The sequence below is a fragment of the Microchirus variegatus genome, assembly GCF_963457635.1.
Source record: "Microchirus variegatus genome assembly, chromosome: 13".
In the NCBI taxonomy this organism is placed as follows: Eukaryota; Metazoa; Chordata; class Actinopteri; order Pleuronectiformes; family Soleidae; genus Microchirus; species Microchirus variegatus.
The window spans coordinates 23472041-23542351 of record NC_139814.1 but is presented as its reverse complement, the minus strand read 5'-3'; the positions used below and the strand labels follow the sequence as shown (position 1 = coordinate 23542351).

Genomic DNA, 70311 nt, shown 5'->3' with positions numbered 1-70311 from the left:
AGCACTATATTGAATTGTTTTATTTTTTAAACTAAAAATACAGGGAATTAAAACTGCCCAAGGCTACTAAGCTATGCATAAATAGATAAATAAGTAACCCTTCAAGTTCAACTAACCCTGTATTCAACAATGTGACCGCAGAAAGAACAAATGACATGGAATAATATCCAATATTATCAGTTTGTCCACTGCTAGTAAAGGGATCAAATAGATTTTCTAAGTGGTTACAACTAAGCTTAGAATTATAGACATTCACCATATGCAACACACATTTTCCACTTTTTGTAACCCCAACCCGCACATTCAATAATTTTATTGAATAAGCTGCTGTGGCCTGGAGCACATAAACACAGTATGTATAGCCGTATAAATATAATCTGTCTGACTAAAAACGGTCAATTCTTTCTTTGTTCCTGTTTTAGGTACCGTCCATTTGTCCCACACATCCCATTTGATTTTTATGTGGTAGGTACAAAAGTGTGAACACAGCTCCTTCTGAAGTGTTTCGTCAGCATATGTGATGGATGAGTTCATCGGCAAACGTCATCACTTTGTGTTTTTTCCTCCTCAAAAGTGCGAGATGGCGTTCCCCAGAGTAAAACCTGCGCCCGACGAGACGTCGTTCAGCGAGTGTCTGCTGAAGAGGAACCAGGACTTGAGTCCCACGCCTGCAGAACAGGTCAGTCACAGTCACACCTGCTCTCACCACACCCTTTGTTCTGGTCGCCCCATTGACTGAAATCTTGTCTTTGTCTCCTGCTTTTTGTCATCCAGTCCTCCATCTTGTCCCTGGTCACAAAGATCAATAACGTCATTGACAACCTGATCGTTGCTCCGGGCAACTTTGAAGTGGTAAGTCCTCATTTGTTATATCCCCATATTGAATGTTGATTATAAAGTATGACAACAACATGAGTGTACAAATGAATATATCCAACCCTTTTCCTCTTTCATAGCAAATTGAGGAGGTTCGTCAGGTGGGCTCTTACAAGAAGGGCACCATGACAAGTGGACACAACGTCGCTGACCTGGTCGTAATCCTCAAGATTCTCCCTACATGTGAGTGATGCTACTGGAATACTTGTTAGTCTTTTAGGCCTTTGGAAGTATTGTTACAGCAACAGTCTTCAGTTGGTTCATATACCATTGAATTATCATGTCATTATCATATTATTATGTTCTGTCTTAAGTCTGTCTGTTCTAATGTGAAGAAACCTTTACTGTCCTGTCATGTTAAATGATGATCTCTTCTTTATTTTTTTCCATTTGCAGTGGAGGCAGTTGCTGCTCTGGGCAACAAAGTCGTGGAGACCCTGCGCACACAAGACCCCAGTGAAGGTAAATATACTGTGGGACAGTTGCTCATGACAAAATGAAATTATCCAGTGGAATATGGTTCCACTTCATGGTGTCTATAGGGTCTGAAAGGTTTATAATTCAACACAATGCAATTTCAATTCTCGACTCCATTTACTTGAAAATCAATTCAGTACAATTTCAATCAGACTTCATGTGTTTACATGTGTTTTTAAAGGTCTGATTTTAGTCGGGCTAACATGGTAATTAATATTCTCTAATGTTATGTTAACATCTGATCGTTTCAGTGCTGTCCATGTTGACCAACGAGACGGGCTTTGAGATCAGCTCGGCCGATGCCACCGTCAAGATCCTCATCACCACCGTTCCTCCAAACCTGAGGAAGCTGGACCCTGAACTGCACTGTACGAGCTCACACACACACACACTGTCCACAACACACAGAAACACAACCACAATTCCTGGTTGTGGTTCTTCTTTCCTCTGCTTTGAACCATGATATGATGATATTATATTTAAGTCTAATTTGATTTTCTCCCTCAGTGGACATCAAGGTTTTGCAGAGTGCGCTTGCCGCAATCCGCCACGCTCGCTGGTTTGAGGAGAATGCATCTCAGTCCACGTAAGGAAGTCGCCACATTTTTGTTTTTGTTTAATTATCACAATAACGTGTGCCGTTTATTTAAACCGAATGCATCGTTTTGTGTCACGTTCAGGGTGAAAGTGTTGATCCGTCTGCTCAAGGACCTGAGGCAGCGTTTCCCTGGATTTGAACCTCTCACTCCCTGGATTCTGGACCTGCTGGTGAGACTTACTGCATTTTTAAGCCCGCTTTATTTTTGATGATGGCTATAAAAATGTTATTACTTTGTTTGACAAAATTTTACAGCGGATGGCAGAAAATATATTTACAGAATATATTTTTTAAAAGAACATGATCAGCTCAAATGTGTACATGTTTGTTAGGCAACAAAATATACAGTGAAAATAAGCTTTTTGAACATTTTTAGCATCTATGTCTGTCACACAAACACAACACTTCCTGTTTCAAAGTAAAAGCACCATAGCATTTCAGTTCCCTGATTCCATTCTTCCTTTTTCATAGCAACATTTCTTGTGAAATATCTCGAATTTCAAAAATTCATTAAAATTATTCCTTAAGAGGTTTGCAAATATTTTCAACTGATCCTTATTCAGGGCGATGTCAACTATTATGATGCTAAATTTCAAGTCATTCCGAGATACTTTTTGTTTTTTTGAAGAAAGTCAGCTCACTGTCAAAGTGCATCAGGGCAAATGGATCATTTCCTGATTTTCAAAAATTCATTAAAATTATTCCTTAAGAGGTTGGCAAATATTTTCAACTGATCCTTATTCAGGGCGATGTCAACTATTATGATGCTAAATTTCAAGTCATTCCGAGATACTTTTTGTTTTTTTGAAGAAAGTCAGCTCACTGTCAAAGTGCATCAGGGCAAATGGATCATTTCCTGATTTTCAAAAATTCATTAAAATTATTCCTTAAGAGGTTTGCAAATATTTTCAACTGATCCTTATTCAGGGTGATGTCAACTATTATGATGCTAAATTTCAAGTCATTCCGAGATACTTTTTGTTTTTTTGAAGAAAGTCAGCTCACTGTCAAAGTGCATCAGGGCAAATGGATCATTTCCTGATTTTCAAAAATTCATTAAAATTATTCCTTAAGAGGTTGGCAAATATTTTCAACTGATCCTTATTCAGGGCGATGTCAACTATTATGATGCAAAATTTCAAGTCATTCCGAGATACTTTTTGTTTTTTTGAAGAAAGTCAGCTCACTGTCAAAGTGCATCAGGGCAAATGGATCCTGATTTTCAAAAATTCATTAAAATTATTCCTTAAGAGGTTTGCAAATATTTTTAACGGATCCTTATTCAGGGCGATGCTGATTATTATGATGATAAATTTCAAGTAATTCTGAGATACTTTTTGTTTTTTTGAAGAAAGTCAGCTCACTGTCAAAGTGCATCAGGGCAAATGCATCATTTCCTGATTTTCAAAAATTCATTAAAATTATTCCTTAAGAGGTTTGCAAATATTTTCAACTGATCCTTATTCAGGGCGATGTCAACTATTATGATGCTAAATTTCAAGTCATTCCGAGATACTTTTTGTTTTTGTGAAGAAAGTCAGCTCACTGTCAAAGTGCATCAGGGCAAATGGATCATTTCCTGATTTTCAAAAATTCATTAAAATTATTCCTTAAGAGGTTTGCAAATATTTTTAACGGATCCTTATTCAGGGCGATGCTGATTATTATGATGATAAATTTCAAGTAATTCTGAGATACTTTTTGTTTTTTTGAAGAAAGTCAGCTCACTGTCAAAGTGCATCAGGGCAAATGGATCATTTCCTGATTTTCAAAAATTCATTAAAATTATTCCTTAAGAGGTTTGCAAATATTTTCAACTGATCCTTATTCAGGGCGATGTCAACTATTATGATGCTAAATTTCAAGTCATTCCGAGATACTTTTTGTTTTTGTGAAGAAAGTCAGCTCACTGTCAAAGTGCATCAGGGCAAATGGATCATTTCCTGATTTTCAAAAATTCATTAAAATTATTCCTTAAGAGGTTTGCAAATATTTTTAACGGATCCTTATTCAGGGCGATGCTGATTATTATGATGATAAATTTCAAGTAATTCTGAGATACTTTTTGTTTTTTTGAAGAAAGTCAGCTCACTGTCAAAGTGCATCAGGGCAAATGCATCATTTCGTGATTTTCAAAAATTCATTAAAATTATTCCTTAAGAGGTTTGCAAATATTTTCAACTGATCCTTATTCAGGGCGATGTCAACTATTATGATGCTAAATTTCAAGTCATTCCGAGATACTTTTTGTTTTTTTGAAGAAAGTCAGCTCACTGTCAAAGTGCATCAGGGCAAATGGATCATTTCCTGATTTTCAAAAATTCATTAAAATTATTCCTTAAGAGGTTGGCAAATATTTTCAACGGATCTTTGTTCAGGGCGATGCCGACTATTATGATGGTAAATTTCAAGTAATTCTGAGATACTTTTTGTTTTTTTGAAGAAAGTCAGCTCACTGTCAAAGTGCATCAGGGCAAATGGATCATTTCCTGATTTTCAAAAATTCATTAAAATTATTCCTTAAGAGGTTTGCAAATATTTTCAACTGATCCTTATTCAGGGCGATGTCAACTATTATGATGCTAAATTTCAAGTCATTCCGAGATACTTTTTGTTTTTGTGAAGAAAGTCAGCTCACTGTCAAAGTGCATCAGGGCAAATGGATCATTTCCTGATTTTCAAAAATTCATTAAAATTATTCCTTAAGAGGTTTGCAAATATTTTTAACGGATCCTTATTCAGGGCGATGCTGATTATTATGATGATAAATTTCAAGTAATTCTGAGATACTTTTTGTTTTTTTGAAGAAAGTCAGCTCACTGTCAAAGTGCATCAGGGCAAATGCATCATTTCCTGATTTTCAAAAATTCATTAAAATTATTCCTTAAGAGGTTTGCAAATATTTTCAACTGATCCTTATTCAGGGCGATGTCAACTATTATGATGCTAAATTTCAAGTCATTCCGAGATACTTTTTGTTTTTGTGAAGAAAGTCAGCTCACTGTCAAAGTGCATCAGGGCAAATGGATCATTTCCTGATTTTCAAAAATTCATTAAAATTATTCCTTAAGAGGTTTGCAAATATTTTTAACGGATCCTTATTCAGGGCGATGCTGATTATTATGATGATAAATTTCAAGTAATTCTGAGATACTTTTTGTTTTTTTGAAGAAAGTCAGCTCACTGTCAAAGTGCATCAGGGCAAATGCATCATTTCCTGATTTTCAAAAATTCATTAAAATTATTCCTTAAGAGGTTTGCAAATATTTTCAACTGATCCTTATTCAGGGCGATGTCAACTATTATGATGCTAAATTTCAAGTCATTCCGAGATACTTTTTGTTTTTGTGAAGAAAGTCAGCTCACTGTCAAAGTGCATCAGGGCAAATGGATCATTTCCTGATTTTCAAAAATTCATTAAAATTATTCCTTAAGAGGTTTGCAAATATTTTTAACGGATCCTTATTCAGGGCGATGCTGATTATTATGATGATAAATTTCAAGTAATTCTGAGATACTTTTTGTTTTTTTGAAGAAAGTCAGCTCACTGTCAAAGTGCATCAGGGCAAATGCATCATTTCGTGATTTTCAAAAATTCATTAAAATTATTCCTTAAGAGGTTTGCAAATATTTTCAACGGATCCTTGTTCAGGGCGATGTCAACTATTATGATGCTAAATTTCAAGTCATTCCGAGATACTTTTTGTTTTTGTGAAGAAAGTCAGCTCACTGTCAAAGTGCATCAGGGCAAATGGATCATTTCCTGATTTTCAAAAATTCATTAAAATTATTCCTTAAGAGGTTTGCAAATATTTTTAACGGATCCTTATTCAGGGCGATGCTGATTATTATGATGATAAATTTCAAGTAATTCTGAGATACTTTTTGTTTTTTGAAGAAAGTCAGCTCACTGTCAAAGTGCATCAGGGCAAATGGATCATTTCCTGATTTTCAAAAATTCATTAAAATTATTCCTTAAGAGGTTTGCAAATATTTTCAACGTATCTTTGTTCAGGGCGATGCCGACTATTATGATGGTAAATTTTAAGTAATTCTGAGATACTTTTTGTTTTTTTGAAGAAAGTCAGCTCACTGTCAAAGTGCATCAGGGCAAATGCATCATTTCGTGATTTTCAAAAATTCATTAAAATTATTCCTTAAGAGGTTTGCAAATATTTTCACCAGATCTTTGTTCACGGCGATGCCGACTATTATGATGGTAAATTTCAAGTCATTCTGAGATAATTTTTTTTGCTAATGAGCAGCTGCATGTCTGGTGCAGCATGATAAATCAGTGAAAAAATCAAGGATGCACACCATCAGGTCATGCTCAACCCATATCCAAGGTCTTAGGGCAATCTGACTAACGGTCAGTGAGATATGCCGTCACAGACAGACAGACGCAACTTGCTTTATAGATACATTTTGAGGCGTGTGTGAAACCAGTGAGACAAAATAGTGTCATTACACATCCCACACCAGTCCTAATGCGTTCGTACACACCACGGCCAGATATTTTGAATAAATATGTGACCCATTGTGTTGCAGGGACACTCTGCAGTGATGAATAACCCGTCCAGGCAGCCGCTGTCCCTCAATGTCGCTTACAGGTCGGTGAAATCTCACTACGCTACAGCCACTACACATTTGGACACGTGTCTCTGAACATTGTGCTGTACCTTTTTTTTGTGTGCGTGTGTTTTTGAAGGCGCTGCCTGCAGATGTTGGCCGCTGGTCTCTTCCTCCCAGGCTCGGTGGGCATCACTGACCCGTGTGAGAGCGGGAACTTCAGAGTGCACACGGTCATGACTCTGGAACAGCAGGTAATGATCCATGAGCCGTGATGATTTCACCAGATGTGTGTGTTCAACGCAAATATACTGAGGCTATGTTTGTGTGTTTGTGTGCAGGACATGGTGTGTTTCACAGCGCAGACTCTGGTCAGGGTTCTCTCTCACGGAGGATACAGGAAGATCCTCGGTCTGGAGGGCGATGCTAGCTGTAAGACTCTTTTTTTTCTCCTCACAATAGCATGTTTTTTTCTACAGTCCTCACTCATGACGTTGTGTTGTTGCAGACCTGACGACAGAGATGTCCACGTGGGACGGCGTCATCGTCACGCCCTCGGAGAAGGCCTACGAGAAACCCCCGGAGAAGAAGGAGGAGGAAGACGACGCGCTGGAGGAGGGTGGAGACGGAGAGGAGGAGAGCATGGAGACGCAGGAGTGACGAGAAACAGGTGAGGCCTTCATTACATTCTACAAACCACAACATAGACGTAGTGAAGAAGTGTCATAGCGTAACGCCTCGCGCTGCTGTGTTCCCACAGCGAGTGTCGGCCGTTGCTGAGGAAGTCGTTTGTGGACAGGAACACCAGCAGGAAGTGTTGGAACCTGGGAAACACTGATCACCTGACGTGCTCAGAGATACACGCCTCACTTTTATTGTGTTTTTTTTTCTATTTACTATGCGTTTGTTTTGTACTTTTCTCTTTGTAATAGTTAGTAAACATTTTTTTTAATTTGGCTCGAGTCTTGTGGGTTTTTTGTTGTAAATTGTGTAGAAAATGAGGATTTCAGGATGTTACAGTAATTTAATAATGAACATGACAGACTCCATTAGTTTTTAGTGCATTTTATTGTCTTTTTTAGATCACAGTAGTTCACACTGTAGTTTAGAAAATCACACATTTGTTCAAACACAGTGATGTTAAAGGGATAGTTCAGGATTTTTGAAGTGCGGTTGCATAAGTAACTGTACTTATACGTAGTGTTATACAGTGTGTTTTTTTTAGCTACTTAAGAGTAATCTTGAAAAACATACACCATATTAAGTCTACAATAGCTTAAGGAATATGTTCAATACTTAGTTTACATTGCATGTCATTTAGCAGATTAGTACAATCAGCCAGGGGTGGAGTTGAACTGAAGTTTTACAGCCTTTTCCATTAAAAAAAACCTCAACATTTTGATTCACTTTGTAAACTTTAAACTATAACATTAATAGACAAAATCTGTGTTTTTTAGCTTTCAGAGACATGGAAGCTTCTGGCCACATTTGAACTTACTGATGTGAGTTATTACCTCTTATACAACCACAAAAAATCCTGAACCATCTCTTTAGGTTTATTCTCAAAACAGTTCTTACGTGAGACACAACACTGTCTCAACTAAAGACTAAGACTGAAGAGCAGTCGTCTGATTTAACTCTACATGCTGATGTCTTTAACTGTTAGACTTGGACATGTCCCACCAGAGACGGACAAGTGCGTGGACACTTTGAGTTGTTAGCGGAACAGTAACACATTGAGATCAGTTTCCCTCCTCCCCAACACCACGTCCAGTGTCTTCACTCAGGCTAACGGTCGTCATTGTTCCACATAAAGTCGTTACAGACGCTATGGCTGTCCAACATCATGGCGGCCATTTTGTTTGGTTAAATAATATCACAGAAGGGTATAAGCAAATAAGCGATATTATGAAGATGTGTTTCGTAAGCGGCGAAAATTACTCTCTTTCCTGGATGCTTGATGTTAAAGGGATAACTCAAGTATTTAAAGTGTGGTTGTATGAAATACAGTCAATGCTAATGATTCCAGAGACAGATTGTAGCCACTTATGACTTCTGCTTATGTTCACTTATTATTTTCTTGCATTTTCTTAATTAAAACTTAGTTTGTTTCACTTTACAAAACCAAATTAAGAAATCCTCTATTTTTACTTATCATGTAGGAGTTATTGATTCGCTGCGGTTTTGAAATCCTTTGTGTTTATTTTAGCAGCAGACTTGGACGGTGGTGAGTGAATGGCGACAAACCAAAGTCTAACAGCGAGACAACAGATTCAACATATTTTCAAGGTTTTTAAAGTGGTTAAAAGGTCTTAGTGCTAACTATGTGTCAGACTCGTTTATACAACCACACTTCAAAAACCACGCTATTTAAGTTTCCCTCTAACCTTCTGGGAGACGATGATGTATCATGATGGGACGACGGCGAGCAGAGCTGCTGCTGATGCTCAGTGATGAAGTCAAAGAAACTCCAGTGTTCGCTCATGTTAAACGTTACCTGTAAAGTCTTCAGATGTCCTGCTTCCATATCACAAACTTTCACCTCACAGCCTGATGATCAGTCTCTGTGATCTGCTCCACTGTTCGTCTCCACTCCAAGTGTCTGACGGTTTCACGGCTTGAGTTTGAGCCAGGGATGAATCATGGTCAGGATGGACAGGACGGAGGAGGCCAGGCCACAGGCCCCGACGAAGCCCGACCCCGTGGGGTAAATCCCCAGTCGGTCCAGAGGGATGAAGATATCGCAGCTGTTCTTCAGCAGGTCCAGGAGCAGCGGCGGGTTGCTGTACAGCACCGTCACCAGCAGGTGCAGCTGTCTGCGCAGCCACACCGACACGAAGGGCAGCGCCGCGGTGACCGCAGTGGAGGGAGAGGTCAGTTCCTCCTCGGACATGGTGGTGGTGCTGGGCGAGGATTTGGTGGCTCTGTAACGCGCTTCTGACTCCATGAGGAGTCGCAGCTCGTAGACGTCGCGAGTCAGGTTGAGGATGAGGGCGAAGAGGTAATACCTGTGAAGAGGAGAGGAGAGGAACTGAGGCTCTGAACCCGTCATCAGACTCTGGTTAATGAGGTAAAAACTAGGTCTAAATCTGCTCAGAAGCGTGAATATGACATTTCTGTATGCAGTTTCTTGTTGCACCAGAAGAACCAGTTATACCATACATTATCTCTGTGATCTGCATTTTGTGTCTGTCCTGCAGTGCACCAAAATTGGACAAAAAAAGTCATAGCATAGTATGTTGTCCAAAATTTTACAAAGAAGAATTGACAAATTTTGTTGTCCAAAATTTTACAAAAAAGGCATAGTATGTCATCCAAAATGTGATTTTTTTTTTGTCCAAAATTTGACAAAAAAGTCCTAGTATGTCTTCAAACATGTGACCATTTTTGTTGAAAAAAAAAAGTTTGTCCAAAATTTGACAGTTTTTGTTGGAAAAAATTTTTGGGCCAAAATTTTACAAAAAAGTCAGAATACTGTCATTCAAAATTTGACATTTTTGTTGAAAATTAATGTTTGTCCAAAATTTGACAAAAAGTCATAGTATAGTATGTCGTCCAAAATTTGAACATTTTTGTTGATGTTTTTTTTTGTTGAAAAAAATTGACAGAAAAGTCATAGTGTAGTATGTCCAAAATGTGACCTTTTTTTTGTCCAAAATTTGACAAAAAAGTCACACTTTAGTATAGATTGAAGCAGAAATCACTATGAATCAAATTGTTTTGAATCAAATCGATTTTGAATCAAATTTTTGCCCCCAAAATTTAAATGGAATGGTGAGATAATAAAAGATTCCCACCCCTATTAATAAGTAATACGTGTAATTGTCTGTTGCAGAGAGAAACAGGACGCTCACCTGAAAGACCTCTGACTCCACTTGTGCTGGTCCAGTTTGGAGATGAGGCCTGTTTTCCCGGCCCAGAGGACGTTGTCACAGGCGAAGTACATGGCTCTGTTGAGATGGCTGATGGTCAGGCAGAGCCTCAGCACGCTGTCAGACAGGTGTATGGCTCTCTTGGCGGCTTCGAGCGCCTCCACCGAGTTCCCCAGACGCATCACTGCGGGACACGGACACACACACACACACACACACACACACACACACACACACACACACACACACACACACACACACACACACATCAGTGACACTTCTTCTTCAGTTTTAAGTCACAGTGCGTCCGTTTCACTCACACTTCCTCGTCAGACTCATGTGCGCCTCCAGCTGACTGACGGTTTTCCTGAGTTCGGCTGCTGCGCCGCCCTTCTGCAGTGTGTAGCCCAGCAGAGTGCAGGCGTACTGAGCTGCCCTGCAAAACGGTCCCGGAGAAGATTTAAAATCATCACACGTACAGGAAGTAAGTGACTAATCCAGGGGTCTCAAAAAAGTCAAAACTTAATAACATTTAAAACAATATTTCACATCTTTTCACTTCAAAAGTGTTTGTTTTGATATGGAACGATAAATAGTTCACAGTTTTTAAGCCCCAAATATCTAATATGTTAACATTTACATTCATTTTACCTCTATTTAAATGTTTTTATTTTGCATTTTTATATCATTAAAGCTGCTATAGTAGTGTATTTATCTTTCTTTTTCAAAACACTATGAAAATGCTATATAGATAAACAGAAATAACCCATTATAACTTGATATAAAGTGGCAATTATGAGATTAAGAAAGTGTTCCCAAATCTCAAATGTCTTGTTTTGTCCACAAGCTAATATTTATATTTAGTTTTAAAAATGTCTATGTTATATGGAGCAAAAAAAACAACAATATATTCACATTTCAGATTTAAATAGTTTTTTTAAAAAGTACACCAACCACTTAGTTAATAATTGTTTTTTTCTGTAGTCTACATGATGCTAATGTTAATCCTGTAAGTCGATGAAGTTGTTATTAGTTGCTATGACAACCACAGAGTCCAGCCTGAGGTCACTTATGATGACAGGTGACAGTTGTGACATCATAACTTCACCACATTCACTCACTCGGCGTCACTTTACCTGAAGAGTCGCTCTTTGCCTTGACTCTGCGCTGAGAAGCGGAGCCACGAGTCCATAGCTGCTGCTCGGTGGTTAACGATAACTAACAGTTAACTTGCTCTTAACTAGGTGTTGAACAGGAGAATGTTGGCGCAGTTAGCAGCAGCAGCTAATGCTAAACCGAGCTGGAGACGCAAGTCCGTCCACCAGATGAGAGGGATTTCCGCTTCCGCCTTGTCGTCGTACTTCTTCTTCGTTTAGTGACCAGGCGAGAACGTGGACAACGTGACGAGGCGCCACCTGCTGTACGGAGGCAGGTGCAACAGCATCATCTTCTCGTTTCCCCGTCTTGAAAAACGAACAAAACCTCCAAACTGAGAACCACATTCCACACAAACGACGCACGTTAAGATTTACTTTGAGGTAAATTAATGAATTTTGTTGTTGTTTCATACCCAATTGTTCGAGAAACACTTAATGGATTTTGATGGGAGTGTTATATGAAGTATGTTTGTATGGAAGTGTATTGTATTTACCGAAAATCATTTCTTTGTTCTTTTTTTGGGGTCTGTTCTTGAGATTTCTTGTTTTTTATTTCATGTTCATACTGCGAGAAGTGTCCTAGTATGTCCACTTAAACTGTCCAAGAATAAATTCATCATGAACGTCATAAAAAATCTAGTTTCTTGGTGTGTTTTTCTTTTTGTACAACTGAAACAGAAACCAAACCATTTTGACCAAGTTTAGTACGTAGTCCAAAATGTATTTTTGTCCAAAATTAGACAAGAACATCAACACTATACTGTTGTCCAAAATTCTTTGGAAACAGTTTTTTGGTGCAAAAATTAACAAAAACATCATACTATACTATGTCGTCCAAAATCTGACCATTTTTTTTTTAATGATTTTTTTGGTCCAAAACTTGACTAAAAGGTCATACTACACTATGTAGAATGTCATACTATACTATGTCGTCCAAAATGTGACAATTTTTTGAAAAAAAAATTTATCCAAAATTTGACAAAAACGACATACTATACTATGTCGTCCAAAATCCCACAATTTTTTTGAAAAACATTTTTTTGGTCCAAAACTTGACAAAAACGTCATACTATACTATGTAGTATGTCATACTATACTATGTCGTCCAAAATGTGTCCATTTTTTGAAAGAAAAATGTGGTCCAAAATTTGACAAAAACGACATACTATACTATGTCGTCCAAAATCTGACCATTTTTTTGAAAAATATTTTTTTGGTCCAAAACTTGACTAAAAGGTCATACTACACTATGTAGAATGTCATACTATACTATGTCGTCCAAAATGTGACCATTTTTTGAAAAAAAAATTTATCCAAAATTTGACAAAAACGACATACTATACTATGTCGTCCAAAATCCCACAATTTTTTTGAAAAACATTTTTTTGGTCCAAAACTTGACAAAAACGTCATACTATACTATGTAGTATGTCATACTATACTATGTCGTCCAAAATGTGTCCATTTTTTGAAAGAAAAATGTGGTCCAAAATTTGACAAAAACGACATACTATACTATGTCGTCCAAAATCTGACCATTTTTTTGAAAAATATTTTTTTGGTCCAAAACTTGACCAGAAGGTGATACTACACTATGTAGAATGTCATACTATACTATGTCGTCCAAAATGTGACAATTTTTTGAAAAAAAACTGGGTCCAAAATTTGACAAAAACTACATACTATACTATGTCGTCCAAAATCTGACAATTTTTTTGAAAAACATTTTTTTGGTCCAAAACTTGACAAAAACGTCAGACTATACTATGTAGTACGTCATACTATACTATGTCGTCCAAAATGTGACCATTTTTTGAAAAAAAATTTTATCCAAAATTTGACAAAAACGACATACTATACTATGTCGTCCAAAATCCCACAATTTTTTTGAAAAACATTTTTTTGGTCCAAAACTTGACAAAAACGTCATACTATACTATGTAGTATGTCATACTATACTATGTCGTCCAAAATGTGTCCATTTTTTGAAAGAAAAATGTGGTCCAAAATTTGACAAAAACGACATACTATACTATGTCGTCCAAAATCTGACCATTTTTTTGAAAAATATTTTTTTGGTCCAAAACTTGACTAAAAGGTCATACTACACTATGTAGAATGTCATACTATACTATGTCGTCCAAAATGTGTCCATTTTTTGAAAGAAAAATGTGGTCCAAAATTTGACAAAAACGACATACTATACTATGTCGTCCAAAATCTGACCATTTTTTTGAAAAATATTTTTTTGGTCCAAAACTTGACTAAAAGGTCATACTACACTATGTAGAATGTCATACTATACTATGTCGTCCAAAATGTGACCATTTTTTGAAAAAAAATTTTATCCAAAATTTGACAAAAACGACATACTATACTATGTCGTCCAAAATCCCACAATTTTTTTGAAAAACATTTTTTTGGTCCAAAACTTGACAAAAACGTCATACTATACTATGTAGTATGTCATACTATACTATGTCGTCCAAAATGTGTCCATTTTTTGAAAGAAAAATGTGGTCCAAAATTTGACAAAAACGACATACTATACTATGTCGTCCAAAATCTGACCATTTTTTTGAAAAATATTTTTTTGGTCCAAAACTTGACCAGAAGGTGATACTACACTATGTAGAATGTCATACTATACTATGTCGTCCAAAATGTGACAATTTTTTGAAAAAAAACTGGGTCCAAAATTTGACAAAAACTACATACTATACTATGTCGTCCAAAATCTGACAATTTTTTTGAAAAACATTTTTTTGGTCCAAAACTTGACAAAAACGTCAGACTATACTATGTAGTACGTCATACTATACTATGTCGTCCAAAATGTGACCATTTTTTGAAAAAAAAATTTATCCAAAATTTGACAAAAACGACATACTATACTATGTCGTCCAAAATCCCACAATTTTTTTGAAAAACATTTTTTTGGTCCAAAACTTGACAAAAACGTCATACTATACTATGTAGTATGTCATACTATACTATGTCGTCCAAAATGTGTCCATTTTTTGAAAGAAAAATGTGGTCCAAAATTTGACAAAAACGACATACTATACTATGTCGTCCAAAATCTGACCATTTTTTTGAAAAATATTTTTTTGGTCCAAAACTTGACTAAAAGGTCATACTACACTATGTAGAATGTCATACTATACTATGTCGTCCAAAATGTGACCATTTTTTGAAAAAAAAATTTATCCAAAATTTGACAAAAACGACATACTATACTATGTCGTCCAAAATCCCACAATTTTTTTGAAAAACATTTTTTTGGTCCAAAACTTGACAAAAACGTCATACTATACTATGTAGTATGTCATACTATACTATGTCGTCCAAAATGTGTCCATTTTTTGAAAGAAAAATGTGGTCCAAAATTTGACAAAAACGACATACTATACTATGTCGTCCAAAATCTGACCATTTTTTTGAAAAATATTTTTTTGGTCCAAAACTTGACCAGAAGGTGATACTACACTATGTAGAATGTCATACTATACTATGTCGTCCAAAATGTGACAATTTTTTGAAAAAAAACTGGGTCCAAAATTTGACAAAAACTACATACTTTACTATGTCGTCCAAAATCTGACAATTTTTTTGAAAAACATTTTTTTGCTCCAAAACTTGACAAAAACGTCATACTATACTATGTAGTACGTCATACTATACTATGTCGTCCAAAATGTGACCATTTTTTGAAAGAAAAATTTGGTCCAAAACTTGACAAAAACGTCATACTATACTATGTAGTACGTCATACTATACTATGTCGTCCAAAACGTGACATTTTTTTGAAAAAAAAAATTGATCCAAATTTTGACAAAAACGACATACAATACTATGTCGTCCAAAATCTGACAACTTTTTTGAAAAACATTTTTTTGGTCCAAAACTTGACAAAAACGTCATACTATACTATGTAGTACGTTATACTATACTATATCGTCCAGAATATGACAATTATTTGAAGAATTTTTTTTTATCCAAAATTTGACAAAAACGACATACTATACTATGTCGTCCAAAATCTGAAATTTTTTTGAAAACATTTTTTTGGTCCAAAACTTGACAAAAACGTCATACTATACTATGTAGTACGTCATACTATACTATGTCGTCCAAAACGTGACAATTTTTTGAAAAAAAAAATTGATCCAAAATTTGACAAAAACGACATACTATACTATGTCGTCCAAAATCTGACAACTTTTTTGAAAAACATTTTTTTGGTCCAAAACCTGACAGAAACGTCATACTATACTATGTAGTACGTCATACTATACTATATCGTCCAGAATATGACAATTTTTTGTAAAAAAATTTTTATCCAAAATTTGACAAAAAAGACATACTATACTATGTCGTCCAAAATCTGACAACTTTTTTGAAAAACATTTTTTTGGTCCAAAACTTGACAAAAACGTCATACTATACTATGTAGTACGTTATACTATACTATATCGTCCAGAATATGACAATTATTTGAAGAAAATTTTTTTATCCAAAATTTGACAAAAACGACATACTATACTATGTCGTCCAAAATCTGAAATGTTTTGAAAAACTTTTTTTGGTCCAAAACTTGACAAAAACGTCATACTATACTATGTAGTACGTCATACTATACTATGTCGTCCAGAATATGACAATTATTTGAATAAATTTTTTTATCCATATTTGACAAAAACGACATACTATACTATGTCGTCCAAAATCCGACAATTTTTCTGAAAAACATTTTTTTGGTCCAAAACTTGACAAAAACGTCATACTATACTATGAAGTACGTCATACTATACTATGTCGTCCAAAATGTGTCAATATTTTGAAAGAAAAATGTGGTCCAAAATTTGACAAAAACGACATACTATACTATGTCGTCCAAAATCTGACAACTTTTTTGAAAAACATTTTTTTGGTCCAAAACTTGACAAAAACGTCATACTATACTATGTAGTACGTTATACTATACTATATCGTCCAGAATATTACAATTATTTGAAGAAAATATTTTATCCAAAGTTTGACAAAAACGACATACTATACTATGTCGTCCAAACTCTGACCATTTTTTTGAAAAACATTTTTTTGGTCCAAAACTTGACAAAAACGTCATACTATACTATGTAGTACGTCATACTATACTATGTCGTCCAAAATGTGTCAATATTTTGAAAGAAAAATGTGGTCCAAAATTTGACAAAAACGACATACTTTACTATGTCGTCCAAAATCTGACAACTTTTTTGAAAAACATTTTTTTGGTCCAAAACTTGACAAAAACGTCATACTATACTATGTAGTACATCATACTATACTATATCGTCCAGAATATTACAATTATTTGAAGAAAATATTTTATCCAAAATTTGACAAAAACGACATACTATACTATGTCGTCCAAACTCTGACCATTTTTTTGAAAAACATTTTTTTGGTCCAAAACTTGACAAAAACGTCATACTATACTATGTAGTACGTCATACTATACTATGTCGTCCAAAATGTGTCCATTTTTTGAAAGAAAAATGTGGTCCAAAATTTGACAAAAACGACATACTATACTATGTCGTCCAAAATCTGAAATGTTTTTGAAAAACATTTTTTTGGTCCAAAACCTGACAAAAACGTCATACTATACTATGTAGTACGTCATACTATACTATGTCGTCCAAAATGTGACCATTTTTTGAAAAAAAAAATTGGTCCAAAATTTGACAAAAACGACATACAATACTATGTCGTCCAAAATCTGACAACTTTTTTTAAAAACATTTTTTTGGTCCAAAACTTGACAAAAACGTCATACTATACTATGTAGTACGTCATACTATACTATATCGTCTATAATATTACAATTATTTGAAGAAAATATTTTATCCAAAATTTGACAAAAACGACATACTATACTATGTCGTCCAAACTCTGACCATTTTTTTGAAAAACATTTTTTTGGTCCAAAACTTGACAAAAACGTCATACTATACTATGTAGTACGTCATACTATACTATGTCGTCCAAAATGTGTCAATATTTTGAAAGAAAAATGTGGTCCAAAATTTGACAAAAACGACATACTTTACTATGTCGTCCAAAATCTGACAACTTTTTTGAAAAACATTTTTTTGGTCCAAAACTTGACAAAAACGTCATACTATACTATGTAGTACATCATACTATACTATATCGTCCAGAATATTACAATTATTTGAAGAAAATATTTTATCCAAAATTTGACAAAAACGACATACTATACTATGTCGTCCAAACTCTGACCATTTTTTTGAAAAACATTTTTTTGGTCCAAAACTTGACAAAAACGTCATACTATACTATGTAGTACGTCATACTATACTATGTCGTCCAAAATGTGTCCATTTTTTGAAAGAAAAATGTGGTCCAAAATTTGACAAAAACGACATACTATACTATGTCGTCCAAAATCTGAAATGTTTTTGAAAAACATTTTTTTGGTCCAAAACCTGACAAAAACGTCATACTATACTATGTAGTACGTCATACTATACTATGTCGTCCAAAATGTGACCATTTTTTGAAAAAAAAAATTGGTCCAAAATTTGACAAAAACGACATACAATACTATGTCGTCCAAAATCTGACAACTTTTTTTAAAAACATTTTTTTGGTCCAAAACTTGACAAAAACGTCATACTATACTATGTAGTACGTCATACTATACTATATCGTCTAGAATATGACAATTTTTTTGAAAAACATTTTTTTGGTCCAAAACTTGACAAAAACGTCATACTATACTATGTAGTATGTCATACTATACTATGTCGTCCAAAATGTGTCCATTTTTTGAAAGAAAAATGTGGTCCAAAATTTGACAAAAAGGACATACTATACTATGTCGTCCAAAATCTGAAATGTTTTTGAAAAACATTTTTTTGGTGCAAAACCTGACAAAAACGTCATACAATACGATGTAGTACGTCATACTATACTATGTCGTCCAAAATGTGACCATTTTTTGAAAGAAAAATTTGGTCCAAAATTTGACAAAAACGACATACTATACTATGTCGTCCAAAATCTGAAAATTTTTGAAAAACATTTTTTTGGTCCAAAACTTGACAAAAACGTCATACTATACTATGTAGTATGTCATACTATACTATGTCGTCCAAAATGTGTCCATTTTTTGAAAGAAAAATGTGGTCCAAAATTTGACAAAAAGGACATGCTATACCAGGGGTCACCAACGTGGTGCCCGCGGGCACCTGGTAGCCCGCAGGCGGCCAATACGGTGCCCGCGGGCTCACTTCACTTCACCTCACTTGCATGTAGCCGTATGATCGCTCAGTAAAATATCTTTGATATTGTTTATAAAAACTGGTAATCGTTAGGAGTAAGCACTGGAATGAATGTGTATGCAGTTGAATGCATAATATTAATCATTTAAATGGTAAACAAAAAAAAAATGTTAATGTGGTAGCCCTCCATATTATTCTTTACCCTTAAGGAAGCTCTCATCTCAAAAAGGTTGGTGACCCCTGTGCTATACTATGTCGTCCAAAATCTGAAATGTTTTTGAAAAACATTTTTTTGGTCCAAAACCTGACAAAAAAGACATACTATACTATGCAGTACGTCATACTATACTATATCGTCCAGAATATGACAATTATTTGAAAAAAAATTTGTATCCAAAATTTGACAAAAACGACATACAATACTATGTCATCCAAAATCAGACAATTTTTTTGAAAAACATTTTTTTGGTCCAAAACTTGACAAAAACGTCATACTATACTATGTAGTACGCCATACTATACTATATCGTCCAGAATATGACAATTATTTGAAAAAAAAATTTTATCCAAAATTTGACAAAAACGACATACTATACTATGTCGTCCAAAATCTGAAATGTTTTTGAAAAACATTTTTTTGGTCCAAAACCTGACTAAAAAGTCATACTATACTATGTAGTACGTCATACTATACTATATCGTCCAGAATATGACAATTATTTGAAAAAAAAAAATGTATCCAAAATTTGACAAAAACGACATACTATACTATGTCGTCCAAAATCAGACAATTTTTTTGAAAAACATTTTTTTGGTCCAAAACTTGACAAAAATGTCATACTATACTATGTAGTATGTCATACTATACTATGTCGTCCAAAATGTGTCCATTTTTTGAAAGAAAAATGTGGTCCAAAATTTGACAAAAAGGACATACTATACTATGTCGTCCAAAATCTGAAATGTTTTTGAAAAACATTTTTTTGGTGCAAAACCTGACAAAAACGTCATACAATACGATGTAGTACGTCATACTATACTATGTCGTCCAAAATGTGACCATTTTTTGAAAGAAAAATTTGGTCCAAAATTTGACAAAAACGACATACTATACTATGTCGTCCAAAATCTGAAATGTTTTTGAAAAACATTTTTTTGGTCCAAAACTTGACAAAAACGTCATACTATACTATGTAGTATGTCATACTATACTATGTCGTCCAAAATGTGTCCATTTTTTGAAAGAAAAATGTGGTCCAAAATTTGACAAAAAGGACATGCTATACTATGTCGTCCAAAATCTGAAATGTTTTTGAAAAACATTTTTTTGGTCCAAAACCTGACAAAAAAGTCATACTATACTATGCAGTACGTCATACTATCCTATATCGTCCAGAATATGACAATTATTTGAAAAAAAAATTTTATCCAAAATTTGACAAAAACGACATACAATACTATGTCATCCAAAATCAGACAATGTTTTTGAAAAACATTTTTTTGGTCCAAAACTTGACAAAAACGTCATACTATACTATGTAGTACGCCATACTATACTATATCGTCCAGAATATGACAATTATTTGAAAAAAAATTTTTATCCAAAATTTGACAAAAACGACATACTATACTATGTCGTCCAAAATCTGAAATGTTTTTGAAAAACATTTTTTTGGTCCAAAACCTGACTAAAAAGTCATACTATACTATGTAGTACGTCATACAATACTATATCGTCCAGAATATGACAATTATTTGAAAAAAAAAAATGTATACAAAATTTGACAAAAACGACATACTATACTATGTCGTCCAAAATCAGACAATTTTTTTGAAAAACATTTTTTTGGTCCAAAACTTGACAAAAATGTCATACTATACTATGTAGTACGTCATACTATACTATATCGTCCAGAATATGACAATTAGTTGAAAAAAAATTTTTATCCAAAATTTGACAAAAACGACATACTATACTATGTCGTCCAAAATCTGAAATTTTTTTGAAAAACATTTTTTTGGTCCAAAACCTGACTAAAAAGTCATACTATACTATGTAGTACGTCATACCATACTATATCGTCCAGAATATGACAATTATTTGAAAAAAAAAATGTATCCAAAATTTGACAAAAACGACATACTATAATATGTCGTCCAAAATCAGACAATTTTTTTGAAAAACATTTTTTTGGTCCAAAACTTGACAAAAACGTCATACTATACTATGTAGTACGTCATACTATACTATATCGTCCAGAATATGACAATTATTTTAAAAAACAATTTTATCCAAAATTTGACAAAAACGACATACTATACTATGTCGTCCAAAATCCGACAATTTTTTTGAAAAACATTTTTTTTGGTCCAAAACTTGACAAAAAACGTCATACTATACTATGTAGTATGTCATACTATACTATGTCGTCCAAAATGTGTCCATTTTTTGAAAGAAAAATGTGGTCCAAAATTTGACAAAAACGACATACTATACTATGTCGTCCAAAATCTGAAATGTTTTTGAAAAACATTTTTTTGGTCCAAAACCTGACAAAAAAGTCATACTATACTATGCAGTACGTCATACTATACTATATTGTCCAGAATATGACAATTATTTGAAAAAAAAAATGTATCCAAAATTTGACAAAAACGACATACTATAATATGTCGTCCAAAATCAGACAATTTTTTTGAAAAACATTTTTTTGGTCCAAAACTTGACAAAAACGTCATACTATACTATGTAGTACGTCATACTATACTATGTCGTCCAGAATATGACAATTATTTGAAAAAAAGTTTTTTATCCAAAATTTGACAAAAACGACATACTATACTATGTCGTCCAAAATCCCACAATTTTTTTGAAAAACATTTTTTTGGTCCAAAACTTGACAAAAACGTCATACTATACTATGTAGTACGTCATACTATACTATGTCGTCCAAAATGTGTCCATTTTTTGAAAGAAAAATGTGGTCCAAAATTTGACAAAAACGACATACTATACTATGTCGTCCAAAATCTGAAATGTTTTTGAAAAACATTTTTTTGGTCCAAAACCTGACGAAAAAGTCATACTATACTATGCAGAACGTCATACTATACTATATCGTCCAGAATATGACAATTATTTGAAAAAAAAAATTTATCCAAAATTTGACATAAAAGACATACAATACTATGTCGTCCAAAATCAGACAATTTTTTTGAAAAACATTTTTTTGGTCCAAAACTTGACAAAAACGTCATACTATACTATGTAGTACGTCATACTATACTATATCGTCCAGAATATGACAATTATTTAAAAAAAAACTTTTTATCCAAAATTTGACAAAAACGACATACTATACTATGTCGTCCAAAATCTGACAATTTTTTTGAAAAACATTTTTTTGGTCCAAAACTTGACAAAAACGTCATACTATACTATGTAGTATGTCATACTATACTATGTCGTCCAGAATATGACAATTATTTGAAAAAAAAAATGTATCCAAAATTTGACAAAAACGACATACTATACTATGTCGTCCAAAATCAGACAATTTTTTTGAAAAACATTTTTTTGGTCCAAAACTTGACAAAAACGTCAAACTATACTATGTAGTACGTCATACTATACTATATCGTCCAGAATATGACAATTATTTGAAAAAAAATTTTTATCCAAAATTTGACAAAAACGATATACTATACTATGTCGTCCAAAATCCGACAATTTTTTGGAAAAACATTTTTTTGGTCCAAAACTTGACAAAAACGTCATGCTATACTATGTAGTACATCATACTATACTATATCGTCCAGAATATTACAATTATTTGAAGAAAATTTTTTATCCAAAATTTGACAAAAACGACATATAATACTATGTCGTCCAAAATCTGACCATTTTTTTGAAAAACATTTTTTTGGTCCAAAACTTGACAAAAACGTCATACTATACTATGTAGTACGTCATACTATACTATATTGTCCAGAATATGACAATTATTTGAAAAAAAATTTTTATCCAAAATTTGACAAAAACGACATACTATACTATGTCGTCCAAAATCTGAAATGTTTTTGAAAAACATTTTTTTGGTCCAAAACTTGACAAAAAACGTCATACTATACTATGTAGTACGTCATACTATACTATATTGTCCAGAATATGACAATTATTTGAAAAAAAAATTTTGTCCAAAATTTGACAAAAACGACATACTATACTATGTCGTCCAAAATCCCACAATTTTTTTGAAAAAAAAATTTTTGGTCCAAAACTTGACAAAAACGTCATACTATACTATGTAGTACGTCATACTATACTATATCGTCCAGAATATGACAATTATTTAAAAAAAAATTTTATCCAAAATTTGACAAAAACGTCATACTATACTATGTAGTATGTCATACTATACTATGTCGTCCAAAATGTGTCCATTTTTTGAAAGAAAAATGTGGTCCAAAATTTGACAAAAACGACATACTATACTATGTCGTCCAAAATCTGAAATGTTTTTGAAAAACATTTTTTTGCTCCAAAACCTGACTAAAAAGTCATACTATACTATGAAGTACATCATACTATTCTATATCTTCCAGAATATGACAATTATTTGAAAAAAAAAATGTATCCAAAATTTGACAAAAACGACATACTATACTATGTCGTCCAAAATCAGACAATTTTTTTGAAAAACATTTTTTTGGTCCAAAACTTGACAAAAACGTCATACTACACTATGTAGTATGTCATACTATACTATGTCGTCCAAAATGTGTCCATTTTTTGAAAGAAAAATGTGGTCCAAAATTTGACAAAAACGACATACTATACTATGTCATCCAAAATCTGAAATGTTTTTGAAAAACATTTTTTGGTCCAAAACTTGACAAAAACGTCATACTATACTATGTAGTACGTCATACTATACTATATCGTCCAGAATATGACAATTATTTGAAAAAAAATTTTTATCCAAAATTTGACATAAACGACATACAATACTATGTCGTCCAAAATCATCAATTTTTTTGAAAAACATTTTTTTGGTCCAAAACTTGACAAAAACGTCATACTATACTATGTAGTACGTCATACTATACTATATCGTCCAGAATATTACAGTTATTTAAAAAAAAAATTTTATTTAAAATTTGACAAAAACGTCATACTATACTATGTAGTATGTCATACTATACTATGTCGTCCAAAATGTGTCCATTTTTTGAAAGAAAAATGTGGTCCAAAATTTGACAAAAACGACATACTATACTATGTCGTCCAAAATCTGAAATGTTTTTGAAAAACATTTTTTTGCTCCAAAACCTGACTAAAAAGTCATACTATACTATGAAGTACGTCATACTATTCTATATCGTCCAGAATATGACAATTATTTGAAAAAAAAAATGTATCCAAAATTTGACAAAAACGACATACTATACTATGTCGTCCAAAATCAGACAATTTTTTTGAAAAACATTTTTTTGGTCCAAAACTTGACAAAAACGTCATACTATACTATGTAGTATGTCATACTATACTATGTCGTCCAAAATGTGTCCATTTTTTGAAAGAAAAATGTGGTCCAAAATTTGACAAAAACGACATACTATACTATGTCGTCCAAAATCTGAAATGTTTTTGAAAAACATTTTTTTGGTCCAAAACCTGACTAAAAAGTCATACTATACTATGTAGTACGTCATACTATACTATATCGTCCAGAATATGACAATTATTTGAAAAAAAAAATGTATCCAAAATTTGACAAAAACGACATACTATACTATGTCGTCCAAAATCAGACAATTTTTTTGAAAAACATTTTTTTGGTCCAAAACTTGACAAAAACGTCATACTATACTATGTAGTACGTCATACTATACTATATCGTCCAGAATATGACAATTATTTGAAGAAAAAAATTTTATCCAAAATTTGACAAAAACGACATACTATACTATGTCGTCCAAAATATGACCATTTTTTTGAAAAACATTTTTTTGGTCCAAAACTTGACAAAAACGTCATACTATACTATGTAGTACATCATACTATACTATATCGTCCAGAATATTACAATTATTTGAAGAAAAGTTTTTTATCCAAAATTTGACAAAAACGACATATAATACTATGTCGTCCAAAATCTGACCATTTTTTTGAAAAACATTTTTTTGGTCCAAAACTTGACTAAAAAGTCATACTATACTATGTAGTACGTCATACTATACTATATCGTCCAGAATATGACAATTATTTGAAAAAAAAAATGTATCCAAAATTTGACAAAAACGACATACTATACTATGTCGTCCAAAATCAGACAATTTTTTTGAAAAACATTTTTTTGGTCCAAAACTTGACAAAAACGTCATACTATACTATGAAGTACATCATACTATACTATATCGTCCAGAATATTACAATTATTTGAAGAAAATTTTTTATCCAAAATTTGACAAAAACGACATACAATACTATGTCGTCCAAAATCTGACCATTTTTTTGAAAAACATTTTTTTGGTCCAAAACTTGACAAAAACGTCATACTATACTATGTAGTACGTCATACTATACTATATTGTCCAGAATATGACAATTATTTGAAAAAAAAATTTTATCCAAAATTTGACAAAAACGACATACTATACTATGTCGTCCAAAATCCGACAATTTTTTTGAAAAACATTTTTTGGTCCAAAACTTGACAAAAACGTCATACTATACTATGTAGTACGTCATACTATACTATATCGTCCAGAATATGACAATTATTTGAAAAAAAATTTTTATCCAAAATTTGACATAAACGACATACAATACTATGTCGTCCAAAATCATCAATTTTTTTGAAAAACGTTTTTTTGGTCCAAAACTTGACAAAAACGTCATACTATACTATGTAGTACGTCATACTATACTATATCGTCCAGAATATGACAATTATTTAAAAAAAATTTTTTATCCAAAATTTGACAAAAACGTCATACTATACTATGTAGTAAGTCATACTATACTATGTCGTCCAAAATGTGTCCATTTTTTGAAAGAAAAATGTGGTCCAAAATTTGACAAAAACGACATACTATACTATGTCGTCCAAAATCTGAAATGTTTTTGAAAAACATTTTTTTGGTCCAAAACCTGACAAAAAAGTCATACTATACTATGCAGTACGTCATACTATACTATATCGTCCAGAATATGACAATTATTTGAAAAAAAAAATTGATCCAAAATTTGACAAAAACGACATACAATACTATGTCGTCCAAAATCAGACAATTTTTTTGAAAAACATTTTTTTGGTCCAAAACTTGACAAAAACGTCATACTATACTATGTAGTACGTCATACTATACTATATCGTCCAGAATATGACAATTATTTGAAAAAACATTTTTATCCAAAATTTGACAAAAACGACATACTATACTATGTCGTCCAAAATATGAAATGTTTTTGAAAAACATTTTTTTGGTCCAAAACCTGACTAAAAAGTCATACTATACTATGTAGTACGTCATACTATACTATATCGTCCAGAATATGACAATTATTTGAAAAAAAAAATGTATCCAAAATTTGACAAAAACGACATACTATAATATGTCGTCCAAAATGAGACAATTTTTTTGAAAAACATTTTTTTGGTCCAAAACTTGACAAAAACGTCATACTATACTATGTAGTACATCATACTATACTATATCGTCCAGAATATTACAATTATTTGAAGAAAAGTTTTTTATCCAAAATTTGACAAAAACGACATATAATACTATGTCGTCCAAAATCTGACCATTTTTTTGAAAAACATTTTTTTGGTCCAAAACTTGACTAAAAAGTCATACTATACTATGTAGTACGTCATACTATACTATATCGTCCAGAATATGACAATTATTTGAAAAAAAATTTTTATCCAAAATTTGACAAAAACGACATACTATACTATGTCGTCCAAAATCCGACAATTTTTTTGAAAACATTTTTTTGGTCCAAAACTTGAAAAAAACGTCATACTATATACTATGTAGTATGTCATACTATACTATGTCGTCCAAAATGTGTCCATTTTTTGAAAAAAAAATGTGGTCCAAAATTTGACAAAAACGACATACTATACTATGTCGTCCAAAATCTGAAATGTTTTGAAAAACATTTTTTTGGTCCAAAACTTGACAAAAACGTCATACTATACTATGTAGTATGTCATACTATACTATGTCGTCCAAAATGTGTCCATTTTTTGAAAAAAAAAATTGGTCCAAAATTTGACAAAAACGACATACTATACTATGTCGTCCAAAATCTGACAACTTTTTGAAAAACATTTTTTTGGTCCAAAACTTGACAAAAAAGTCATACTATACTATGTAGTACGTCATACTATACTATATCGTCCAGAATATGAAAATTTTTTGGAAAAAATTTTTTATCCAAAATTTGACAAAAACGACATACTATACTATGTCGTCCAAAATCTGACAATTTTTTTGAAAAATATTTTTTTGGTCCAAAACTTGACAAAAACGTCATACTATACTATGTAGTACGTCATACTATACTATATCGTCCAGAATATGACAATTATTTGAAAAAACATTTTTATCCAAAATTTGACAAAAACGACATACTATACTATGTCGTCCAAAATCTGAAATGTTTTTGAAAAACATTTTTTTGGTCCAAAACCTGACTAAAAAGTCATACTATACTATGTAGTACGTCATACTAGTCTATATCGTCCAGAATATGACAATTATTTGAAAAAAATTTTTTATCCAAAATTTGACAAAAACGACATACTATACTATATCGTCCAAAATCCGACAATTTTTTTGAAAACATTTTTTTGGTCCAAAACTTGACAAAAACGTCATACTATATACTATGTAGTATGTCATACTATACTATGTCGTCCAAAATGTGTCCATTTTTTGAAAAAAAAATGTGGTCCAAAATTTGACAAAAACGACATACTATACTATGTCGTCCAAAATCTGAAATGTTTTGAAAAACATTTTTTTGGTCCAAAACTTGACAAAAACGTCATACTATACTATGTAGTATGTCAAACTATACTATGTCGTCCAAAATGTGTCCATTTTTTGAAAAAAAAAATTGGTCCAAAATTTGACAAAAACGACATACTATACTATGTCGTCCAAAATCTGACAACTTTTTTGAAAAACATTTTTTTGGTCCAAAACTTGACAAAAAAGTCATACTATACTATGTAGTACGTCATACTATACTATATCGTCCAGAATATGACAATTTTTTGGAAAAAATTTTTTATCCAAAATTTGACAAAAACGACATACTATACTATGTCGTCCAAAATCTGACAATTTTTTTGAAAAACATTTTTTTGGTCCAAAACTTGACAAAAACGTCATAGTATACTATGCTGTACGTCATACTATACTATGTTGTCCAAAATGTGACTTTTTTTGGAAAAAAAAAATTGGTCCAAAATTGGACAAAAACGTCATACTATACTGTCGTCCAAAGTCGGTAAAAAAAAAAATTCTGCCCAAAATGTGACCAAAACGTCATACTATACTATGTCGTCGACCTCAATGTCATACTACACTATTTCGTCCAAAATCTGACCTTTTTTTTGAAGAAAAATTGTTGGACCATAATTTGACAAAAATATATATGTATATATATATATATAAAAAAAAGTAATAGTATAGTATGTCGTTCAAAATTTGACAAAATATTAAATGGTGAACTTTTACAATACATACGTACATATATACATATACTGTATATTCATATTTTAAACAAATAACATGGTTGTAGGTGATTGTGTGTAAAGTGTGTAAGTGAAAACAACTCTACTTTAACACAGTGGAAATAATTCATAAAAGAGACAAAGTCTGTATCGTATGACAATTGCATTTGTTTGATTTATTTTTACTTTAATATTCAGTCAACATTACAAGAGCAGCACATGTTTACAATAAAATAACTACAAAATAAAAATAACAATAATCTAATATAGCCAAATTCAATTCTTTACTACACATGTTCAATCTTGTAGAAATGTGTCTGAATAAACACGGGGTGATGTTTTATGAATGGTATGGAGAGTGTGTGTATGTGTGTGTGTGTGTGTGTTTACAACAGTCTGGAATGATAAATGCATCATCAGGTTTTTTTAGGGGATGAATCCAGAAAAGTTTCACATTTTCTCCTCCACATAAAAAGACTTAAAACACAGGAATATTTCTAACATTTAAACCCATTTTTAAAGCTGCTGTATCTCCACGTGTCCTGAAACAAGCAAACACAGCAACATAAAGTCTGAGAGAACCTGCATGATACACACACACACTTCCCACAATGCATCACTCCAGAGGTAGTAGTAGAGACAACCCCCCAGTGGAACGGTTTGGACCCTGTGATTTTAAGGCTTCATGTCATTGTGATGCAGAGAACTGTGGTCCCTGGTACTGTTGTCACTTAGGACGCTTTTCCACTGCATGGTCCCGGCACAACTCGGCATGGCACAGCACGGTTTGGTTGGTTTTCCATTACAATATAGTACCTCCTCAATGTGGGCGGAGTCATTAAAGCACGGCTGCATGAAACTGCCGTGACTTTGTTTTACACACAAACTAGTGACTTTCAAATAAGGTTACTAAAGTTAACAAAAACAAAAAAAATAACGAAAACTAAATAAAATGCTGAAATAATTTTTTTTGTTAAAAAAAAACAAAAAAAAACGCCAGAAAACTAACAAACTAAATTGTGTGTTTATATAACTAACTAAAATTGTTGTGAAAATGTGCTTAGTTTTCGTCTTTTGTAAATGAATTTCATACATAAATGATCCTTTTGGGTTCGTATGACTCATAAAAACTAAACTAAAACTTTTACATTTACACCCGCTCTTAAAACGAACCCAAATCATTATAACCTTGCTTGTAATGAATCATTAGAATCGGTTCATTAAAAAGATTAGTTCAGTACTTCCTGCATTACCGGAGCACAGACTATTCCAAATATTGAGATCTTAGAAATTTCCTTTGCTAAACGTTGGACGTTAACGTTAAGTTTTCAGGATTTTTTAAGACCTTTTTAACTGATCTACAGTTCGGCATTGTTCGCTTCGATTCTCGCGTCGGACGTCGCGCTCATGACTCTTCCAGTGACGACTCTCTGACCAATCGGTGGCCGTCAGTCTGACGACGTCACGCGTAGTATCGGCTCAGGTACTAAAAGAAAAAGTACCAGGTATCAGGTGCTATCGCTAATGGAAAAGCAAAAAAAATAATAAACCGAGGCGAGTAGAGTCGTGCCGGGACCGTGTAGTGGAAAAGCAGCATTGGAGTACACAACTGGAGAAACAACAGCTTTAAAAGGTTCAGTAAAAAGCATTTTTTGTGGTAATGACCAAGTCATATAAGAGAGAATGACACTTCTCTGCACAGCAACTAAATCTGTGGCATCATGTGAGACTTCTGACCAATCACAAGGCAGTTCTTCAGAAGATGAAAGAAAAGCAGACTAGCTCCTATTGGCTGTTCTGCTTCACCCTCTCTGCGTACAGGTCCCTTTAGTGGAATGATTAGCTACTCCAGCTCTGGCGACTGCCTGCCTATGCGACAAAGAAAATTGGAAAGTTTACTGACAGAATAAGGCAAGAAAGAAGTAGACTCCGTTTTCGCCCTGATTGTATCTGCCTGAACACCAGTGGACATAAAGTGGGCATCTGTGTTTGGGGCCAAAATACCAAAGTAACTTCTTAAACTCCAGTCCTGGCCGTACATTTGCTCTGCTGAGGCTTTCACTTGAAAAACATCACATCATCATCATTTTTCTCTCCAACCTGTCACTCCATAGTCAAGACTTATCAGGCCACAAAGACACGCTTGCAAAAAAATATATATATTCACACAGGCAGCAATGAAGAGGACTTTCTTAAAGTTTCTTAAGACAAAAGGGTTCGGACAACAACATTGTCCAGAAAAGAGACGGAGAAGGAAAGACAACTGGAGCTGGACCACGTCCTTCGTTCAGGACGGATAAGAAGATGTTGGGTTTGGAAAATCTGGTCCTCTGAGGACGGAGAAGACCAGAGCATGACCATAAAGTCATGTCGGTGATGTTGGACAGAACCATTATTATTATCGGCAACGTGATTGTCTTCCGTGTATCTGTATCTGTATCTGTAAATGTGAATTTAACACACTTCATATATTCTTTAAGTTACAGTCTCGTCAATGAGGCAGTGTTGAAGGTAAGAGTTGTTTAACTGCTAATTTATTATTAAATATTTATTGTGTTCTATTTTATGGCTGCTTACTTTTTACGTCTTTTACTTTATTTTATGACCTTTTTTTTATATACGTCTTTTATTGCATCGTGTGAGCTTTTACGTCTTTTATTCATTCATTATTATTATTATTATTCTGGTCCACGGTGATAGTTAAGTTGGATTGGAATGCCGTAATTGAAGCTCTGCAAAGATGGCGGACCCACTATCTATGACAGTGTTTCGCAAACCCTTTCTAATGGGACCCACTGATTTAAAAAGTATCACTCTTTTTTATGATATATGTAACATCCAGTATTATTTTGTAAAAGTAAAGCACCCCAAACGAGTCACTAGTTGTCCCCACACTAGAGGATAATTGGCCAGATTTTGGTCCTAAAACTGCTTCCGATTTGAACAGATTTTCACGATTAAGAGTCTTCACCATTTCAAATCGTAAGTATTAAACATGTTCGATATTTACGACGGAACAGTGATTTTGGGGGCGTGAGCAGAAACCCCGTGATAGCTAATGAGAGCGAGTCGACCGGGAAATAGATGTCGCAAACTTTTTGTGTGGAACCATAACTTGTACAAGACAAGTTGAATCGGGCTTCTCAGCCATGACTTCATGACTCCACGTTTTTTTTCCAGAAACTCCCGCCTCCATGTCTGTTTATATTCTGAATTCATGTTAAATCACGCAAAGAACCCCAAATCCCTGAAGTGTGTGGTCCTGCGTAAGATTTGAAAATCCTCTAGTGTTAGGCAGCCTTGAGTTTATTTGGGGAACCCAATAATCTGAGGGTCCTGACACAGTCTCTGTGAATCTATAGCATCTATCGTTTATGACTTTAAGGTTTGGTACTTTGAACGGTCTCAGTTATGGCGTCAACATTTAAATGCTAATCTTTATCTATTAAGGCACACACGTCTTAATAGTTTGAACTTTCTTTAAACTATGTAATTTTTCAAGTGGTGCGATACCAATTCTAGCTCTGTGGGATCTTTGTATTCAAGTGTGAATAAAGGCCGTGTACCTGGGTTTAAGCCTCTCCTCTTTCCCTTACATTTGCATGAAGTAGACGTTAAACTCTCTTAGAAACCTAATCCATCACTTCACACAGCCGATCACTGAACGGCAAAGCATTTCTGGACACATCGTGGAGCAGATGAGATGATGATTGTTGGGTCTGAGAGAAAAGAGAGTCTGCTTTGAAGGTTTTCCCTGAATGTGGGCAGAGGAGAACAGATAAATAATGACATCTATTTCTGTTTTTCTTTTTCGTTTCGTCCATGCTAAAGAGTAAAGAGAGTGCCAAAGCGTAATCATTCATATTTTTTTTTTTACACGCACAAACGACTAAGGCAACAAACAATATACGACTCAGGTCAACAAAACCGCAGCCCGGTGAGCTACACAGAAACCTGAGGGGAACCACGATTCTGAAACAGCTGGAAAATCAAAACGTCACCATGTGCAACATCAAAGTGAAGAAACACAAAGCTGTGTTTTTTGTCTTGCAGTCCAGTGTTGGTGCATCTACTACTGACAACAAAAGGCACAAAGTCACAAATATGCATATGTTAATGGCTGATCTTTGAAAAGCAGCTGAATAAAGATGATACTGTAGAATGCCTCTCAGTTTCAGAGTGCACCACTCCCTCCTCCTCCTCCTCCTCCTCCTCCTCCTCCTCCTCCTCCAGATCCACATCAGCAGAACATGTTCCCTGTGTTCGGGCACAGTGCGGATTGAACGGTACATTTTTATTTAGTCTAGTCTGGTGTGGTGCGGCTGCCACAGGACACATCTGCCTGCGCGGTAACACTCACAAGGGCACATTCCTGACCCGTCACTTGCTCCCGTTGTGTTGCCCCTGGAGAGTGAGCATTAAAGGTGCTGTCAGCGAATTAGTCAAAGAGGGTTTGTTTGCTCAGGTCATACTTTTCCCCTGTCTGCGCGTACGTACGCTAAGGTCCAAGTGGCGCTCGCGAATTCTGAAAAACAGCGATTCTTCGGCATTTTATTTCATGGGCCGCATCGCAAATAAACGATCCTATTTCCCCTCGAACGCAGCCTTCTCTCGCAACACACAAAGCGCCTTTACGCCACGAGTAACATCGGAGAGAGTGTGCGTTTAAACCCAAGTGGTCGGGACGAGAATCACACCAGCAAAATCGCGATGTGTGAACGACGCTCCGATCTCAAGAGAGTAAAATCTTGAAGAAACTTTCCCACTTCTATCAAAATCAACAGCTCAAACTCCCCAAGAAGAAGAAGAGCTCCTGTGCATAAGTTAAGGCCGTTTATCGCTCATGAGCTAATGTAAAAAAGAAGGGAAGAAAACAGGAAGTCGGACATGAATTCACTGGCAGCAGCTTTAAATAATCACCACATTAACTTTTTTTTAAAATTCATTTTGTTTTTTCATTGTACTTTGGTTGCTAATTCGCCTCTCTAATTTTATTTAAAGGTGCCATATGTAAGAATGTGGCCAAAAACGGTTACTACATTCAAATTAAAAACACTGAGGTCTTTTAGGTTTCGTTTTCTGTCGTAACTGGCAACCCGTGGTTGCTCGGCAGCTGAGACTCTACTGACTGCAATGATTGGTAGACGCCGGTAGGTAGCGCCACATGCCAAAACGTGATTTCAAAACATAAACATGATTTGCAGTCTGCAAAATATATATTTTTAATGCAAATATTTTGTCTGTACTGTTGTTGTTGGTGAGTTCAGTTTGTTATATGAACATTATTCCTGAGTCTCTGTGACATATTAGGAGGATTTTATGGCCAGTTGCTTTAGATTTATTACATAATGCACCTTTAAAGTTCTTATTAGAGGGAAATACGTCCAGCACCAGTTAGGAGACGCCTAATAGGAGACACTTGGATTGATCCAGGTTGATTAAACCATGTGAGCTGTGTGATCTGTACCCAGCAGAGATGAAGGAGGAGGAGCTGGACTGAGCAGGCATCAGTCATTGTTTTCAGTCCTACTCTCTTCTCACGGCCAAACACGCACAAACCCCTCAAACTGCTGATTACTTTGTCTAGAAGAGACGAGACCAGAGAACACAAAGGCACCGGTGTCACGAGCACAAGGCTGTGGAGAGTCGGATGTTTGGTCTGCAGACGCTTGATGTTCCCAGACGCCTCTCGTCACTGGTTCCCGTTTCCGCCGCGAAAAAACCATCGACAGGCTGACGTCGCAACCTGAGCTCACGGCGAGCGTGTCAGCGTGTGAGCAGAGCGGAGAAACTAAAGCGTGAATAGCTTGCACTGTAAGTAATGAGGTATTCTGGCTCTGGTGGATTTTTCCCCCCCACCAACCATTTGGTTATATACAGGGTAGCACTGTGTACGGAGAACGACAACACTACTTTAAAGCTAACTGTTTTTGGCTTTTTAGACTTTTGGTACAAAAATAACAGAGTCTCAGCGGAGCGTAGTAAGAGAGCTAACAGTTTTCGAGTTGGGATGGACACACAACAAAGAGCGCGGGCTTAAAGGGATAGTCCAGGTTTTTCCATCAGTGTATCTGCACATTTACATATTATAATATTCCTTTTCTTTCCAGGAGACAGACTTTTCAAACTTCTCCACCAAAGTCCATAGAAAAAAATGTGTATTTTAACTCTTGCGGACTCAGGAGTTACAGGTTTATGGTTATCTCGTTTGCCTCAATTTACCTCACTTTTATGTCATTTTGAACCAAAAAGTTCATGAAATAAAACTTATTTGTGGTGACAACAGTGTGATCCACAGCTCCTTTGTGCCCTAATGTAAAATCACTGATTTTTTCAACGGAGGTTTGGTGTGAAGAGTCAGAAAAGGCCGTCTAACAGCAGAAAACATATTTTTAAGATATCATAGACTTAAGTGAGGGAAAATTTCATGAGGTAATCATTACGACTGAACTATCCCTTTAAACGCCGGCTCTTGCTCACTTCTGTTGTTGGTTAGGACATGAAGACAAGTGTAACACTGCTTGGATTCATTCTGGATTTCTCTTTTTCTGGGAGCTATGCGCTGATCTGTGGGGAGTTTTTAAAATCACAAATGCTGCGCGTGTGTCTGCAGAGAACACTCGGTATAATGAGAAGAAATCCAGAATGCATACATGAGACAGTGGATCTCCACAGTGCATACACATGTCTTCAGCACAGAGACAAAACCCTTCACAGAACTTGCATTTGAATTTAGATTGTAGAGTAAAGCACTAGAAAAAATCCCAAAGACATTAGCACATTTATGTCTGTGTTACAGCTACAGACCTTTTGGTTTTAGTGTGTTTGTGTGTGTGTGTTAGTGTGTGTGTGTGTGTGCATTGATTGTAACAAGCAAAATTTCTCTTTTCTGTGTATTTCTGATTGATTTCTTTCTTGTTTGTGTGTGTGTGTGCGTGTGTGCATCAATTAAATTACATATTTGGCCTGAAGCGAAAAACCATCTTATCGTGTGTGTCTGTGTGTGCGCACATTCAGAGAATCCTGATTGGAATTTGTACAAGGTTTTGGTCTTCAGTTGGCAGGCCCGGGGTCTGCCAATGGCATAGTGTGCAACACCTCGTCTAGAAGCTGCAGAGCACGGTGCAGGTGGACCTCCACCCAGCAGGGGGTGTGTTTGATGCTCTGCCGAGGGTAGTCGGGCCCCCAGCCCTTCACGAAGCTGAGTCGCAGGATGCACAGTCGCCTGAGGTCGTCCACGCCGATCCCTGCTGCCGCAGACAGACCTGCAATCGCACCAGACAATGTGTGGTCAAGCTAAGCTAACGGTCAAAGCGGGATTTTTCCCCCCCCCCTGTTTTTCCAGCGAGTACGGGGACACAACACTTACTGACTGCAGGCGCGATGCCGCCGACGCTTCCTGGACCGGGAATATTTCCTGCCACGGCAGCTGCCTGTGCAGCAGCTGCAGCCTGAGCCGTCGCCGCCTGCTGCTGCATCTGTCTGTGGCACTGTCGCAGGTCGAACACCTGAGCAACACACAAGCAGCATTTAGTATCCTCCACAATAATATACATATATATATATATATATATATATATATATATATATACACACACACTACCGTTCAAAAGTTGGGGGTCACTTAGAAATGTCATCATTTTTGAAGGAAAAGCACTTTTTTTTCAACGAATATAACTACAAATGAATCAGAAATACACTTTATACATTGTTAATGTGGTAACAGACTATTCTAGTTGCAAAAGTCTGGTTTTTAATGGAATATGTACACTCTTAGAAATAAAAGTGCTAAGTAGAACCATATAAGGTTCATAGGAGAACCCTTTTTGGCTTCCACCTGGAACCCTTTTGGAGGGTTCTACCAACAACCCTTTTAAAACCTCTTAAAGGAAAAGGCGTTTTAAAGGGTTCTCTGGATCAAAATGGTTCTTACTGGAACAATTAGTGTTACCAAGAACCCTTGAAAAACCCTTTCTTCGGGAAAGGGTTTTTCAGAAGCAAATGGTTCCAGGTAGAACCTCAGCCCTTGTAGAAGGACCCGTTGGAACCCTTATTTCTAAGAGTGCACATAGGTGTATAGAGGCCCATTTCCAGTGTTCTAATGGTACATTGTGTTTGCTAATTGCGTTAGAAGGCTATTTGATAATAAGAAAACCCTTGAAAACCCTTGTGCAATGATGCTAGCGCAGCTGAAAACAGTGTTACTGGTTCTTTATAATTTTCAATTATCATTATTTTGAATAAAATTCATTATTTCTAATCTCGTCAATGTCTTGACTATATTTTCTATTCATTTTGCAACTCTTTTGATGATTAAAAGCGTCACTTTTAATGGAAAACACAACAAAAATAGTATAGGTGACCCCAAGCCTTTGAACAGTACTGTATATATATGCTCATTCTGCACTGCTGTTTACAGATATAATGAATGAATACGAGCGAGTTCACACCTTGATATAAGCTCCAGGGTAGATCTTGTGCACAGCGTCGCCTGGCGCTCGGCCCGCCTCTCTGTCGAGGTAGTAGCTCTGTACAAACACAGCGTGGTCGCTCATGCAGCGCATCCACACGTCGCCCTCGCCACGGCACTCCAGCTGCACCCCTTTGCCTATGTGTAACCTGGAACACACACAGACAAAAACATCCCCCGTTATTTTCAGTTATTTACTTTCCTTTTCCTTTCATAAATAGAAGCGCAGAGTCAGCACCAACTGTGTATTTATTTATGCCCGTCTTAAGAATACAAGAACACGACCAGTGAGCAAGAAGCGTCTGGTACAGCAAATGACTCCCACCCACATTTCCACCTACTCCTCTCAGCTGCTCGTCTGACTCTCCATGGAAACTACAACTATTACGTACAATTCTAACGTCATATCTATCTTATTATAAGTCTTATTTTGTATTAAAATGACACGTGGACAGTGTCACTCGCCTGGCTCTCTCGCTGGCGTCCGTGCGGTGGACGTTGCTCAGCTGGCCGAGGCAGAAGCGATCGCCGCCTGACGGGTCGACGTAACCGTCCACGGTCACCACAGGACAGCTGGAGGGCACCTTGAACATCTCGCCCACCTGGACGTCCATTTCAAAGTAGGAGATAGAGCACCAGAACTCTGGTCCTAAGGTGATTTGAGAAAATAGTTTGTGAAGTGAAACATTAGCCCCATTATCAGTCAACAAACAAAATCAAAGGTGTCTTACCTGGATGATTGGACACAGAAGGAGGGAACGAGGTTGAGGCGTGATGCTGTGACCCTGAAAAGCAGATAAGAAGATGAGTGTCAAATCTTAATGATGAGAAGAAACAGCGTGGGAGCCTCCAGTTGTCGCAGGTGTTTCTTACAGTGGTGGTTGGGGTGATGGAGAGGAGGTTGTTGGAGAACACGTCCGTTCGGCTGGGATCCTATGGGAGTGTAGGAGGCCGTGTTGTTGCCTGTCCATACGGCTGGATCACAGGGAAGTAAATAAGGATCAGTGTGTGTACATACAATATAGATAGATACAGTATATATAGGCAGTGAGTCACTGCAACATGCTGCCACCATTTGTGCCAGTAAATGGTATGTTGTCCAAAATGTGACAAAAAGTCTTACTTTAGTATGTTGTCCAAAATTTGACAAAAAAGTACAGTAAAACAAATATTGTATGACTTTTCTGTCAAATTTGAACTTAAAATTTGAAAAAAAAAATGTTAACATTTTGGACAAAAAGTGTGAAAAGTTTTTTTAAATTTTTGGACGACATACTAAAGTACGACTTTTTTGTCAAATTTTGGACAAAAAAAACTGCCAACATTTTTTTGTCAAATTTTGTACAAAAAAATTGCCTACATTTTTTTTGTCTAATTTTGGGCAAAAAAAATTGTCAACATTTTTTGTCAAAATTTGGATGACATACTAAATTATGACTTTTTTGTCAAATTTTGGACAAAAAAAAGTCAACATTTTTTGTCAAACTTTGGACGATACACAAAGGTATGACTTTTTTGGTCAAATTTTGTACAAAAAAATTGCCTACATTTGTTTGTCAAATTTTGGGCAAAAAAAATTGTCAACATTTTTTGTCAAAATTTGGATGACATACCAAAGTATGAATTTTGTGTCAAAAAAAATTGTCAACATTTTTTGTCAAAATTTGGATGACATACTAAATTATGACTTTTGTCAAATTTGGACAAAAAAATGTCAAAATTTTTCGCCAAATTTTGGACGATACACAAAAGTATGACTTTTTTTGTAAAAATTTTGAAAAAAAAATGGTCAACATTTTTTGTCAGATTTTGGACCACACTAAAGTATGACTTTTTTTGTCAAATTTTGTACAAAAAAATTGTCAACATTGCCTTTTTTTTCAAATTTTGGACAACATATTTAAATCAGTTGCCAGATTTGCACTGAGGTCTGCATGTGTGAACTCACTGTGGAAGACAGGCTGGCTCTGAGAGTGTTTATTGCTGTTGTAGCCATTCTGTCCGTGAGGGTGAGACGTGGGTAGAGAGGGCTGCTGTGAGTGGGGCGGCTGCGACGGCTGCTGGGCGGCCTGCTGCTGAGGCGGGGGCTGGGTCGGGGTCGGAGGCCGAGGTGCTGGCGTCATGACTTGAGCCTGTGGCGACGCCGTTTGCAGACGTCCGTCGCCGTGACCGCCCTGCAGCGGCAGCATGGGGCCAGAGCAGGACACTGGAGACGGGACAACAGGTGAAGACATCAGACAAGCCTTCAAAATTATGATTAGAACTAGCATGGATGCATCTTCTGACACCACATGAGACCTCAGATCTGCTACGGACAAGTCAACCATCCATTAAGTCATGACATGATGAGCTGACCTTTGGGTGAGACGGGCAGGTTAGTGTATCTGCTGACAGGGGGAGGTCCATGGGGCTCAGAGGACATCTGTGGAGGAGGCAGCGGTTGGCCGTAGTGGTCGGGAGGAGCCGCCTGGTGGTCGGACAGCGGCATGCCCGGCGGGAGGTCCATCTGTATGCAGTCATGGATGTATTCCTCTTTGATGAGGCCGCCGGGTGCTGCTGAGGGAAGAGGAGTCGTCAATTATATTCAAAACTTTATCAACGTTCAAAGTGAACATTTCCATATAGACATCATTCTTGTGGGTATAAGCCTGCCATTATCCCCAGCATCCCCCACCCCCCACCCCCCCTTCCACTTCCTGTGTTTTGTCATTTTCAAAAACAACCAACATTCTGAAAATTACACATTTCGATGAGGATTTTTGATCACGCAATTACGCGGTCGTTAAGTGTCTTTTGTTGTGTTTTACTGTGGCTTTTTTTTTCCTTTGCACAGGAATTCGCCATAAACGTCCCCACATGAGAACGTCCCACCAAAACAACAACACAACAGAATGATAATGGTGTAGTCAGACCATTCTGATACGAGTGATCCACTGACAACATACCACAGGTTTTCTGTGATCTAATCAGAACCTCCAAGTAGTAGTAGTAGTAGTAGTAGTAGTAGTAGTAGTAGTAATAGTAGTAGTAGTAAGAACTCACCTGTGTTCTGAAGGCTGAGACCAACTGTCAGAGAGAAGACAAGAAAATGAGGAGTGAATACAGGGGTCTGTTCAAGTTCACAATATACAGCCTAGAAGTGCAGCAGATCACCTGAAGTAATTACCAAGTGTTTAACCTTGTATGACCCAACAGTTACAGTAATAATAATTAATGTTGTCAACTTTAGGTTTGTGTGAAGGTGGGGGGAATAATGTATGAATATTTTAAAGCAGGGGCCTCAAACTCAAAATGAACTCAAAAAGGGCCAGTGAACTTCTAGTCTGTTTAAAAAAAATTAATCTGTAAAGAACATATACAGTGTTTTGGAGTGAAAAAACTACTTTTTAAAATTGTAATTAAAACACTAAACATGCTTATATAATAAATAATGCTGGGCACGTTAACGGCATCAACGTTAGCGCATGATTCGCTTCCATGTTTTTTACGTAACGCCCGATTGTTAAATTGAGTCTCTAAAGTAACGCTAAACTTTAAAAACAGAGGCACACATACGCAGGTACGCTGGTTATTTGTAGCTCTGCTCCTTTCGTTTAATAAACAGACCGCTCCAGTTCGACTGTAGGCACGCTAGCGGCGCTAAAGGAGCTAACAAAGCTATCTGGTAAACAGTGCCTGGACGTAAACAGTCAATTGTCATGGAAACGCATCGTGCCTCTTAAAAGTGTGTCACATAATATTTGTTCAAAGTAGATATTTTTGGGAAAAAGCAACGGCCATACGAGTTGTTTTCAAGAATGACTTACCGATGCCTGGGGACACCACCCTCTCATAATGGTAGGGGTTGACGCACACGTTGTCGTACTTCAGGTCGAAGGCGTACTGGCAGAACTTGACGTGCTTGAGTTCGTTCTTGTGGAGGTCGGGCCAGCGCCACAGTCGCGCGTAAATGACGTGAGGAAAACCTTTCCTCCCTGCCACCTGAGGACAGAAGAGAGAGGATGTTTTAAATGTGGATTATGTGGCTCTTTGAAGACAATTCTGTGATCCGAGCAGTCGGGGACTGAGTGTCTGGGACAAAGGTTTACCAACTCATTCATTTACATTTCCACATGAAAGACGAAGGGCAGAGCAGAAGCCTCAGTATGTCTTTGAACACTGACTCTGACGGTTTTGGCTCACGGACAGTGGTAGTTACAGGGTAAATACAGTGTGTGTGAGAGTGAAGCAGCTCGCAGTGTTTGCAATTACCATATAAACCTCTACTTAATGGCTCATATGAACCTAAAACGTGGAATACCGCGCGTAGACTGACCTGCAACCGTCCATCCAGCGTCCTCTGGATGGTGACGCACTTGCTGGGGTGGACGCCGTTGGTGGTGATGGCGGTGATGAGTGAGTCCAGCTCGTCCTTCTTCTCCTTCAGCTTCTTCACCAGGCTTTCGATGGCCCGCTTGGCGAAGCCCTCGTTCTCGCCGCCCTGCCGGTGGCACATGAGGCTGTGGACGATGCTGAGGCAGGCGTCATTACTGCTGGGGGGGTTCACCGACATGATGCTGCGAGAGGAACCAACCTCTTTAGGCTTAATAAACACTCATACTGGATCAGTGACCACAAGAAGAAGACGATAATAATTCTATTTTACCTTTAAAAACCTAATTTTGGGTTATTAACCATTGTGATTTTGATGATAAGCACTGTATATTAAAGGTGCATTATGTAATAAATCTAAAGCAACTGGCCATAAATCCTCCTTATGTGTCACAGAGACTCAGGAATAATGTTCATATAACAAACTGAACTCACCAACAAAAACAGCACAGCCAAAATATTTGCATTAAATAAAATAATAAAATAAAAAATAAAATTTTGCAGACTGCAAATCATGTTTTGGCATGTGGCGCCACCTACCGCCGTCTACCAATCATTGCAGTCAGTAGAGTCTCAGCTGCCGAGCAACCACGGGTTGCCAGTTACGTCAGAAAACTAAACCTAAGACCTCGGTGTTTTGAATTTGAGTGTAGTAACCGTTTTTGGCCACATTCTTACATATGGCACCTTTAATTACAGTTATTGAGAGTCAAAACTTTCTTACCTAGTATTACGTTGGTCAGCCAATGAGTGACCAGAAATGTCATTGGCATCGTGATGTCCCAGCTCTGAATCAGTCCCTGTTGATAAGCAGGTAGAAAGTTCCTCATTTGTATACAATTATAATTAGAGTCATAATTAGGCATGCACTAGTGATAGTGATACCAGTATTTGGCAACAGCATCTAAAGTTGTATTTAGTTCGCAGTAAATAAAAAGAGGCTCAAATAACTGTAACTGATCGTACTCGGTCAGAAAAAAAAACTGGTATCAGTGTTTCCCTGGTCATAATCTCTAAAAGACACAACACACGTATCGGACCATAAACTAGCACTGAGCCAAAAAATGCCACCCCCTACTGGAGAAAAGCTGTAGCTACAAGAGTTCATCAGAGGTAAATTACGTAGACACATATTATTACTAACGGAATAGTTTGAACAAACCAGTCAGTGATTAATGCTAACGCTGAACACCACATAAGCCTTTAATTAAACGTCAACAATTGTTGACTAATTATCAGTGACATATTACTACTGTGATTAAATAATAATTATACTGTCAATACAAGTGACAGAACTACAGACAGACTGTCAACAGTTTAAATAAAATTTCATAAATGCAATAAAATCTCATTCTTATCCATGTTATCGTCTTAATTTTATGGGTCAAATAGGTTTTGCGTCTCCAGATGAATGTAATTTCGGTGGAGAGGGAATGAAAAAGGCTCTTTTCATACTAAAGGTTGCAGATCATCACATTTTAAAACTACTGGATGTTTACCAACTACTGCACTTTTGGCTGATTTGAAGGTTTATTTGAATGAGTAAAAAGAAACAGACAAATAAAGGCATAAGAAGAAGAATAAACAGAATGAAAGAAATGAACAAACAAATATATATATATATATATATATATATATATATATATATATATATATATTAACCAAAATACCGGAGTGTGGGAAGACGTTTTAGACTAATTGCATTCCACAACAAACAGATTATTGCTGCATTTGCTTTGAGGTCCACGCATTAATCTTACGTTACAGAAGCTGGCTGAGTAGGAAAAATGAGATATTAAACTGCAGTTTAATCGTTTAATCGCTATGAGGCGAATAACTAAATCAAGCCTCCTGTATTTAACGGTTGTTTGTGAGTAATGTGGATTTATTCAATAAACACAATGTTCAATTACATAATAAACACAGTAGAATGTGAATCTGTGCAGCAGAGAAAAGTACACAGACTTTACAAACAAAGGAACCGGAGCTTATAAGGATTATATAACTATTAGAAAACTAATAGAAACCGACAAGGTGCTCTGAGGACGGTTAAAAAGGGTTATGGATAATTGACAGATAATTAAATGTGTGTCATTTGTTCATGAGCAAAAGTTGAAGAAAGCAGTTAAGCAAGAAACATTTCACATTTTCACATATATAAGTGAATATCTCCTACGTTTGTGCAATAAAACAGATTGTTCTAGTGCTACTGTAATAAAATTATATTACAGTTGTTAACTGTTACTGAATGGTCTTCCAGCGATAGTGAGAACATCCTTCTGCTGAGTGCTCTGAACCAACAACCTTGCCTTTTTTTACACATTACAACATAGAGTAACAGAGTGAAGATTATTTATTCTGATTCACAAAATCCTCGTCCAAAAACATGACTCACACGTTAGCAGGAGCGACGAGCTCGCTACAAGAGAAACAACAGCTTTTTTGCGCCATTGTTAAACAGAAAATAGGTCCTCTGTTATAGGTGTTATACAAATATATGATTTATGATATTAGGCTGAATAGACCTTGATATCAGATTTGGTCAAAACTGTGATCAATCAGTCTGTGATTAAATAATAATCTCTAAAGAGTATTGCGTGGTACACTGTGTGTGAAGCAATTGCACACGTAAAGATTCGAGGTTTGAGTGAAAACAATGCGGAGACCATAGATTTATGCCGCTTTTCCACTACACAGTCCCAGCACGACTCGACTCGTCACAGGTTTGTTTGCTTTTCCATTAGTGATAGTACCTGGTACTTTTTTTAGTAACTGCTCTGGCGAGGTTCCAAGCAAACTGAGCCGATACTAAAATGTGACATCGTCAGACTGATTGGTCAGAGAGTGTCGTCACTGGAAGAGTCATGAGCGCGAAGTCTGACAAGAGAATCAAACCGAACAACGCCAAACTGTAGATCCCGAAACTAATGTTTTAAAGAACTGATTCTAATGATTCAGTTTCACTGAAAACAACTACTTTACAAGTGTAAAAACAAAAGCCCTTTATCCACCGACGGTCCCAGCTCGCCTCAGCACGGCACGGTTTAGGTTGCTTTTCCACAACAAAATAGTACCGACTCAACGTGGGCGGAGCCATCACTGCACGGCTGCATGAAACTGCCGTGATTTTGTTTAATACACGACACACAAACGAGTGACTAGACTAGTTACTAGTAAAGCAGTGGTTTTCAGTCTAACTGAATCATTAGAATCAGTTCATCTAAAAGACTTGTTCAGTACTTCCTCTGGGAAATTAACCCACGTTTTCTTCGATTTTTAAGTCTTTTTAACTGATCTACAGTTCGGCATCTGACCAATCGGTGGACAGCAGTCTGTCGACGTCACTCATCGCCTCAGCTCGCTTGGAACATCGCCAGAGCAGTTAATAAAACAAGTACCTAGTAATAGGTACTTTGCTCGTGGAGACGCAACTTAACCGTGCCGCGGTGAGTTGAGTCGAGCCAATGGAAACACGCCATATCCAACCAAGGCCCTTACCTAAAGAACATGTAAAAGGCAAATTCTACAGCGACAAACACCAAACTGTATTTATGTTAAAGCCGTTACAGATTCAAACTAACATAGTTTAAGGTAGTATCAACACTTGGGTGTTAAGACACTGGTCATTTCAACTGATTAAACAGCATATTTAAAGGTGCCATATGTAAGAATGTGGCCAAAAACGGTTACTACATTCAAATTCAAAACACCAAGGTCTTTTAGGTTTCGTTTTCTGACGTAACTGGTAACCCGTGGTTGCTCAACAGCTGAGACTCTACTGACTGCAATGATTGGTAGATGCCGGTAGGTGGCGCCACATGCCAAAAACATGATTTCAAAACATAAACATGATTTGCAGTCTGCTAAAGATTGTTTTTAATGCAAATAATTTGTCTGTACTGTGGTTGTTGTTGGTGAGTTCAGTTTGTTATATGAACATTATTCCTGAGTCTCTGTGACATATTAGTGAGGATTTTTACGGCCAGTTGCTTTAGATTTATTGCATAATGCACCTTTAACAGCTACATCTATTGTTTTGGTCAAATATTCCACACACACACACACACACACCTTCTGCCCACGTATCCTCTTGACCACAGAGAGCATCACACTGGCCCACAGCACACACACACACTAATGTGATGACCAGTGTAATAACGAAGTGAGTGTTGTTACCTGTGTGTGTGTGTGTGTGTGTGTGTGTGTGTGTGTGTGTGTGTGTGTGCGTGTGTGTGTGTGTGTGTGTGTGTGTGTGTGCGTGTGTGTGTCCAGGCCAACAACAACACACACACACTAATGTGATGACCAGTGTAATAACGAAGTGAGTGTTGTTACCTGTGTGTGTGTGTCTGTGTGTGTGCAGGCCAACACACACACACACACACACACACACACACACACTCCCCTCTCTGACATCCCATATCGGTTAACATGCGTCACGCAGCCCCGCTGTCTCAGCATGTCTCAGACTGAGGCAGCGGATTAAATATACCTTTATAACACATAAACACACACGTGGCTGCTTTTTAAGTTGTTGCTTTTTTTGACGAATTTGAGCAGCACTGGGGAGAGTGGGACATTTGTTGCGGGGAAAGAGCAACAATTTAGCCACAGACTGACTGACGTCCCCCCCCCCCTCCTCCACCTCCACCTCCTCCTCTCCTCCTCCTGTCTCCCTCCCTCCCTCCCTCCCTCCCTGTGCTGTCGGTTGTTTGGTCTCGTCGTGATTCTGGCGAGAGCGGGACGAACATAAATGTCGTGCGTGTACTTACACATGAGCCGGAGCGGAGAGAAGAGCTCGGACAGAAAGACGCCGGAGTCTCCGAGACAGCGCTGTCCGTGTTTGTCTGTCTGTGGCGGACCACAGCTGTCTGCCTTGCCCGTGTCTGTGTTTGGAGCCCGTGTGCGGCTCCGTGTTCACGGGGGCTAACACAGCGACAGCCGCGGGTGGGGGGGGGGAGCTAGCTAGCTAGTCGCTCGCGAGCGCCGTTTATCTCCCAGATGTTGAGCCTGCGCGAGTCCCTCCGTGTTGTTCTATCATCACGGCCCCGCTGTCTCCTCGTGCATCCTGCCTGCCTGCTCCTCGCGCGCACGCCACAATAACAATAGAGGCGAGACGCCGTGCGCGCCAGCGTCTCGCCATGCCGCAGCCAATGGGCGGCCGGCTCTCACAGGAGCCGCCGCTCGCAGCCAATGGCGAGGCGAGTCTCACAGCAGGGCCGCGGACCAGGGTCTGTCTGGTGCGTCGAGATTGACAGGCCCGCGAGACTGTTTCTTTAAGGTGGCGCCGCTGAGATTAGCACCCCCCCCCCCTCATGCTCCTCCACCCCCGCCCCTACACACGTGCGCGCGCGCACACACACACACACACACACAGCTATCCCTGCTTCAACCTAGTGTTAACGACCATTAATTTGGAATTTAGGGTGAATTTATGGAACATTTTGGATGTAAAACAAGAGAACAGACACCAGATACCTTGTTGGTTCCCTCCCTCCCTTCCTCTCTCTCTCTCTCTCTCTCTGTCCTCACCTTGCAGGCTGCAGGATCCAGATCCAGTTTCAAAGCTATTATTATTATCATTAGTAGTAGTGTTGTCATTATCATTATGGCATTGTAGTACTATAAGTATGTCATCACTGATTCAGAAATGTCATGTCTTTAAACGTATTAACCAGTGTTGTAATGTAACAAATACTTAGTTCCTCTACTTAAGTACAAAATTCACATATTACTTTATTTGTATTTTCAGCAACTTTTACTTTTACTCCACTACATTTCCTCCAACTATCTCTGTTACTCATTACTACCAAATTAAATCAGAAGATAAGAGTTGTTAAGGTGCATGCACACAAACACACAGCTATCCCTGCTACAACCAAGCGTTGACGACCATTAATTTGGAATTTAGGGTGAATTTATGGAACATTTTGGATGAAAAACAAAAGAACAGACACCAGATACCTTGTTGATTCTCTCAGTCGTTTGTGTCTTTCCTTCCTGTCCTCACCTTGCAGGCTGCAGGATCCAGATCCAGTTTCGAAGCTATTATCATTATCATTAGCAGTATTATTGTCATTATCATTATGACATTGTGGTACTATAAGCATGTCATTACTGATTCAGAAATGTCATGTCTTTAAACGTATTAACCAGTGTTGTAATGTAACAAAGTACAAATACTTGGTTCCTGTACTTAAGTACAAAATTCACATATTACTTTATTTGTATTTCCAGCAACTTTTACTTTTACTCCACTACATTTCCTCTAACTATCTCTGTTACTCATTACTACCAATAAAATCAGTAGAAGAAGAGTTGGTAAGGCACACACACACACACAGCTTTCCCTGCTTCAGCCTAGCGTTGACGACCATTAATTTGGAATTTAGGGTGAATTTATGGAACATTGTGGATGAAAAACAAGAGAACAAATACCAGATACCTGTCCTTACCTTGTAGGCTGCAGGATCCAGATCCCGTTTTGAAGCGATTATTATTATTATCATTAATAGTATTGTTGTCATTATCATGACATTGTAGTACTACAAACAAGTCATCACTGATTCAGAAATGTCATGTTTTTAAACATATATCCAGTGTTCATGTACTTAAATACAAAATTCATGTATCTGTACTTTCATTTATTTGTATTTCTAGCAATGTTTACTCCACTACATTTCCTCTAACTAGCTTTGTTACTCGTTACTACCAAATAAAATCAGAAGAAGAAGAGTTGGTAAGAGTTTGTATTTATGACCAAGTTGCTTAGACTTTCCTCCAGTGTAACCATCTGGACTGTCTTCTATGTTTCAGAATAGTAAAAATGTGTGGGTTTTAGAGGCAGAATACACTTTAAAGCCTTTGCTTTATTTTAATTAGCATGTTAACAAAAAAAAGCAACTTTCAAAAAAAACAGTTTTTGCACATACAAATAAAGTGACAGGTAAGTAGAGTTTATGCACGTTCTTAATATAGCAATCGCTATTATACAATGACAACAAATACCGTGTTGCATAAGACATTTATAGAGTATGTCAGCAGAGCTTCAAACACAGAGATCAAACACAAATTGATCAAAAGAGAACTGAAAGAGGCTGAATCTGTTTTGCCGACAGGGAATTGAACAATATCGTACTTGCAGAGCAAACGGCGGCACAGAATTTTATTGTGACGGCGTCAGGCAAAGCGGAGCAGAACATGAGCTTGTGATTAAACGTAAAAACGGAAGACCTGATCGTCTTAATGTTACAGTTCCCTGAAGTGACCCGTCACTTCCGGTCAAGACAGTTCACAGTATCTGCCGTGTGGAGCAGAAGGAGCGGAGTTAGGGTTTACTGGGGGAGCGAGTTGTGAACACCCCTGAAGCCTCCAGCATGGTCTTTCTTCGCGCCGTCTCTTTGGCCACATTATGGTTGAGTCGCCTCAGACGCTCCTAGGGACAGAAAATTGAATTTGGGTTATGTTGCTGCTAAGTGTGTTTAGACAAAGCGTATGTAGTGGAGACATACACATCTTTGTAACAAACGCAACTATAATACCAGTACATCTTCCACCTCAAATCAATGACTGAGAGCTGGATCAGATGGTGGAGATAAAGAACAAGCGAGACAGAGGACTGGAGACATCTGGCTGAGAACCCTGTCCATGAGGAGGCTTGAAAGAACTTCCCAGCACACACACATCCCAGGAGAGAAAGCATGAAATCCGTGTTCAAAACCTCTTTCCTGAATATATCTGCCGTGACTTGTGGTCAAAAGGTCACTTGTGCTTGTTATTTCAGTAACCTGAGAAGCCACTGGTGGACAATGGTGGTGAGGGAAGCTGTCTAGATGATGACAGATGCCTTTTGGGCCTGGTCGGTTCTCAGGTCTCCTAAAGCAGCAGACAGGTACCAAAAGGCTAAAAAACGCTTTGGTCTGCAGAGAGAAGAGGTTAGCGTGGCCATGGAGAAGGACCATAGTTCAGGCAAAATAATCTCATAGGGAGCAGGTTGCACAGGAGATTCGCTAGCTATGAGTTGGTCGATCAAAGGAAAACGGTCATCCTCCTGGGTGAAGGTAGAGATTGAAAACGTGAGGAAAGACTCACCAAGACATCAAGAAGATACTTGGCAATAAGGAGCAGAGGAGGTTTGCAGTGAGATGCTGAAGGCTCTGGACATTGTTTGGCTTATCTTAGCTCAGTGTCACACAGAGGGTGGGGACAACACCTGTGGACTAGCATACCGTGATCAAGATTATCAAGATTGTGCTATCAGGGAGCAATCCAATGTCAGGATCTTTACATCATGGAGCGTTCCCACTTGCTTTATGAATGTGGTTGAAGACCGACTGGGATTATGTAACTGATGTGACGTTGTTTTATACGAGACTCACAAACGTCACATTTAGTATCAACTTAGCTCGCTTGGAATCTCACTAGCAAGTACTAGGTACCAGGTACTATCACTCATGGAAAAGCAAAAAAAAAAGTAGAGTCATGCTGGAACTGTGTAGTGGAAAAGTGCCATATGTGAGCATTCAAATTCCACATAGCCTAAGATAAAATCTTGATAGTGTAACTTAAAGAACTGAAAAGGAGCCCCGCCCTAACTGACCTGAGCGTTCTGCAGTATGTTGTTTACTAGCACGACCCTCCGTCTTGCATTCAGCAGCTTCTTTACGTAAGGATCCAAATCAAGAGCCACCTTCTGATGTTCGTTTATCCTGCATAACTCTGCAAAGAACACACACACAAATATGGACAAGACTCAAAGTTAACGTCGTGTTTAAAATGAACAGAACATATTGATTTGTACAGTGAGTGAATACCCGCGGATTACCTGTCGCCAGGTTGTCTATGTGTTCTCTTAATTCCACCTGGCTTTCTCTGTAAATGATAAACGGTAACATTAGTCCAAGTGCACGCATGAACACATGAGGATGAATGCAGTGACACGCGTACGTTTTGTAAATGGACGAGTAAATATGATACAGACGACAATGTTTTTTTCCGTTGCTATACTGCAGTAGAGTGAACAGGCTGTGGCAGGAGATAGCACGACTGCGTACATCTAAACTCGATAATTTATGTTATTACTAGGAAAACTAAGTTTAGACTTAATTACAGTTGCTTGTCTTTCCATTGCCCTACCCTCCTCTCTTCAACTGTCCACGCACAATCAAAATATTTGTTGGAGAAGAGACACCTTATCTCTTTCTGCTTCTTTACTGCAGTTATATAACCAGTGTCAATATGGACTAATCCATCAACAATATGCAGCCCACCATATCTGAAATATGTTGTCCACTACAGAGAACATTGTTAACCAAAGTATTAATAATTTGACTGCAACAAGTTTGCATTCATGCTAGAATACCTCATTTCTGCCCTCTGCAAATACATAAATATATAATGTGGACAGTGACTAACTCATATGGGAAAACATCATAGGTGAACCAGTACATGTAATTTGTGCTCATGTTTAGATATGCCCACAGGTCCACAGTCCATCGACTAGAACATATCCTGAAGTAGCATCACGGAAGCACTTAAAGCTCTGTTTGATGTTGCATTTCAGGACATAATTAGTCAGGAGAAGTTCATATCAGGCAATATCAGACTAAAAAGAGAGGATGGGAAATATATTTTATTGTCTGTATGATTCTAATGTAAATTTATGGGCAGGCTGTGCACTTAAAAAAAAAGGAAGAAAGGAAGAAAATCACATAGTGTCTTCTGCTTTTCTCTATAAGGCAGGAAAGGTAATAATATATACTTTAGAACCAAAGATTAGATAATCTGATGTCTTCCAAATCACTGCACAACACCAAGATGAGGTATAAAGCAGACATATTCCATTTAGAATGCCTCATTTGAAGTCTGTGACACTTTTTCAGGTTTCAACTCTTTTACTGTTACCGTACTGTTAACTGAATTTTGTCAGCCTTTTGTAAATGTGGTGAAACGTCTGCTGTCTCTATACATACTCTATATCTCATTCACCTGTAGCTTAACTAGTCTAAATTGACTTCACAGTGACAACACAGCTTTTGTTTACATTCACCTCAGACACCACCTAGCTCCAAACATGGATGACACATCCCACAATGCAAAGCGGCTCCCAAGCCCTATGTCAAAATGCAAAATACACTGAACTTGTGTAAAATTAAAGGCTTGTTCTACAGTTGTGAAAACCAAACTATTTTGCTAATTTGAAGCTAATTCAGTATATTCAATGTATGACAATAAACCTTTATCATGCTACACACCAAATGTCTGAGTCACTGTTTATGTTGAAACAATGAGTAACACAACAGACTATCAGGTGAAGATTGAATTTATCTGCATTTTATCTCGTCTGTTTCAACAATAACGGTTGTAAGTGGTGTTCAAACTACTTGTCCATTCACTCATCACCAGCAGCATCAGTCACGAGACACACTGGGGACAGTAAGCTAGTTGGGAGTGGATTAAATGGCGAGATTAAAGCAGGTCATTAGCTCGTCAGTGTCGGTATTAACGGCGGTTTACCTGACTGAGTGTACGTTAACGTCAAGCTGCTGTATAGCGGGTTTCAGAAGGTCGAGCAGCCCCTCGGCAATAGCATCTTTACCCGAAGAAGCATCGACCACTGCGGTTGCAGCCATTTTAGCATAGCAATAATAGTGGAGGCTGAACCGGAAGCTACGTCACGGTGACAGCGAAGTCATAAGACGCTCTCCATTTTCTTTTCCAGGAGCTTCGGGACGGGCGACAGCGGTAGCACCATTTTAGGGAGAGGTGTCGTTAAACCGTGTCTTTAACGTTTTTTCCCCGTCCACTCCGGCTGTTTAGATCGGTCGCGAACACAACTCAGTGTCCGTTTCAAGCGAAGAATCTTAAGACACTGTGCACGACCTACGTGCTTTGCTCACACAGCTGCTCAAAAGCTAGCATTAGCCAACTCGCTCTTCTGTCGACCGACGCTAACGTTTCACAGTAAGTAACAAAAATACGTTAAATATGGAAGGAAAGGAAAAGGAAAAACGGTTAAGAGTGTTGCAAGTTTCAAGAGTCTACAGTGTTGGATTGTGCCCCGTTTGTGGGGATTAAGATCACATCTTCGAGGAAAGGCCGAGTTTTTGTCTGTTGAACATTAATTAAACCCGTGGAGATTGGCTCATTTTCCCCGTAGACTTCATTGTGTTGCTTCCATCACATAGAGTCGATCGAATACGATCGAAAGTAAACCAGAGTGAAAGAGGGAATGCACTAATTGTACAGTAGTCCGATTAATGAATTAACCACTATTTAGTTATAGCTAATCGAGTAGTCGGTTTTCGTGTCTCGTTTATAATCGCCTTTGATCTCAGCCCCTTATTCTCTGGTTTCTTAGTTAGGTTTGATGAACAATAGACACTTTCACAAACAATGGAACAATCGACTAAAAGAGAAAATCAATCGTGGTTAAAATCAAGTTTTGGTCGCAACATGATGTCAAACTAAATCTACTACTCCTCAAGGATCAGTGGCACATGATGAGAAGGAAACACCTGTGCTGTCTGTCCAGACTCAGCTGTGTGTGTGTGGGGGGGAGAGCCAGGAGACTGGCAGCTGGTGAAGACGCCACCATCATTAGTGTTTGCCAAAGGCTCGGCTACTTTGCTGAAGGAGTGTTTTAATTAGCAATTATCTATCAAGCAAACTTGGATAGCCGTCACATATTTGTTGATCCTGAAACTGGGAAATCCCTGGAGAGGCATATTTAAAGAGGCAGATTCACCCTAGGTTGCATAGTAGTGGCTCATCTTGAGCACATGGGATAGAGAATAACCATAAATGATACAGATCCATGATGGGGAATAACAACATGGTTTAAGAGTGTAGAGATGACATTAGTGCAGTTTTGTAATTGCCTTCTCCCTCCTTATTACAACTGGATGACCGTTTTCCCTTCTGTCCCATCTTTCCCTAGGAGCTGGAGAATCCAAGCCTTGTCAAAATGAATGCAACCTCCTCACAAAAGGTTGTCCTGAAAAGCACCACCAAAGTGTCCCTGAATGAACGGTGAGGCGCCACGCACCCTGTCAACAGTTAGACACCAGATGGCCAGGGCTGCCATGGCTTGTGAAGGTTCTGGTACTGACTACGGAAGGCTTCTGTTGGGGAGCGGACCCCACATGGATGCTATTCTCGCTGTCCTCAGTGTGTGCACTGCTTACTCAACTTTGTTGTCAATGATTGTCGATGCAGCGCCAGCAGCAGAGTTAAATGCGATTTCAACGCGGAGCAGAGTAGCCTCACAAGAGCCAAATATCTTGTGTGAGCAGTGCACACATGGAAACAAGGGAAGAGGGTAGTGGTCATACCTGGTAAGCCTTGGTAAGCCTATGCTAGACAAGACCACTGTCCCACAAATGCCTTGGCACTCGTGTAACTCACTAAAAGTGGAGAAAAAAGGCTTCTCCAGGGAGATGGGGCACCCTTCTGCCTCTCTCAAGTCAAGTAAAGCACACATTCCTTCATCTTCTGTTCTATCTTACACTTTTTTTCCTCTTTGCTCATGTCTAAAAGACACTGGTTACTCAGTCCAAGCTTGGACGTGACAGAGCATCCCTTCCCCTCCATCTGCTCTGACAAGTCACGGTCCATGCTGTAAGTGGCTGGGTGGCCAAGCACTCCTCACGCCCAGGGCCTCTGCTGCTGCTGCAGTACAAGGACGTCCCAGGCAGTCGGCTGGAGGCCTGTAAGTGGCAAATTGTGCTTCTCTTCTAGCACCTCGTCTCTGCTTCTGTCTCTCGCTCTTCCTCTCTGCACCTTGCAGATTCTCTCCTTCTATCTACTAGTTTGTCTTTCTTCTTGTGCTTATTTGAAAACACTTGCCAAATTCAAGTAAAAAATGTTTCTGGAATGTCATTTGAGAGAAAGCGAGTGCCACGAAGTGGAGCATAAGTCTGACATGACAACGGAGCCCACCCGAGAGCGCGTGTGGCTGTATCCGTTAAATGAGAAACGACTTGATGTGGAACCCTGCTTCCTCCTCCTGTGCATCCCTTGTCCCCTTCTTTTACGTCCTCCCTCTTTTTTTCCCTCCCACCTCTAAAGCTTCACTAACATGCTGAAGAACAAGCAGCCCACTGCGGTAAGCATTCGTGCCACCATGCAACAGCAGCATTTGGCCAGTGCCCGCAATCGCCGGCTGGCCCAGCAGATGGAGAACCGGCCGTCAGTGCAAGCTGCTCTGAACCACAAGCAGGTGAGATCAAAGGTCAAGACACCGCTGAATCAGTGGACCCTTTGACTGGTAAAGCTTTTATTGTGAAGTATTTACAGGACTGTTGAGTCTGGTTCTCACACTGAAGAGTCCCCTACTTTTACCTATGTATACGAGTTATATATCGACAGTTTTCAAAGGCAGATCCTATTCTGTGTGAATATGCGTCTGCTGTAGCCCTAGCTTTAGGCGAGAGTCCTTATGCTAAATGATTACATAATCTGCTTCCCTGAAATTGATGACCTAATTAATGTCTGAAATCCATTATCTTGTATGAGCACAGACTAGTGTGTCTGCAGCACTTGGTTGTGCTTTTTTTACATGTGCGCTATATGAATGCAACGGACAAGGGGACCTTAAAGCTGACATAATTAATCTTGATTGCGCGTTTGTGTACAGTGTTTTGGGCAACACGGCCATTTGCTGGATGATGGTGCACTGCTGGCCTAAACATCTCCCACCTCCATGTACCGGGTGGCTGTTTGACAGTGTTGCCCTCCCTTTTGTTGTGCATACTTTATTTTGTCCTAAAACTGCATCTGTGAACAACTTGCATCAGAGTCTGAAGCAGCGTCTGGGGAAGAGCAACATCCAGGCCAGGCTGGGTCGCCCGGTCGGATCGCTGATGCGTGGAGGACCTGTCGGTGGCAGAGGACTGATGCGGGGGATGATCAGAGGAAACCTAAGAGGACGAGCTAGAGGAGGACTAATGAGGGGAGCCTTGTCCCTAAGAGGTACATATCCACTACCCCACACACGCACTAATCGAACTGAGAGCTCTTGCTGCATCACGGCTCCATTCTTACGTCCGTTTTTTGGGTTTCACAGGGAAACGAGTCCTTACAGGTTCCCCCATGCGAGGCCGTGGCGCTGCTGGCCGTTTGGCTATGCGCAGAGGAGGAAGGCAACGTGGTGGAGTTGCTGGCAGAGGAGGGGCTCTGTCCCGAGGATCGCTACGAGGAGTGCCCAGGGGTCAGTGCAAGCAAACATTGTTCAACGCTTCATTTTATTTGCATGCACAAACGCACTGATACATCTGTACAGTCAGACTTTGTGTTCTCACAAACAGTCTTGTTGTCTGTGTGTATTTGAATACTGGGTGGAGGTCACAGGACCCGGATGCATTTTAATGCCACGTGTGGAACAGTCCTACTTAGGGCTGTTTGTGCAATGCGGTGCTGTATAGTCATCGTCACATCTGCTGTTTGTCTGTACAGGTCGTGGCGGGCTACGTGGACGCGGTGGTTTTGCCGCCCGAGGCGGTGGCGGTGGCGGTGGCGGCCGCGGCCGTGGTCGGGGCCGAGGCATTGGCCGGCCTGTTGTGACCCGCGAGCAACTGGACAACCAGCTGGACGCCTACATGTCAAAGACCAAAGGCCACTTGGATGCAGAACTGGACGCCTACATGGCTCAGGCAGACCCCGACAGCATGGAGTGATCGTGAAGGACACGCGGTGTCGCTGCAGAACTGTTGAAGCTGAACTTTACACATTCAGTTGGTAGTGTTGGATGTGCTGAGAAAAAGGTTGTAACCATAATTTAGATGAGTGTCAGTCCAGGACTCTGAAGGAAATCCGAGTGCGCTCCGCCCACTAGTCAATTCTGCATCAACCTGCTCCTGCAAAGCTCGTCATTCGGGAATAACTGTGTGAAGGGACCTTTTTAAACATTAAAAAAAACCCTGCTGTCTTTACACTTCTCCATTTTTCTTTTAATGAGTGTATGTCATGAAGCTATTTTATTTTTTTGTTAGGACAGTTATGTTTAATTGTTAAAGCAGGTTCTCGAGGTGTGTTAATATCCTGTCGATGCGATTTTGAATTTCACCTTTTTTTACAAAAAAAACTCCCCAAAACATAACCCCCTTTTTTATCTTTGATTTTACTGTTGTGTTACAGAGACCTTCTGGAGTTTGTTCATTTGGCTTTTGTTAAGAATATCAGCAATGCAAAACATTGCAATAATTAGTTGTTGAAAAGAATGTAAGCAAAACGTCTCCAAGCCAAGTATCCATTTGTCTTTATTTTGCATTTTCAATGATGATGTACTTTGTTGTTGTCGTTCCTTCATATTTTCCACACGTCAGCATTCTTCAGTGGAGTGTTGAAAAGTGAACTTGTACTGAAAAACATTTGTATGACATTACCCAAAGCAAGTAAAAGAGGTTTTAATTAAAATGCTGTTGTGTCAGTTGATTCCATTTTTAATCCCTGATTTATTAGCCAGTTGTGCTTCAGTCATATATTTGACTCTTAATTTGTCACTTCACTGGTAGTTGTAAAAGTAAAACACTTTCATTGTAGGTCTTGTTCATTTTAGGAACCTGAAAATACTAAATTATCCAGCGGTTCAAAGGATATTCAAGATTTAAAGGTGCATTATGTTATAAATCTAAAGCAACTGGCCATAAAATACACCTAATGTCACAGAGACTCAGGAATGATGTTAATATAACAAACTGAACTCACCAACAACAACAGTACAGACAGAATATTTACATAAAAAAAAATATTTTGCAGACTGCAAATCATGTTTATGTTTTAAAATCATATTTTGGCATGTGGCGCCACCTACCGATGTCTACCAATCATTGCATTCAGTAGAGTCTCAACTACCAAGCAACCACGGTTTGCCAGTTATGACAGAAAACAAACCTAAAAGCCCTTGGTATTTGAATGTAGTAACCGTTTTTAGCCACATTCTTACATATGGCACCTTTAAGTGTTTTTATATAATTTAATCTCAAATTCTAGACTCTCTTTAATTCAGGTATTCCTAAATATTTCAGTGCCTTATCCCCCATAATAAAACGGGGTCCCCATTATTTCAAAGGATATAAAAATTTCCTGTTTTGCTTGACTCACTTAATCCAATGCTGTCGTTTTAGGAGTTATGTGATGACAGAGAAACAGGCTTATGACATTTACTTTCATTTTGATCACTATGTTCTACTTATTGTCACAACATAATAATGTAATTGTTTTTAAATGGTTTTTGATCCATGTAAATCATCTAAGGACCATAGATATTTTCAGGAATGAGGCAAATGACAATATATTGTCTGCCAAGTACTGTCTAATGTCTATTTGGTTCCTGAAAACCACAGTCAGTAAGTGGGCAGAAAACGTGTCCTTAAACACAACATAATCAGGTCCTGAAGAGTTTGCTGCTTATTTAGACATTATACAAGTCATTATAACGTGATATTACGTTGAGAGCCTCATTAAATTAATTGTGGGCGCAAGTGGCCCCACTGGCCGCGAGTTTGAGACGTGATGGGATGTTTGATTTACCGAGCTGCATTGAACGCATCGCCGGTTGCCGCAAAGCAGGTTTGACTGACGTAACGCAGCCTATAAATAAGCTAGCGACATCTTCAGGCACTCTCTCTCCTCAGTCTTCTGTCAGACTATGGGTCGAGTCAAGGCGCCGCGGATAAATGTAAGTAACTCACTCATTCGTCAAACCTTCAAATCAAACATTTTTTCCAGAAACAAAACGCAGAATATTAGCACATGCGCACACATTTTTTGGTTGCGTGTGGTTTTATTTGACGTGGTCGTCCCACGCAGGGCGGCACGTTGTGCGAGCTAGCTGCTAGCCAGCTAACACCGTGGTGACGTATCGAGGCCTCTACGTCTCCTGACTCGGCAATAATGTAGATTTGTCAACATAAACACTGCGTAACATGAGCTTATGTCAAAGTATGTTTAAATATTAACACAATATCTAAACGTTATACATAAGTAGTACTGCATTCGTTACTTAACTGTTAAAGATTCAGAATACACATTTGTGTCAAATGCGTAATAACGTTCTCCTTATAAAGTATCTTACGGTTAAATAAAAAAAATTAAAAAAACATGCGAATCAAACGGTAGTAAGGAAGTAGACATCCGGTTTTCAAAATAAAATCACCGAGAGCGCTGCAGAGTTTCAAAAGGATAATTAAAATCCCCACAGCTTCGATTCTAAAACCGAGGAAGTTGACTTTGAGCGGCTGTATGAATATGCTTCTCCTAGTCCTGAACTAAACTGATGAAGTTGCGATCCGTTACGATTGTCCAACTGGAAATGAGACTGTTACTGTCCTACACCATAGCCACAGTGTACAGATAAGTGGGCTCGTCCTGTGCAGTGGGCTGGTCCTAGGACAACTGTGGCGATAGAAAATCAGGTTTTGCTTTCACCTCTGCATCATCTGTTGCTGAACGGTGACAATGAGACCTGGTACAATTACCTTCAGTTAGCCAGTAAAATAAAGTTTGCTTCAAGATGAAAATGTCTTCTCTTTTTTTCTTCCTTTTTAAAAAATGTTATTCATTCATTTCCAGGTGATGACGGTAACGCAGCGTGGAATGGAGTAGTTTCCCACTCATTTGTGGCAACTCAAGAATGTGAGGTTAGTATTTCGTTTTGCGACAAGTTGTGCATATTATTAGGAATATGGCTTGTATTGATGAATCAACATTGAATTTAAAGACCAATACGAGTCAGGTTTTGGTACATTTTTGGCACAGTATGTGCTCTAGTCCTGTCTGGTGGACCGTTGAGGGCTTACAGTGCCTAGAGCAATTATTCTCTTGCAACCCACTGCTGTTTCATCTACAGCAGTGTTACTAATGGGAATTGACAGCTTGTTCACTTTAAGTGACGTACATTTATAATATAACTGTGTATATATAATATAATAATACTAATGTACCTTTGTCATTCTTCAGGTGTTGGACACGACATGAGGACCTGCTCGGTAAGTTGTATTAGTGACTCTCTCTGCTGTTGGAAGTGTTTATGATGATTGGCAAAATATGTTCAACTGCTCTGATGTGTGTGAGTGACAGTTGCCTTTCTGAACAACGCATGAGCTGCTTGAGTTGACACTGAATATGTTGGTGCTGCAAACACACCCTCACCTCCATATCTCCTCTGCCTCCCCTGCAGGTGTCCTCACCGCTCTGGCCTCCTGCGTTGATGCAGCAACACAATGTAAGTGCAGAGGGCTCCTATAGTTGTACACATTACTTTTTTGTTATGCAAGTAAATGGAAACAGCACTGTGTGGTATCTGCAGCCAGCTGCCTGGTGAGCTGGTTTGTTCATAAACCAGTGCGAGACAAAATCAACAGCTGGCATCGTTGGTCTCCATGCCGTCTGTGTTTGGAGTCCTGGTATATTTGTTGAAACATCCATGTTAAAAACTAGTTTTTGTATCTGTAATTGAGATCCTCAAAAGTGCAGAGCTGATTTGTCTGTCTTGAAACCAATCTTTGTGAGCTGACGTTTCCTTTCCTGGTTTTTGGTTCTCCAGGGGTGAGCTGCAGCAGATGATGGCCTCCTGATCCCAGATCTGCGCAGGGCTTGAGAAGCAAAGGTGAGTGGGGGGGTGGGTGGGGGCCATATGTGTTCATAGGCAACAGCACTGTGTGGTATCTGCAGCCAGCTGCCCGGTGAGCTGGTTTGTTCATAAACCAGTGCGAGACAAAGTCAACAGCTGGCATCGTTGGTCTCTATGCTGTCTGTGTTTGGAGTCCTGGTATATTTGTTGAAACATTCCTCACTGTCAGTCTGTGTCGAGGGCTGTATGTTTCAGTTGAAGGCTCAGTCTGTACATGGTGAACAAATGCACAGCCTAATAGTCATCTTTTATGCTAACTAAGGTTTTTAATGCAAGAAAACAGATCAGGCTTTGATGTTGTTGCTGTTAAGTACTGTTAATGTCTTTGTACTGATGCTTACTCGTCTGTTTTGGTTCTCCAGGTGTGAGCTGCAGCAGATGATGGTCTCCTGATCCCAGACCTGAGCAGAACTTGAGAATCAAAGGTGAGCGAGGGGCAACTGTAGGTGGAAATGACTAGAGTGAAAGCCGAGGTCTATCCCGATGGACCTTTAACCTTAGGGTCACGTCGTTGGAAACGCCTCGTAGAAAAAATCTGCGGTTACGCTTTACTCACATGTTCACTACTATTGGCATTGTGGGATATTGCTGCAGGACATGTCCTTTTTTTTTAAATGTAGCACTTTGATACGGGACAGAGTCATCCATGTGAACCACTATAAGAATCTAAAATGGTCCAATGTTTGTTCCAACAGTCTAAATTGAACAAATGCACAGCTTAAAAGTCTTAGTTTATGCTAACTAAGGTCCGTAATGCAAGAAAACGGATCAGGCTTTGATGTTGTTGCTGTAAAATACTGTTCATGTCTTTGTACTGATGCTTACTCGTCCGTTTTGGTTCTCCAGGTGTGAGCTGCAGCAGATGATGGTCTCCTGATCCCAGAACTTGAGAATCAAAGGTGAGCGAGGGTCAACTGTAGGTGGAAATGACTAGAGTGAAAGCCGAGGTCTATCCCGATGGACCTTTAACCTTAGGGTCACGTCGTTGGAAACGCCTCGTAGAAAAAATCTGCAGTTACGCTTTACTCGCATGTTCACTACTATTGGCATTGTGGGATATTGCTGCAGGACATGTCCTTTTTTTAAATGTAGCACTTTGATACGGGACAGTCCATGTGAACCACTATAAGAATCTAAAATGGTCCAATGTTTGTTCCAACAGTCTAAACTGAATCTAACGTGTTCTTGGTGGTGTTTGTGGAGCTGTAACACGAGAGGGGTCTTCCACTGTAAGGTGTGTATTTTTAACTTTTTGTTTGTGTGCGTGCTGTAGAGCTTAAAATGTTTATCATTGGTCATATACCAAGGCTATCTGGACTCCCTGTTCCTGACATGCTGTGGAATTGACCAGAAATCAAAAACCATCCCAGTGGGATTCTCAGCACCCTGCTAAGAAATCCTGCTGGGAACATGTCCACGTTTCTCCTCTACTGCTAAATGTGATGGTTCCATCTAAATATAAACCATGCGCATCGCGTTGAATCAAACATCGGACGTTATTGTCATGTAACCTTTCACCCATTTTCATTTCCAGCAACAGAGTGGAGCAGCTGTTGGGGCGCGTCTACACCGAGCTACTGTCATCGGACTGAAATAGAAGCAACGTCTAAAAATGACTGCATCACATCCAGTTTCAGTCTGTGTTTAACTTTGACCTCAATATCAAATAAACATATCATTGCTCTCCTCACTTTGACTCTGTCCTATTTGAGAACAAGTATGTGAAGTCCTTGTTTGCAGTTCTGTACCATTTGGTAATTTGATAAACTCCGAGGTGGAATCGGAACTGGTCTGCAGGATCCACTTGAACGTTGGGGACTGAGGCCCCAACCTTCTGGATTCCCTTCCTCATCAGGAACTCTGACTCATTACAGACCTTCAAATCACTCAAGACCCACCTGTTCAAACTGACATCCACATAGCTTAACACTCATTTAACTTGAATTATAGAAATTAGAGTTATTAATAATGGCTCTGTTTATAATTTAACCTTTTTGAGGCATGAATATGATCTGACTTTTCACCAGAGTGAAATGATATTGTGATCTTTTGACTGGCTTCAATCAAGAGCAATATGAGGAATAAGCCTTTCTTCGGTCTGTTCTAGTGTGAACGTGAAGGTCCTCGGGTCAACAAATAAATGGAACAGGTCTTTAACATCGCATCTTAAAAAATGTAGCCATGGGAAGTTGGTTGTGTAGTTTCACTGACCTGTATGAAGTATTTCTGCCTAATGAAAATAACATTTGAAAACAAAGAAAAGTGCTATATGGACAAGGCAATGCATACAATTGCACTCATTTAAAAAATAATGAATGGAAACAAAAGCATTTTAAGGGGTTAGATTTTTCCTCAAAAAATTAAGTTTTTGTTTGTTTTCCAGGTCCTTCATATTTGAGTTGTTCAAGGTGTCCCGTCTCAGTTGTAATGGTGCATCTCGTCCACTAGGGAGCAGTGTGTTTTCACTCACTGGCAGAATATACAACCTATTGAGTTCAAGTCCTCATTTCTTTTTCTGCACATGCTTATTATTAGTGTGTCTGCAAATATGTGAACAACCTTAAAGCCAACGAGTGACAAAAACCTGCCTCATTGTCATTTTTGTTGTAAAAAATGAAATGTGTGTTTTACTTGTTAAACAGGTTTGTGTGTGCGTGTGCAGCCACTGCAGATTAAGTCACGACCGCAGCTCATTAACTATGAGCCTGCACCGTTCTTATTAACTAGACTGACTGATTTTAACTGTAGACACTTAATATCACCTGCTTACCAAAGACAGTGCAGCAGCAGCAGCGTTACGCAATCAAGGGTAAGAAGGAGTGAGTAATGACAACTCTGAACAAACAGAGTCAGGACAGGTATGGACCAATCATGGGACACAGTTAAACGTCATGAGAAGTTGTTGTGCATCCTCTCCAAGAGTTTAGCGAGTGAACCACAGCCGTCGGTAACACAAACACACTTTGTTATGATGGAAATTCCCCCGCTGGTACACTGGCATGATCTAACAAATGGGGGAAAGTTTGCAGAGGAGAACTCGACCAGAACATGTTCCATCGTGGAGGCAACAACAGCGAACTGTGCCGGTCATGTGACTCCATGCAAACGTCACAAGTAATTATAATAAAAGAAGAAATACGTGTATTTCAAGGCTAATGTGTGTGTTTGTGAATGATGTTTGTGGACAATAAGTGGTTTTCTGCTGCTTATTTTCATTCAAAAATGAGCCTGAAGCCGAATTGTTGTCTGTAAGTTGGCGATGACGTGTTGGGGGTTATGTATATACAGTAAATGTTTACCTTCAACATCCAGAAGTCCACCATATGATTCTTATTGTTGTGTCAACAGCTGCTTTCAAGGTCAGGAGTGAACGTGAACACTGAAGTCAACATGGATGTAAGTAAAGATCAGGCTGTAATTGTTGATTTACTTCAGGGGGATGATGAGGACTTAATAGGTTTGTTCATTAAGGTCCCTGAGTGAGTGAGAACGTTTGTGACCTTTGACCCATTTCATACACTATGTGTTTACATGTTTTATTTTATCAGGAACTTAAATTTGTTAGGGTTAGAAAACGTTCTGCAAAAGGTTGTATAAAGTTTGTGACAAAGTAACGTTAGGGGAACCTTTAGAGAATGTTCTCTAAAAGGTTTATGAAGTTTGTTACAAAGTAGCGCTGGGGGTACCTTTAGACTAAATAACATTCTCTAAAAGGTTATATGAAGTTTGTGACAAAGTAACGTTAGGGGAACCTTTAGAGAATGTTCTCCAAAAGGTTGAATGAAGTTTGTTACGAAGTAACGCTGGGGGAACCTTTAGAGAACATTCTCTAAAAGGTTGTATGAAGTTTGTTACGAAGTAACGCTGGGGGAACGTTCTGGAAACCTTTAGAGAACGTTCTCTGAAAGGCTGTACGGAGGTTGTGACAAAGTAACGTTAGGGAAACCTTTAGAGAACGTTCTCTAAAAGGTTGTGACGAAGGAACGTTAGGGGAACCTTTACAGAACGTGCTCTAAAAGTTTTGAATGAATGTTGTGACACAGTAACGTTAGGGGAACCTTTAGAGAACGCTCTCTAAAGGGTTGTATGCAAGTTGTGACAAAATAAAGTTACGGGAAACGTTCTAGAAACCTTTAGAGAATGTTCTCTAAAAGGTTATATTAAGTTTGTGACAAAGGAACGTTAGGGGAACATTTAGAGAACGTTCTCTGGAAGGTTGTATGCAAGTTGTGTCAAACTAACTTTCTGGGAACCAAATGTGCAACCAAAACTACTTTTCCGTGTCAAACTCATGAGAACTTAAGGTGGGGGAACCTTCAGGGAACGTTCCCGCAACCTAAGGGTAACGTTCCCAGAAGTTCTGAGAAGCAGTGCGGTTTTCCTCGAAAGGATTCAGTCTGTACATGAAGTCCCGCCCTCTGTTCTTCACACGGAGTGAGGAAAACACCACAGAAACTCGTGTACGTAGGACAAAATGGGGAGTATTTAGTCACTTGTGTTTAAGCTAACACGTTCTATGAAGTTCTATCAATAGCAGAGTGAAGCACAGGTGTTTAGTGTGAGCCAGTGTAACTGTTTAAATGTGTCCAGAGGAGTTTAGTCATGTCAGCCCCTCCCTGTGTCTCTGTTTACTACTCATGTTCTCCTGTAGCCTACTGTCTGCCTGGGACCGTCTGTCCGTCCGTCCGTCCGCGCCTTCCCTCCACTTCCTGTGTGCATTTGCCCAGCACGTCCCGTCGACTCCAGGACACGCGGTGTCCACGCGTCGACTCTCGCCGCTGATTGGCTGCGTCCGACACAAACAAAGGTTTTCAGCCAATGAGCGCCGTGTTCACGCGCCGAGCCACGCTGTTCACCCTGGCTGCTCGTGCCCAAGTAGGGGCTCGTCATATAAAACCAACGTTCCGCCTTTGTTTACAACTCAGTGCACAGGAGAACGTCGTCAGTGACGCTACAGTAAAAAAAAACTAAAAACCCCACATTATCGTGAATATTCCCCACGTCGCTCAGCTGCAGTCATGGTGGCCATGATGAAGAGGCTCCGGACCTTCAGAATCACTTTTCTCGACCCAAGTAAGACGTTCTACTGCGGCGGGGAGCGAGTGTGTGGCCGCATCGAAGTGGAGGTGAACGAGATGACTCGCGTGTCCGCGGTGAAGGTCCAGGGTCGCGGCTGCGCTAAAGTGGAGTACGCGAAGGGCAAACAGCGGTGCAAACAGGAGGCCGAGTACCTGCGCCACGAAGAGGTCCTGCAGCTGGACGACCAACCCACAGGTAGGCACTCTCTCTACGGCACTGCTGATGTTATCTACGGGGGGAAGCAGCACTCAGTTTGGGTGTCACAAACTCGAGCGAGAATCGGATCATAGCCTGAAAACATGCCTGTTTATCAACATGATGTTATAATCATATTATTATCCTCTGTATTTAAATGTTTTATTGTGCCCTTTATAGGTATTTACCCATTGTTTTTGTAATGTTAAAGCACATTTGCCCTTTATTTAGCCAGGAAGTGTCCCACTGAGTAGTGTCCTACTTCCGGGTAGTCCTGGTCAAGATAGCAGCATAGATAGTTACAGAAACGTGGCAATTTCAGATATAAAACTCACAACATAATTTAAAAGTTTAAAAGTAGGTCATTAAAAGAGAGATAATACAGTGAAGTGCAGAAGAACACAGTATACAACAAGATCCATGTTTCTTTCATGGATGTGAACGCAGTGTCATGTAACTGTGATGTTGTCATTCCGACGTTGAAGGTAAAGCTCAGGTTTTATTTGATTATATTCGCATGTGTTCTGCTCCACTCAGGTCAGTGATACTTAGTCAGCAGGAAACGTGATCCACATTGACCTCAATGAAACTCAGTCAGCAACATTTACAGGACTATCAACACTGAAACCTGCCAACATGTTCTGCCACAAGTTAAACGCTGACTGGGTTCAGTGAATTAAGCACATATTTGTCTTGTAATCAGCTTTGTTAAAGCAAACAGAGGGATTTTTTGTTGTTGTTTTCAAATATCCAGTGTTTATTTGAACAGCTGCCAGTGTTAGCCAGCTACTCTAGAAACAGTAGTCAAGGTAACTTGAACTGGGAATCATCGTGATGTCACTGCGAGGGGTTAATGAAAGGACTTTGTTTTCCTTCTGTTCAGATTCTGACGGATCTGTGCTCTTGAGGCCTGGCAACAAATACGAGTACACCTTTGGAATCGATCTTCCGAGCAGCGGGTACGTACTCTGTCTCAGATAGACATCATTAATAGATGCAGGGTTGATTCTTGAAGGGTTGTGTGTGATTAAATCCGTTCCTTGCGTGCGTGTGTGTCCTCACAGGCTGGTGTCATCTTACAAAGGGAAGTTTGGGTATGTCCAGTATTTTGTGAAGGCCCTGTTAGAAAGAGCAGATCAGCCCACACTGGAGTGCAAGAAGCCCTTTGAGGTGGAGGAGCCTCTGGATGTCAACACCCCAGACCTGCTGGTGAGTCCATCAACACAAAAACAACTTTCTGTTTCTCTTTCTTTTTTATTCTAGGTTTGTTTTTATCTAAAAATGTCTAACGTTTCCGCCTCCTTGTGTCGCCTTAGTCTCCCACAGGTGGCGCAAAGGAGAAGAAGGTCAACATCATGTTCATCCCCGATGGCCAGGTGTCGCTGAACGCGAAAATCGACCGCCGCGGCTTCTGCGAAGGCGAAGACATTTGCATCAACGCGAAGTTCGAGAACACCTGCTCCCGCATCGTGGTGCCCAAGGCCGCCATCATCGCCAAGCACATCTACCAGGCCAACGGCCGCACCAAGGTCTCCCGCCAGAAGCTGTCGGCCGTGCGCGGGAACCACATCATCTCCGGCATGTGCGACGCCTGGCAGGGAAAGACGATCCGGGTGCCTAAGATTAAACCGTCAATGCTGAGCTGCAACATCATCCGTGTGGAGTATGCGCTGCTGGTAAGTGTTTTTTGGTCCTGCACATGCTCAGAGAACTTCTGTTTAGTCTGCTTAGAAAGGAACATTCGTGCTAATGTGCGACATCGTCTTCTTCCAGATTTACGTCCACATCCCCGGAAGCGAGAAGCTGATCCTGGAGCTGCCGCTGGTCATCGGGACGTCGGGTCTTGGCAGCCGCTGCAACAGCGTCAGCAGCCAGGAGGGTTCGGTCAGCAACGCCTCTCAGAGCTGGGTGTCCCTCAGGATGCCCTCGGAGCCTCCGAGCTACACCGACATCACTCACGACTGCCGCCTGGAACAGCCGTTCACGCCGCTGCTGGATGACTTTGACGGCGACGAGGAGAGTCCGATCTTCATGAACGCGCCGTCCTTCACCTTCCCTCCCCCTCCAGTGTACACCGAGGTAGGCGTCTCCACCGATTTGTTCAAGAAAGAGACTTAAAGGGCCAATTCCAATTCCTTGCTTAACCCTCAATCTCAAAAATGCTCCCTCTAGTGCAAGTGCTGTCCCGATTCTCAGAAAAATTAAGTTGAGGCATGTTTAAGGGCTGTATCGCCCTCAATATTGAGATTTTCTGAGACCACCCTTGGGAGCAAGGGCTACCCAGAATGCATTGCGTGTTTTTTCATAACAAAGATGGCGTCGAAAGCAGCGAAACGAGTACGCTACAAATCAAGTATTTTCTTTGTTAATAGACATAAAAATGATGAAAACCATTGTATTATCTTAGTTTAGGCCCATATTATGGATTACTGACGTTATTGTTGCGTAACATTTATTTTTATTTTACGATCTTACTGTAAGCTGAATATGTCCGTGGTTGTGGTATTTGTATGAGTATCATCTTATAACTAACTGACAACCTAATAACTTGACTGACAAACGGATTGTAATAAATAATTGTGACGTAAATGTGTTCTTCTTCTTCTTCTTTTTTGGAGTTGAGAGACTGGACAGCTTTCGCGTTATTTTGCCCCCTACAGTCTGAAGATGTATCTGCATTTGAGGGGTGTCCCATTTCTAAGTGACAAAATAACCCTCAACACTTGGTTTTGAGGGCCAGTTAAGATTAAGGGTTAAGATTGAGGGTTAAGAAGGAATTGGAATTGGCCCAAACATTCTCCTCCCATCTTCTAATTAGTGACCTGATTTTGTTGTTGTTTTTTTTCTTCTGTCCAGACCGAGGAGGAGTACAACGGTGCTGGTCGCATGCTTCCAGTCTGCTGAAGCCTGACAGGAAGTGTGAAACTTCAGGTCCCTATTCTCAGGGACTGTGTACTTTGAAGAGCATGTTATACGAGGAACAGAAAGTCCTCCAAACTCGGAGATGTGTAAAGTCAGGACCGTAGAGTTGGACAGAAGGACGCTTGCCTGTTGTTGTCGGGCTGTCTGCATCGCTACATCACACGCGCTGATCTTCCGCTGCTCCTCCTGACGGTCTTCAGGGTTGCAGACGTGGAGGTGTTTCTCCTCTCTGGATAAGCTGTTCCTTTCCGAGACACTCGGACTGTTAGATTTTGGCTGTTCGTTCACAGCCGAGTTTATAATTGTGAACGATGAACTGGGGCCAAGTGTTGTACGTGTGCGCCCTGCGGCCTGCTGTGTCATCCTTGCTTCTTGGGGTTTGCTTTCTTACGATGATTTTTGTCATTCCAGCTAAGGTCTGTATTTGTCAGGTTTTCTTTGAAGAACCTTTGTTACAAATGTTGCCTTTGAGACGTAAGGCGTGTTGAATCCAGATTACTCGATTGGTTTCTCCCATTTTTTTGCACTTTTTTTGTGATTGTTGCGTGTTGTTTTTTTTTTTGTAGAACTTGCCTACAAGAGATTATGCTCGTTTGGTTTGGACAATGTTTATTATCGTCTTGTAGCGCGTTTGGTAATCACTGCAAACTCTTTCACGGCCCAGGTTTGGTGATCAGATCCAAGTTCTCGTAAGTGCCAAACAGCATTTATAACACGGCACATGTGCGGACGCTCTGATGTCGTCCGACGCACCTCGCGTGAGAATAATCATTGTATATTGTAAAGAAATCTGCAGTTGTCCCGGACAACATTTCACTGTGAGATCGCCTCCTCTTTGGTTTGGTTTCACATCTTGTCTTTTTTTCAGGGCGCAAAAGAAAAATCACTGTTTTAAAAAAAAAGAACGATATGTATGAAAGTACTGTACTGTTTGCAATGCATCCTTGATACTTCAAAGTATTTTTGTATGACACCCTATGGGTTAGTTTTCTAATAAAGACATGTTTAAAACAAAAAAAAACCAGAGTGTGTGCTCCTCCCTGTGTGGTTGTGAAACTGCGGCTGCTGGGCTTTTTATTTTGACCTTCTAGGACCAGGAAGAAACGAGAAGAGAAATCAGAGCTTGGGAAATAAAGCTTCCGTTAATGATTTACCACGTTTGCCTCACATCAAGAAGATCGACGCCTTTGTCTATGTGAGTCTGCGTGTGAGTCGTCCCTGGGTGCGTCGACTTCTTCCTCCTCACGCGGTACAAAAACACGACGGCTTGGGGATTAGGCTAATTGGACACTTATAATGAGAATGTTAGAGTGTCTGGTTGTTGTTTTGGCAGCCCCCGTGGCCAAGTGGAAAAGGAAAGTTGGCTTGTAACCAGAGGGTTGCCAGGTTTGAGTGCCCTCCAGGTCAGAAAAAGGGGCTGGGGAAGCTCTGGCTGCAGGTTTCTAGAGAAGGAATTTCCCTGTGCAGATCTCACAAAGGACTAATTTATGCATTTATTTCTTAGTGTGCTGATGGACTGGTGACCTGCCCCAGGATGAACCACTGCCTGAGGACCAGCTCCAGCATCGACCCGGCCATCAGAACACTTGGAAACCATTTTTTAAAGGCTTCTTATCCCCCGACGTCCAGCTGTGAAAATGTCAAGCAAGCACAAGATCCGATGGAAGTTACCAGGATGGGATTGCACACGGGGAAATCACTGGACTTCTAGGAAGGAACCCTGTGGCAGGGGGCGGCAGAAGGGGAAGTCCAGCCTGGAAAGTTGCCACATTCCGCGATGCAAATGGAAACGATCAAATGAAGTGATCGTTCTGTGCCAGTCTATGAATACTGGACGTGGTAATGGAGCTGAGAACGCTGAGTCAGCGAAACCCACGTGCTGCTTCTGAAGCTCACAGCGTCCAGCTGAATGCTCGAGGCTTCCATTCACGTTTCTATGAATATTAAATATGGGAAGAGTTGTTGAAATCGGCTAAAAAGTAGTCCGATTAATGTGGGAATAATATTTGACAGAAAAAGCCGCCTGTGTTGGCGTCAC

At 38.7% G+C, this 70311-nt stretch overlaps 6 protein-coding genes and 1 long non-coding RNA gene across 8 annotated transcripts in view; 4 read left to right on the top strand and 3 right to left on the bottom strand.

Annotated features, from left to right (window-relative positions):
- Nucleotides 1-7476, top strand: part of ilf2 (interleukin enhancer binding factor 2) — an 8135-nt gene extending 659 nt beyond the window's left edge. The window contains exons 3-15 of the mRNA XM_083899449.1: nucleotides 423-465; nucleotides 575-679; nucleotides 775-852; nucleotides 957-1059; nucleotides 1273-1338; nucleotides 1605-1721; nucleotides 1861-1939; nucleotides 2034-2121; nucleotides 6500-6561; nucleotides 6660-6774; nucleotides 6862-6952; nucleotides 7029-7190; nucleotides 7281-7476. Of these exons, the coding sequence (XP_083755575.1) occupies nucleotides 423-465; nucleotides 575-679; nucleotides 775-852; nucleotides 957-1059; nucleotides 1273-1338; nucleotides 1605-1721; nucleotides 1861-1939; nucleotides 2034-2121; nucleotides 6500-6561; nucleotides 6660-6774; nucleotides 6862-6952; nucleotides 7029-7180 (1099 nt within the window). The 3' untranslated portion in view covers nucleotides 7181-7190; nucleotides 7281-7476. The remainder of the gene's footprint in view (nucleotides 1-422; nucleotides 466-574; nucleotides 680-774; nucleotides 853-956; nucleotides 1060-1272; nucleotides 1339-1604; nucleotides 1722-1860; nucleotides 1940-2033; nucleotides 2122-6499; nucleotides 6562-6659; nucleotides 6775-6861; nucleotides 6953-7028; nucleotides 7191-7280) is intronic.
- Nucleotides 7477-7671: 195 nt separating this feature from the next.
- pex11b (peroxisomal biogenesis factor 11 beta) lies at nucleotides 7672-11703 on the bottom strand. The gene is made up of 4 exons (XM_083899450.1): nucleotides 11529-11703; nucleotides 10713-10828; nucleotides 10375-10576; nucleotides 7672-9528 (listed from the first exon to the last, which is right to left on the bottom strand). Exons 1-4 carry the CDS (start codon nucleotides 11582-11584, stop codon nucleotides 9132-9134), a joined length of 771 nt encoding a protein of 256 aa, XP_083755576.1. The 5' UTR covers nucleotides 11585-11703; the 3' UTR covers nucleotides 7672-9131.
- Nucleotides 11704-35577: 23874 nt separating this feature from the next.
- On the bottom strand, nucleotides 35578-46444 carry smad10a (SMAD family member 10a). The gene is made up of 13 exons (XM_083899448.1): nucleotides 46219-46444; nucleotides 42171-42246; nucleotides 41391-41631; nucleotides 40882-41056; nucleotides 40118-40141; nucleotides 39431-39628; nucleotides 39024-39281; nucleotides 37949-38050; nucleotides 37807-37860; nucleotides 37541-37724; nucleotides 37056-37224; nucleotides 35975-36113; nucleotides 35578-35870 (listed from the first exon to the last, which is right to left on the bottom strand). The coding sequence occupies exons 1-13, from the start codon at nucleotides 46220-46222 to the stop codon at nucleotides 35659-35661; spliced, it is 1836 nt and encodes a 611-aa protein (XP_083755574.1). The 5' UTR covers nucleotides 46223-46444; the 3' UTR covers nucleotides 35578-35658.
- A 2012-nt stretch (nucleotides 46445-48456) lies between these two features.
- Nucleotides 48457-52097, bottom strand: snapin (SNAP associated protein). The gene is made up of 4 exons (XM_083899452.1): nucleotides 51962-52097; nucleotides 50271-50317; nucleotides 50046-50164; nucleotides 48457-48881 (listed from the first exon to the last, which is right to left on the bottom strand). The coding sequence occupies exons 1-4, from the start codon at nucleotides 52075-52077 to the stop codon at nucleotides 48774-48776; spliced, it is 390 nt and encodes a 129-aa protein (XP_083755578.1). The 5' UTR covers nucleotides 52078-52097; the 3' UTR covers nucleotides 48457-48773.
- Nucleotides 52098-52173: 76 nt separating this feature from the next.
- chtopa (chromatin target of PRMT1a) lies at nucleotides 52174-56376 on the top strand. Its single transcript, XM_083899451.1, has 6 exons — nucleotides 52174-52408; nucleotides 53385-53476; nucleotides 54515-54665; nucleotides 55243-55417; nucleotides 55512-55655; nucleotides 55901-56376. Exons 2-6 carry the CDS (start codon nucleotides 53412-53414, stop codon nucleotides 56119-56121), a joined length of 756 nt encoding a protein of 251 aa, XP_083755577.1. The 5' UTR covers nucleotides 52174-52408; nucleotides 53385-53411; the 3' UTR covers nucleotides 56122-56376.
- Nucleotides 56377-58074: 1698 nt separating this feature from the next.
- Nucleotides 58075-61761, top strand: LOC310935824. 2 transcript variants are annotated; one of them, XR_014592991.1, is made up of 9 exons: nucleotides 58075-58124; nucleotides 59018-59085; nucleotides 59405-59433; nucleotides 59625-59669; nucleotides 59991-60053; nucleotides 60440-60502; nucleotides 60924-60976; nucleotides 61240-61311; nucleotides 61612-61761. It is a non-coding gene; the product is annotated as an uncharacterized lncRNA (long non-coding RNA). The 2 variants fall into 2 exon arrangements; XR_014592990.1 differs by lacking the exon at nucleotides 60924-60976.
- Nucleotides 61762-65009: 3248 nt separating this feature from the next.
- Nucleotides 65010-69283, top strand: txnipa (thioredoxin interacting protein a). The gene is made up of 6 exons (XM_083899850.1): nucleotides 65010-65351; nucleotides 66235-66310; nucleotides 66416-66560; nucleotides 66668-67027; nucleotides 67125-67430; nucleotides 68208-69283. Exons 1-6 carry the CDS (start codon nucleotides 65096-65098, stop codon nucleotides 68253-68255), a joined length of 1191 nt encoding a protein of 396 aa, XP_083755976.1. The 5' UTR covers nucleotides 65010-65095; the 3' UTR covers nucleotides 68256-69283.
- Nucleotides 69284-70311: the final 1028 nt, after the last annotated feature.

What these genes read in the sequence shown, in the direction of transcription:
- pex11b (XM_083899450.1), bottom strand. Translation starts at nt 11,584, where the DNA reads ATGGACTCGTGGCTCCGCTTCTCAGCGCAGAGTCAAGGCAAAGAGCGA. An exon ending in GGCAAAGAGCGACTCTTCAG is followed by an intron (nt 10,829 to 11,528) that starts GTAAAGTGACGC and finishes ACCGTTTTGCAG; the next exon opens with GGCAGCTCAGTACGCCTGCA. An exon ending in CATGAGTCTGACGAGGAAGT is followed by an intron (nt 10,577 to 10,712) that starts GTGAGTGAAACG and finishes CGTGTCCCGCAG; the next exon opens with TGATGCGTCTGGGGAACTCG.
- smad10a (XM_083899448.1), bottom strand. An exon ending in TCTCAGCCTTCAGAACACAG is followed by an intron (nt 39,629 to 40,117) that starts GTGAGTTCTTAC and finishes TTCCCTCAGCAG; the next exon opens with CACCCGGCGGCCTCATCAAA. An exon ending in GAGCCAGCCTGTCTTCCACA is followed by an intron (nt 38,051 to 39,023) that starts GTGAGTTCACAC and finishes CCTGTGATCCAG; the next exon opens with CCGTATGGACAGGCAACAAC.
- snapin (XM_083899452.1), bottom strand. Translation starts at nt 52,077, where the DNA reads ATGGCTGCAACCGCAGTGGTCGATGCTTCTTCGGGTAAAGATGCTATT. An exon ending in CATAGACAACCTGGCGACAG is followed by an intron (nt 50,165 to 50,270) that starts GTAATCCGCGGG and finishes TGTTCTTTGCAG; the next exon opens with AGTTATGCAGGATAAACGAA. An exon ending in ACATACTGCAGAACGCTCAG is followed by an intron (nt 48,882 to 50,045) that starts GTCAGTTAGGGC and finishes TTCTGTCCCTAG; the next exon opens with GAGCGTCTGAGGCGACTCAA.
- chtopa (XM_083899451.1), top strand. Translation starts at nt 53,412, where the DNA reads ATGAATGCAACCTCCTCACAAAAGGTTGTCCTGAAAAGCACCACCAAA. An exon ending in AAAGTGTCCCTGAATGAACG is followed by an intron (nt 53,477 to 54,514) that starts GTGAGGCGCCAC and finishes CCACCTCTAAAG; the next exon opens with CTTCACTAACATGCTGAAGA. An exon ending in GGGAGCCTTGTCCCTAAGAG is followed by an intron (nt 55,418 to 55,511) that starts GTACATATCCAC and finishes TGGGTTTCACAG; the next exon opens with GGAAACGAGTCCTTACAGGT.
- txnipa (XM_083899850.1), top strand. Translation starts at nt 65,096, where the DNA reads ATGGTGGCCATGATGAAGAGGCTCCGGACCTTCAGAATCACTTTTCTC. An exon ending in TCAACACCCCAGACCTGCTG is followed by an intron (nt 66,561 to 66,667) that starts GTGAGTCCATCA and finishes GTGTCGCCTTAG; the next exon opens with TCTCCCACAGGTGGCGCAAA. An exon ending in GTGTGGAGTATGCGCTGCTG is followed by an intron (nt 67,028 to 67,124) that starts GTAAGTGTTTTT and finishes GTCTTCTTCCAG; the next exon opens with ATTTACGTCCACATCCCCGG.